Raw genomic sequence first — 72,089 nt, forward strand, 5'->3', positions numbered from 1 at the left:
ACAGAGTCACCAGGGAACTCCAGTATGTGGTGTTTGGTGATTGGCTTCTTTCATAATGTTTCCAAGGTTCATCCGTATTGTTACCTGTGTCATAATATCCTTTTTAAGGCTGAATGACATTCCAGTATGTGGGTGGACCCTATGTTTATCCCTTCACCTATTGATGGACACTTGGGTTGCTTCCTCCTCTTGGCTATTGTGAACATTTGTGTATAAGTATGTTTGAACCTGTTCTCATCGCTTTTGCTAGATGCGTAGGAGTGGAGTTGCTGTGTCATACTATGTTTAATCACTTGAGGAACTGTCAGACCATTTGTCGTGACAGCTACACATTTTACATTCCCACTAACAGTGAATGAGAATTCTGATTTCTCCACATGTCACTGAGACTTATTATTTGACTTTTGGATTCTAACTGGTCTAGTGGGTGTGAAGAGCTATCTCACTGTGGTAATGGGTGGGCCTTTCCCTGGTGGCTAATGATGTTGAGACTCTTTTCATGGCTTAGTGGCTCTCTGTGTGTCTTCTTTTGGAGAAATGTCTGTTGAGATCCTTTGCCCATTTTTATTGGATAATTCGTCTTTTTATTATTGAATTGTAGGAGTGTTTAAAAATATATTCTAGATACAGTTCCCTTATCAGATACATGATTTCCAGTTATTTTCTCCTATTCAGTGGATTGTCTTTTCACTTTCTGGATGATGTAGACATAGCCCTAGGCTTGTCCCAACTCCTCTTTAGTTACCCTAGGTAAGCACTCTAGTGCCAAAAGTATCCTTTCTAGAAACTGGAATGGAGTGGGTCTGGGTCCCTGGGATGGTGGGGGTGGGTGAGGTGGGGGTCAGGGCAGAGGGGAGGCTTCCCTGTAATAGGAATCAAACAGCTGTGCTGGGCCTGGGAGAGGCAGCAGAAAGATCAGGTGATCATAGCCACTCCCCTGTTCCTTACCTGTGTATTCAGCCCTTGACATGTGCCCTCATATTGGAATGTATTTATTATATATGCTGTTTGTTAATATGGTTATTTCTTGTCCCTCCTCGTTAGAATCTAAGAAGGATGAAGGATTTATGTGGTCACTTTTTCCCATATTGTTCAGTGCTGAGAACAGTCCAGGACATAGGAGAGGCGTAATGAGTATTTATTAGAGGAATACGCTGCAGTTTTGTGTGTGTGTGTGTATACAGAGTCTTTGGAAGGTTAGGCAAAATGTTGGAGACAGTGTTTGTCCTTGGGGAGGGTTCTGGGGGATGGAGTATTTAGATTCAGAGGATCTTTTTACAGATTGCCATAAAAAGCCCATTAACCTTCAGAGTTAGACCCTATGCATTGGTTTAGGCAAAGCTGGTTACACAAAGTGTGTATGAAACAATTCCATTTTTGTAAAAGATTGGAACCATCATGAGAAAATCCTAAATATGGGTTATTGTTTGATAGCCTTATAAGCATGAAGATAATTAAAACTTCCTTGACCTGGAGTTCCAGTTGTGGCACAGTGGAAACGAATCCGACTAGGAACCATGAGGTTGCGGGTTCGATCCCTGGCCTCGCTCAGTGGGTTAAGGATCTAGTGAGCAGTGGTGTAGATCGCAGACGCGGCTCGGATCTGGCGTGGCTGTGGTGTACCCCAGCAGCTGTAGCTCCCATTAGACTCCTAACCTCGGAACCTCCATATGCCGCGGTTGCAGCCCTAAAAAGCAGAAAAAAACAACAAAAGAACTTCTTGACCTAAGTGGGAGGGGAGATAAGCCACGGAGCAGAGACAAACATAAACCACGCCCCCAGGAAACCTTTCTCTTTTAGACTTGCCCAGGTGGGTGGGGCCAGTTACAGCTACACCCACAGGGCAGTCCTGACCCCAGACAAGCCCTAGGCGCACCTCTAGGAATGCAGATACGGCCTGAGGGCCCAACTCTGAAGGTCCCAGACTATGATGTCTCCGCCCCGTGATTGAAGGATACTGCTCGCCCCGCCCACTTTAGAGACTCCGTCCATCCCAGGAACGCCTCACCTCCTCCCGCCCCAGAGTCGGAAGTGGAAGTTTCTTCCAGCAAGCCTCTTCAAGGTTTGCTCCTTAGACTTGACGGGCGGCACTTCGGGTTTCCGAGGCTGGCAGGGCTCAGCGAGGGGCCGGTGGTGCCAGCAGGCAGATCGAAGGCCAGGGCAGAGCTTTAAGGGGAGCGGGTGACGGTCATTTTGACTTTGGCCCCGGCCTGGTGGAGTTCTGGAGGCTGGTGGGCCTCAGGATCTGGGTAGGGGCTCCCTGATGTTTTCACCCCAGGAGTCTGGGGGCATGATGGTTCCGCCAGACTACATAGCCAGCTCAGGACTAGGGGTCTAGAGGGGTTTCCTGGCCCCCGATCCCATTGCCATGGTGGGGGAGTTGTGCCTTCTCCCGGCACCTCGGTTTCTCTCTTTATAAATAGGGGAATTAATGTAAGAGAAGCCCCAGGGAGGTTCCGTGTACTTCATGCTGTGAAATGCGGTCCATGTTAATCTGTTTGTGTAGCTGTTATCATTATACACCTGTCCAGCCTTAGATAGCAGAGACTTAATGTAGGAGACATACTCGGAGTCAGAAACATGCTTGGATCACAAAAATCTGAAAGAGTCTCAAACAGAAAAAGCCTTTAAAAAAAAATCGGGAGTTCCCGTCATGGCTCAGTGGTTAACGAATCCGACTAGGAACCATGAGGTTGCGGGTTCGATCCCTGCCCTTGCTCAGTGGGTTAAGGATCCGGCGTTGCCGTGAGCTGTGGTGTAGGTTGCAGACGCGGCTTGGATCCCGCGTTGCTGTGGCTCTGGCATAGGCCGGAGGCTACAGCTCTGATTAGACCCCTAGCCTGGGAACCTCCATATGCCGCGGAAGCGGCCCAAGAAATAGCAAAAATACAAAAAATAATAATAAAAAAAAAATCGGGTGAGAAAGGGCAAGCAGAGATAACCAGAATATTTTAAGGGGAAATGACCAGAGATGTCTGCAGAAGAGTGTCTGGGTGTGGTCAGCGGATCCCCGGGAAAACCCAGAAGGGGGGACCACAGGCCACTTTTTCAGTGCGTGCTCAGGATTGGGGGCAGATTCAGGGTCCTGTGAGAATAAGCCTAGCCAAATTTTTAGTCAAGAGGAAACAGAGGTTAAGAAATGGGCTGTTATGGAGTTCCTATTGTGGCATAGTGGAAACGAATCCGATAAGGAACCATGAGGTTGAGGGTTCGATCCCTGGCCTCGCTCAGTGGGTTAAGCATCCAGTGTTGCCCTGAGCTGTGGTGTAGGTTGCAGACGTGGCTCGGATCTGGCATTACTGTGGCTGGCAGCTGTAGCTCTGATTAGACCTTTAGTTTGGGCACCTCCATATGCCACGGGTAAGGCCCTAAAGAAAAGACCAAAAAAAAAAAAAAAAAAGGAAAAGACAAGAAAAAGTGGGAAGGGGAGAAGACCAAGACCACTTTCTTCCTTATTCCTGGGTAGACCTCAAAGCTTACATCATTATTTCCTCCTTTGACCATATATGGTCTAACCGGGGCTGTCTTTAATCCCTGTAGTGGGAGTTTTAATTAACTACTTAATTATCCTACTCTACCCTATCAGTTTTATTTCCCACCAGCAGGGTATAAGGTCTATTTTCCTCATTTCTTTCCTATGACTCTTTTGATCCTACTCTGTGTGAAATAGTATCTCATTATCATTACTACCCTAATAAGTAAGGATGTTCAGCATCTTTTCAGCTTCTTATTGGCTCATTTATATACCTTGTTTGGAGAAATGTCTATTAAAATCTTTGTCCATTTTTAATTCTTTTTTTGTCTTCTTGTCCAACTCTTTTTCTAAGAACTTTGGGGTTTGTTTGTCTGCTTGTTTGTGGTCCATTTTATTGTAGACTGGAAGACTCAGCTTACAACCATCAAGCAAATTCTAAACAGGATATTTTTGAAGAAAAGACATTCAAGAGCATGAAAATGGTAAGATTTAAGAGGAATAGATCCTCGTCCTTTGCTCTTAGCAAAGTTAGTTTGGACCAAGACAAATGTGAATCGAATGGTTTTTATTCAAGACAAAAGCAGACCTCCAGAGAACGTCTATGAAAAGCATAAGTCAAAAGAAAACTAAGGCAGACTTTTTCTGTCAGAAGCCAGTTGGCAAGTGTTTTTGGATTTGAGGTCCACGGGTTTTCTGTCACAGCTGCTCCCTGGTTCAGACAGTAAATGAATGCTTGTGTCTGCATTCAAGGAACCCCTCCCCACATAACCCTTTGTTTATGTGGGGTCAGACTTGGCGATCAGGCCAGTTTGCGGGCCTCAACCTAACCTTAATGCAAACGTTTTGTTCTGGAACATTGCCAGAAGTAAACACTTGAGGAGTTCCCGTCGTGGCTCAGTGGTTAACGAATCTGACTAGGAACCATGAGGTTGCAGGTTCGGTCCCTGCCCTTGCTCAGTGGGTTAAGGATCCGGCGTTGCCGTGAGCTGTGGTGTAGGTTGCAGACGTGGCTTGGATCCTGCGTTGCTGTTGCTGTGGCTCTGGCGTAGACCGGTGGCTACATCTCCGATTTGACCCCTAGCCTGGGAACCTCCATGTGCCGTGGGAGCGGCCCCAAAGAAATAGCAAAAAGACAAAAAAAAAAAAAGAAGTAAACACTTCATAGGTGTTCCTCAGTTTGAGTAAGTATTTGAAGGGGAGAATTTGGAATTCACTTCCCATAATCGGGCCAGGAATCATCATAGCTGTGGCAAAGCGTTTGCTGTCCTTGCTTCCTGCACACTTACCCATGGCCTGGGCACTCTTGCCTCAAACCACAGCCTCTGCGTTTGTGATCACTGTGGGGCTAGTCCTGGGAGAGGCCTGTGAGGACAGAAGAGCTTCCTGAATGTTGGTGGCAAGTCCACCCTCACGTGTCATCCTCCTGGGAGCAGAACCCATGGGGGCGGAGGGGAGTCCCTGCGAGAATGCCCAGAGCCTTGGGCCACTGCACAGGAGCTTCTCTGAGGAGGGCACCAGGGCAGGGAGGGGCTCTGCCTTTGTCATGGTCCCTCCCATGAGGTAGACGATGAGCCTGCTTTTGTCCCACCTGCTGGGGACTCCATGCTGCCTGCCTGGCTCACCCAGAGTTGATCTGCAGAGTGCTGCGTTGGGGTATGTCCATCACCATCACATTCTAAGTATCTTCCAATATGTCCTGTGAATATTTTTAAAAATTTGTCTTATTGAAGTATAACGAATAATAATTGAATTATTATTATTGAACTAACAATTTAATGATAATGAAGTATAATTACAAGGTTGATGTTAATTTCTGCTGTACAGCAAAGTGATTCAGTCACACACACAACATATCCTTTGGCATATTCTTTTCCATTATGGTTAATCACAGCATTGAGTAGACTTTCCTGTGCTATGCAGTAAGACCTTGTTGTTTATCTATATAATAGTTCGTGGAGTTCCTGTAGTGGCTCAGCAGTTTTAACAAACCCTTCTAGTATCCATAAGGACGCGGATTCGATCCCTGGTCTCGCTCAGTGGGTTAAGGATCTGGCACTGCCGTGAACTGTGGTGTAGGTCACAGACGCCGCTCAGATCCCGCGTTCCTATGGCTGTGGCGTAGGCTGGCAGCTGCAGCTTCACTTCAACCCCTAGCCTGGGAACCTCCATATGCCCTAAAAAGCAAAAAAAAGCACAAAAAAAATCCATATAATAGTTTGTATTGTATCTGCTAATCCCAAACTCCCAATCCATCCCTCCCCAACTCCCACCCACTTGGCAACCACAAGTCTGTTCTCTGTTCATGAGTCTGTTTCTGTTTCATAGATAAGTTCATTTGTGTTTTAGATTCTACATATAAGTGATATCATATGGTATCTGTCTTTCTCTTTCTGATGTACCTCAGTGCGAGAATCTCTAGTTCCACCCATGTTGCTGCAAATGGCATTATTTTATTCTTTTTTTTAATTCAATGAATTTTATTATATTTATGGTTGTACACCACCATCACAGCCTAATTTTAGCACATTTCCATCCCAAACCCCTAGTCCACTCCCTCCGCCTCACCAATCCCCTTTGGTAGCCATAAGTTTTTCGAAGTCGGTGAGTCCATTTCTCTACTACAAACAAGTTTATTTGTATCCTTTTTTTAGGTTCTACATATAAGTGATAGCGTGTGATGTTTGTCTCTCACTGTGTGACTAATTTCACTTAGTACGATAATTTCTAGGTTCATCCATATTGCTACAAATGGCATTATTTCTTTCATTCATTCATTCATTATTTATTTATTTATTGCTTTTTAGGGCTGTACCCGCAACATGTGGAAGTTCCCACCCAGGCTAGGGGTTAAATTGGAGCTGTAGTCACTGGCCAATGCCACAGCCACAGCTGCAGCAACATGGGATCCGAGCTATGTCTGCCACCTACACCACAGCTCACAGTAGCACTGTATCCTTAATCCACTGAGTGAGGCCAGGGATCGAACTCACATCCTCATGAATACTAGTCGGGTTTGTTTCTGCTGAGCCACAACAGGAACTCCCTCATTCTTTTTTATGAGTAATATTCCATTGTATATATGTATCACCTCTTCTTTATCTTTTCACCTATAGATAGAAATTTAGGTTGTTTCCATATCTAGGTTATTGTAAATAGTGCTGCTGTGAACTTAGGAGGGCACGTGTCTTTTCAAATTATAGTTTCCTCCTATCCTATGAGTATTTTGACTCTTAGTTTCTTGGGGAAAAATTAATATTCAGAATGTGTGTATTTTAAATTACCTCTCACATTCCATCACTCAGTTGGTGGCATTGTGATCAGAACATGTAGCCTTTATCGTATTAAATCTTTTATTAATTTGGTCTTTGTGAAGATGTACTGTTGGCTTCATTTGCAGAGGGTACTTGTGGTCTGAGTAGTAGTTGCCTTCTTCTTCCTAACTAACAGAATTCTGTGTTGTTTGGGGCAGGGAGGTGCTCTGTGTAGGAAGAACCACAAACACTACATGTGGAACAAAAACAGCACCTCCCACCCTTCCTTGCATCCCAAGTTCCTGTTCCTGGACTGTGAGGGGTAGACAGAAGTCGCTAGGGACAGAGATGACCGGCTTGTTCTCCTCACCCTCTGCCCTTTGCCCTCTCCCCGCCCCTAGCCTTGTATTCCTGCCTGTAACCCTGACCCCCTGCCTCAGGCTGCTGGAGCCACCTTGTAGCAATAGGGATCACAGCTGCAGCCTGGAAAAAGGCCTGGGAGCCTGGCCTGCAGTAGCACATCCACTTGGCAGTGCCACTCTTGCTGTTTGCTTCTGAGCATCCTCACGTGAGAAAAGAAACTCCATGCTGATTTAAGCCACTGTTTGGGGTGTTTTTTTAAACATTTTTTTTTTTTGGAGGGGCGGCCTCAGCTGCAGAATATGGAAGTTCCTGGGCCACAGATTGAATCCAAACTGCAGCTGTGACCTACACCACAGCTGTGGCAATGCTGCATCCTTAACCTGCTGCACCAGAGCGGAAACTCCTTTTTTTTTTTTTTTGTCTTTTTGCCTTTTCTAGGGCTGCTCCTGTGGCATATGGAGGTTCCCAGGCTAGGAACTATTAGGTCTAATTGGAGCTGTAGCCGCCGGCCTATGCCAGAGCCACAGCAACTCGGGATCCGAGCCGCGTCTGCGACCCACACCACAGCTCATGGCAATGCCGGATCCTCAACCCACTGAGCAAGGCCAGGGATCAACCTGAAACCTCATGGTTCCTAGTCGGATTCATTAACCACTGAGCCACGACGGGAACTCCCGGAAACTCCTTTTTTAATTTTAATTTATTTTTATTTTTATTTTTTTTTGTCTTTAGGGCTGCACCCTCGGCATATGAAGGGTCCCAGGCTAGGGGTCAAATTGGAGCTATAGCCGCTGGCCTATGCCACAGCCACAGCAGTGCCAGATCCAAGCCACAGCTGTGGCCTACACCACAGCTCAGAGCAAAGTGGGATCCTTAATCCACTGAACGAGGCCAGGGATCAAACCTGCATCCTCATGGATCCTAGTCAGATTTGTTTCCACTGAGCCATGATGGGAACTCTTTTTTTAAGCTTTTAATTTCAAAATAATTATAGTTTCATAGGAAGTTATAGCAATAGTACAGAGAGGTCGTGCGTGCCTGTTCTGAAGCTTCCCCCACAGTAACATCTTATGTAAACAGAGTATTGTGTCAAAACCAGCAGATCTGCACTGGAACAATGCAGAGGATTTGTTCAGATTTCCCCAGTTTCACATACACACATTTGTGTGTGTGTATTTCATGTGTGGAGTCCTGTGCCATTTTACCACATGTGTAGGTTAGTGCATCTGCCTCCAAAATCATGACATACTGCTGTTCTTCACTGCAAAGATCCCTCCTGAAGCCACAATTTTAAGGATGCTTGCAACCCCGGATGCATCCAATATGTGGTTACTTTAAAGTTAACCCTCGGGAGTCCCTTGCACAGTAGGTTAAGAATCCAACTGCAGGAGTTCCCGTCGTGGCTCAGTGGTTAACAAATCCAACTAGGAACCATAAGGTTGCGGGTTCAATCCCTGGCCTTGCTCAGTGGGTTAAGGAGCTGGTGTTGCCGTGAGCTGTGGTGTAGGTTGCAGATGTGGCTCGGATCCCACGTTGCTGTGGCTGCGGTGTAGGCCATCAGCTACAGCTCTGACTGCAGCAGCTTAGGTTGTTGCGCAAGTGTGGGTTTTATCCCTGGCCTGGACTGTAGTGGCTCAGGTTGTTGTGGATGCATGGGTTTTATCCCTGGCCTGGTACAGTGGGTTAAGGATCTGGTGTTGCCACAGCTGTGGCTGGGATTTGATCCCTGGCCTGGGAACTTCCATAGGCCCTAGGTGTGGCCAAAATAAATAAAGTTAGCCCCCCACATGGGTTCATTATGAACGTATATTTTCTTTGTTTTTGTTTTTATATGACTGCACCCCTGGCATGTGAATGTTCTGGGACCAGGGATCGAATCAGAGTTGCAGTTGCTATCTACACCACAGCCACGGCAACACCGGATCCTTAACCCACTGTGCCAAGCTGAGAACTGAACAAGGGATCCTAGCTGCTGCATTTGGATTCTTAACCCACTGTATCGTGGTGTGAACTCCATGAATATATATTTTCTAATTGTTGGTTTGAGAGTTTTATGTAAGTCTACTAGGTCAAGCTGTGAGAAAACTTGAAAAACAGGTGTGGAAGCTAATTTTTAACTGCTGGAACTTTCTCTTACCCAGAGAATTGTGCCCAAGTCTCCCATTTTGATTGTGGATTTTGCAGGTTTTTCTTTAATTCCTTTTTTTTTTCCCCTGGCTGTGCCCACAACATATGCACATTCCTGGGCCAGCAATCAAACCTGTACTGCAGCAGCGACCCATATGCTGCTGCAATGACAATGCCAGATCTTTACCCTGCTGTACCACAAGGAAACTCCAATCTTTTTTTTTTTTTTTTTTTTTGCTTACCTTATTTTGAGGCCAAGTTACTAAATGCATACAGGTTTAGAAATTTTATATAGATTCCCTGGACCCTTATCTCCAATTCCAGAATCCAAAAGTCTTTGAAAGTGTAATTTTGGTAACTCATTCTGCAGTAATATAAGATCATTTCTGCATGAATTTTGGGGAAAAATCTGACCTCAGCTTTTGTGCTGCTCTTTGTAGTATTACTGATCTCATTTAGGATGACTTTCTAACTCTTATTGCAGAGCAATTAATGTTTGCTTATGAGTTGATGCCTCAGACCCCACTGTGTGGGGTGGGAAGGGTAGCATTATAATTTCCTTAAGAGGTGTCTTATTACCTTTCAAAACAATCCAAAATTTAAAGGTGCATGGTTCCAGTGAATTCAGATGAGAGCTGGGTGGCCTGAATCGTTGTAACTTTATGCTGGGATATTCCCTTTCTCTCTGTATGGTGATGGTTTTTCCACTACTGATGCCTTCTCACTCATAGACTCCAACTCTCTCTCACTGAGGCCACAGTGGTGACCAGGAATAACCCTACTTACTGGTAGACAGAGTCAGCTTGTCCAAAGAATGGACAGCTGGGCATCGTGTGCCTTGCAGTGGGAGATGGCATTCTGTTATAATCTGGGGAAGGAAGGCTATGGGGAGACCAACACATGACACTGACACAGGCAAAAGAGGAGACAGCAGTTTTTCAGTCATGTGGACTCACAAGCCTGGGAGACAATATACCTCAAGCCCTGAAGGGTACTTGGGGGTGTACTTTGGGACAGAGTGAATACCAGGGGGCTGCAGGAGGCAGGCTTTGATGAGAAGAGGTTGATGTGGGAGATGAAACTTGCTACTTGGGATAAACAGGAGCTGTATCTGGCCACTTTTTTTTTTTTGGTTTCCCTGAAGGCATATTGAGTTCTGGGCCAGGGCTGATATCTGAGCAGCAGCTGCGACCTATGCTGAAGCAGCAGCAATACTGGATCCTTTGACCCACTGTGCCCGGCCAGGGATTTAACCTGCATCCTGGTGCTGCAGAGTATCCACTGATCCCATTGCACTGCAGTGGGAACTCCTGTATCTGGTCGCTGTGATAAGGAGGGCTTTTTGGTGAGAGGACTTTTTCTGCAGGCCTGGGGGCTGGCAGGGGCTTGTAGTTAGGCCATTCAAGGCCTTCCTGACTTTACCAGGTCAGGGATGCACATAATATTGCATCCTAAGATGCAATAACTCCATGTTGCATTCTGGTAGAATTCATCATTCTTTCTCTTAAAGAAGCTTTATTAAGATATAGAGTTCCCATCATGGCGCAGAAGAAATGAATTCAACTAGTGTCATGAGGATGTGGGTTTGATCCCTGGCCTCATTCAGTGGGTCGGGATCCAGCTTTGCCATGGGCTGTGGTGTAGGTCACAGATGCGGCTCAGATCAGGCATTGCTGTGGCTGTAGTGTGGGCTGGCAGCTGTAGCTCCAATTTGACCCCTAGCCTGGCAACTTCCATATGCCACGAGTGTGGCCCTAAAAAAACAAAAAAATTCATTTCTAAAAGAAGCATAAGAAATACATAACTTTTCTTGGAGTTCCCGTCGTGGCTCAGTAGTTAACAAGTACGATTAGGAACCATGAGGTTTCGGGTTCAATCCTTGGCCTCGCTCAGAGGGTTAAGGATCTGGCATTGCTGTGAGCTCTGGTGTAGGTCACAGACACGGCTTGGACCCTGCGTGGCTGTGGCTGTGGCTGGTGGCTACAGCTCCAATTAGACCCCTAGCCTGGGAACTTCCATATGCCGTGGGAGCGGCCCTAGAAAAGACAAAAAAAAAAGAAAAGAAAAGAAAAGAAAACCAGACACCTAGGAGTTCCTGTTGTAACTCAGAGGTAATGAGCCTGATCTCTGGCCTTGCTCAGTGGATTAAAGGATCTGACATTGCTGTGAGCTGTGGTGTAGATTGCAGACTTGGCTTGGATCCTGCATTTCTGTGGCTGGGGCATAGGCTGGCAGCTACAGCTCTGATTAGACCCCTAGCCTGGGAACCTCCATATGCTGAGGGTATGGCCCTGAAAAGACAAAAAGTAAAATAAATGACAACAACAACAACAAAAGAAAACCAGACATCTCAAGTTAAGGACTTAGTGCTTTTCTAAATAAGGGAAGATGCAAGAGTCTGGGCTCATTGAAATCATTCCTTTGCTATGCACCTCAGCCCTCTGGGGCTGAGGCAGAATAATAGGTAGTCAGCATAGGAGCATAGGCTTTGTTGCATTCTTTGATATGGCCATTGATTAACATTTGTGGCTTAAGGGCTCCAGGGGATAACATCCCCACAGGCTTTGTTTACTATAGGGAGTGTATCTATGCCCAGATGGACATTAATCTCTAACCCACTGTGACTCAGTCTGTGGGAAGAGAAGGGCAAAGAAACCATGAGACCTATGGGACATTTCCACCCCTAAGACCCCAAAAGACTGACATAGGTAACTAGGCAAGGCCAATGGGAGAAAACCACATCTCTCTGGAGTCCATGTTGGTACCCCCATCTTTAAGGGATAAAAACCCCTATAAGACAATAGAGAAGGGGACTCTTCTTCCCCCTCCCAGCTGTTCTGGGAGCTCTTTGCTTTCCTGTAATAAAGACTTTGCTTGCTTGCTGCTTGTGTGTTTGCAAAGCTCATTCTTCGGCTCTGTGAACAAGAACCTGGATTCCAGTAGCATCTTTCTGGCATCATCTTTTGGGGGCTCGTCTGGGATCGGATCCAATACACCAGTGCTCACAAGGGAAGCAGCAGCAAGCTTGTGCTTTTTCTACTTCATTCAGTTTTGTTCGATTCTGAAAGGAGGGTGAATGCGTGTGCGAGCCTGAGACGTGTCCTGGATGCAAAGCCAGTGCAGAGCCCCCATCTGCGGTTCTGTTTAAGTGCCTGAGCGACCTCATACAGCTAAAAGTCAGCCCTCTGGGCCAGGAGTCTGGTCGGGGTTTATACCTTCCTGCCATATGCCAAGAGGCACCAAATGGGGTGTCCCAAGGCGGAGATGGCCTGAGACAGACAAAGCCAATCACAAGGCGAAATTTCTTGCCATTCCCCCCACCCTGAAATCTCCTCTATGTACTGTAGCCTTTGGAAACCATTTGGGAAATCACAGGTTACTATATTTCTGAAGGTTAGCAATTTTCAAAAGGCATGTGAGGAACAAAAATGCTTTTGTGAGGAGTTCCTGTCGTGGCTCAGTGGTTAATGAATCTGACTAGGAACCATGAGGTTGCAGGTTCGATCCCTGGCCTTGCTCCGTGGGTTAAGGATCCAGCGTTGCTGTGAGCTGTGGTGTAGGTCACAGCCTCTGCTCGGATCCCGCGTTGCTGTGGCTCTGGCATAGGCCGGCGGCTACAGCTCCAATTAGACCCCTAGCCTGGGAACTTCCATATGCCGCGGGAGTGGCCCAAGAAATGGCAAAAAGAAGAAAAAAAAATGCTTTTGTGAATTCTTGAGGGGTGGTGAAGGGTTTAAAGTAGCCATCCCTAACCCCTTATGAAACTCCTGTCTCCACCTTCCCTGCTTCCTACAGCATGTTAGGAGCCAGCATTTTACAGTAAATGATGTTAGTCAAGTGGCCAGAGTCCAATTTTTTATAGAAATCCATCTTTTAATGTTGTCCCTAAGAGGACAAGATGCAAGGACACCCCTTGCACTATGGGAAAAAAACAAAACCTTAAGGATTGTGCAGACAAAGATCCTCATAATCCAGTTCTGTAAGCTTCGAGAGTTCCCCTTAAATTATAAGTTCATCCCATTATGTGGTACCTCTGGTCTTCTACCTTTTGCTATTTTTAGCCAGTTCAGCACCCCTAGGGCTTTAGGCCAATTGATACCACCTCTTATATGACTTCAGCCTTGTCTCCTATGCTGGGATCGGTCGTGGTTATATTTTTCTCGTCAAGCGATGCCTGATCTCCTTAGGAGTCCTTTAAAGGGCTCGACTAATCCACCCCTTTATTATTTCCTTTGCTATTACTCTTTTTTTTTTTTGTCTTTTTGCCTTTTCTAGGGCTGCTCCCACTGCATATGGAGGTTCCCAGGCTAGGGGTCAGATCGGAGCTGTAGCCACCGGCCTAGGCCAGAGCCACAGCAACGCGGGATCTGAGTCATGTCTGCAACCTACACCACAGCTCACGGCAACTCCGGATCCTCAACCCACTGAGCAAAGGCAAGGATCGAACCTGCAACCTCGTGGTTCCTAGTCGGATTCGTTAACCACTGAGTCACGACGGGAACTCCAGGTGACTTTTGATTATACACTGACCAAGGAAACTGAGTAGTCATGACCAGCCAGAGAAATCAGCAAAATCCCACAGGTTACAGGTATTTTAATTAATTGTATCAAATGTGGGATCACTCTATGTGGATCACTCCTGAGAAGGGTTATTTAACCCAATCTACATCTATTTGCTGGGAGCAAAATATACATTATATTGGATTTGAGGGGTGACCCCATCCTCTCATGAGCTAAAATCTTTAGGATATTTAGCAACTGAACGTTGTTTACAAATCATCCAGGTCATACACAGTCCAAATAAGACTCCCATATGGCCTGGAATGGCCTGGGGATCTAATCCTGGCATATGTTGGCTGCCCCCAAATGGAATTTATTGGATATATGGAAGTAATCTGTGGCCTTGGCTGCCCCCAGGATGGGTCGGGTGCTGCACTCTGGGATTGGCTTTTGCTCATGGCAACATTATGAAAACTCTGAGCTGAGCACCAGCCAACCTTCCCTATTTACATGCTAAATGGGCCAGATCAGTGTTCCGCTGGTAGGATTACTTAGCAGCAATATTTGTGCCTTCATTAGGAACCACTGACATAATACTGAGGATGGAAGCCTTAACTAATTTTACTCGACAAGCTCTTAATGATACTGCAGAAGCTATTTTTGCCCTAAACATGGAACAACAAATAAGAAACGTAGTGCTACAAAACTGAATGGCCTTAAATATACTCACTGCAGCTCAAGGAGCTACCTGTGCTGTTGTAAAATCTGAATGTTGTGTCTATATTCCTGATTTTTCACAGAATGTGTCTGATTCCCTGCAAGCTCTCCAGCAGCAGGTTCATAAGATGTCCAATCCAGCTCCAGCGCTTGGAGGTGCCCTCTGGAACTGGTTGACCTCCTCCTAGTGGAAACATTTCCTCACCACAGTCATCATTGTGATCTTGATCCTTTTATTCAGACCCTGTATAAATCAGTTGTATTTCTTGCTTCATTACATTCCAATTAAAAGCTATCAGCCTTCAAATGGTGATAGACGGGGTACCCAATATAATGTATTGGAGCTTGCTTGACTGTCCCATGAATGGAAACCTAACTGCTTTCCCCTAACTAGGCCTCTTGTCAGCAGGAAGCAGTTGGGGCAGTCATCACCCCCCCACCCCCTGCCCAGTTAGAGTCTCCAACTCTAGAGGGGGGATTGAGGCAGAATAATAGCTCACATAGTCAGTGTAGGAGCATGGGCTTCGATGCATTCTTTGATATGGCCATTGATCAATATTTATGGTTTAAGGGCTACAGGGCATGACAACCCCACAGGCTTTGTTTACTATAGAGAGTGTACCTGTGCCCAGATGGACATTAATCTCTAACTCACTGTGACTCAGTCTACAGAAAGAGAAGGGCAAAGAAACTGAGACTTACAGGACATTTCCGCCCCTAAGACCCTATTGGACAAGGACTGATATAGGTAACGGGACAAGGCCAATGGGAGAAAACCACATTTTCCTGGAGCCTGTGTTGGTAACCCCCATCTTTAAGGGATTAAAACCCCTGTCGGACAATAGAGAGGGGGCTCTTCTTTCCCCTCCCAGCTGTCCTGGGAGCTATTTGCTTTCCTGTAATATAGACTGCTTGCTTGCTTGCTGCCTGTATGTGAAGTTAATTCTTCCCTCTGTGAACAAGAACCTGGATTCTGATAACATCTTTCTGGCATCAGTTCCAGGAGTGGGATCAGCCCCCAGAATCTCTGTGGCCTGTCACTCAGGTGCAGAGGCGGGGTCTGGCTGAACTGTCCAATCCAGGGCGACTGGGTGGGCTGGCGGACAACCAGCCAATCAGCTTAGGATACTCTCTGGCGGACCCCACCAAAGGTTTTGCTCTCAGCTGACCAGGTGCTTGTGGGAAGTTATCCTGAGAGGCCTCAGGTGTTTCTTCCTGGAGGTTCTTACTTGCCCTGGTTACTGGGCGGTGAAGACGCTACAGAGAACTGGAAAGGAGGCAGAGATGGTGTGTGCGCTTCCTGGGATGGAACAAAGAAAAGGCTGATCCCAATCTGCTGAAAGCGGGCTGGGTGGGCAGGCCGGGATATCCTTCTCCCCACCCCCCTGGGGATCCTAAGCAGAGTCTCCCCCTCAGCCACGTGGTGGGGACCCGGAGTACTGTCCTGACCAGAACCTCCGCCTCAGCTGCAGGTCTGGGTCCTGCGGTGCTATCCTGGGGTCCAGACCTGAGTGTCCCCCTCAGCCGTGGGGTGGGGTCCTGGCGTCCTGACCCCCACCGACTCCCCGGCCTTCCTACGGACTCAAATTTACGACCTTGGCCTAGGGTTGGCTCAGGCCGTCCTGACAATGTTTTTGGCAGTGTGGGGGTCCGAGTCAGGAAAGGCTGAGGGTGGTCATGTGCTGAGGGTTGAAGGGGATCCGCCCTGGACCTGACAGATAAAGTCAAGCCTACACGTGTCACGGGGACTCGTATTGCAAATACGGTTGCGATAGGGCCGAGGCTCCCATCCCAGAGATGTGCCAGCGTCTCCAACCTCACAGAAAAAGGCTTTTCTCTTTTGTGAGAAGGTTGAGCAGGAGGCAAGCTGGGCGAGCGAGGGCACTGCTCTGACTGCGGGACCAGCGTGCCTGGACTGGACAGCGCCCCATGGTAGGACTCTTCTCTGGTGAAGCAGACCAGGGGCTTGTTGCGAATCTCAGGGTTGTTCAAACTTGGGGGCGACCCAGTGTTCAGGGGCCTGTGGGGAAGGAACCTGATGCTGTGGGGTAAGAAAGGGGATGCTGACAAGTTGGTCAAGGGCAGACATGGGGGTGGGGTAGCACAGGTCAAACCTACAGCAGGTTCCTTCCTTGCAGGCAGTGAGATCACTGAACGTCTTTGTGCTAAAGCACAGGGCACAGATCCACAGTGTGCTGCCTACTGGGCTGATCCCGGACCCAGGAGGTCCCCAGCTCTCCTGACATGTAGGCTGATCATCAGTGTTTAGGCTGCAAAGAACAAAGAGCTCTGTTTGGGGTCTTAAACACTGCTATTTGGGAGACATTTGTGCGAAAAAATCTAGAGTGTTCTGGGGATGATGGAGTTGGTGGCTTATAAAAGGAAAAGTCACAGGGTTGTTAAAGTGCCTGACCAGAAGTGTGATCCACTCTGCCATGGAGAAGGAAATCTGTGTTTCAGAAACCATCTCTAACCCACAGCAAAGGGCTTTTCTCTTTGTGAGGAGCTTGAGAGCAAGGGTCTTTGTCAGATCCCAGGCCCCTCTGTCCTCAGTGCTTTCTTGGCCAGGTCTGCAGGGTCTTGTTCTGCAGTTCAGTGTTGCTCAGGGTGGGGCGGGAGTTGGGGTGAGCAAGGACCCAGAGTCAGGGGCCTCTGCGGGAGAAGTCTGAGCAAAATTTGGGTAACAAATGGCTGTTGGGAGTTGCAGTTGTGGCTTAGAACCCAACCAGAATCCATGAAGATTCGAGTTTGATCCCTGGTCTCACTCGGTATGTTAAAGGATCCAGGATTGCCATGAGCTGCAGTGTAGGTTGCAGTCTCCGATCCTTTGTTGCTGTGAGTGTGGTGTAGGCTGGCAGCTACAGCTCCAATTCCATCCCTGGCCCTGGAATGTTCATATGCTGCAGGTGCAGCCATTAAAAAAGAAAGAAAGAAAAAGAAATGGTTGTTGACCTTAAAAATATAAGTCAGTTATTTTCCAGCAAAAATGTTTTTTATTCCTGGGACCTGCAGAGAGTTGCAACTGGGGAGGACAAGGTGACAATTCCAACAAACTTATCTCCCAGTGGGTAGTCCCCAGGGTGCCGACACTCCTGGTCATTTTGTTATTCTTTTCAGCTTTATATCTATCCTTCATCACCAAGCAGTGTTATGTGTGCATTTAATGTACTTGACTGGTTTTTACAATGTGGGCACAACTATGTATTTTCATTTAGATTGTGAAATAGAGTATGACCAGCATAGTCTATTTAGCTTTTTTTTTTTTCCTGTCTTTTTAGGCATGTGAAAGTTCCCAGGCTAGGTGTAGAATCAGAGCTGTAGCTACCTACGCCACAGCCATAGCAACTGAGGATGTGAGCCTCATCTGTGACCTATACCCCAGCTCACAGCAACACCGGATCCTTAACCCACTGCAGGGATCCTTAACCCACTGAGTGAGGCCAGGGATCAAACTCATTTCCTCGTGGATACTGATCAGGTTTATTACCACTGAGCCACAATAGGAATTCCTATATTTGGCTTTTTAATGTCATGGTTTTTCTCTCATTTTTATTAACTCCTTCTTTATATCTTCTTTGAGTTTAATTTGCTGTTTTATTCTTATTCCTTGTATTTAGATCATTGGGAGTTCTCATTGTGGCTCAGTAGGTTAAGAACCTGACATAGCATCCCTGAGGATGATGGTTGGATCCCTGGCCTTGCTCAGTGGGTTAAGGACCTGGTATTGCCATGAGCTGTGGTGTAGGTAACAGATGTAGTGAAGACCCTGCATTTCTCTGGCTGTTGTATTGGTTGGCAGCTATAGCTCTGATTCCACTCCTAGCCCTAGAACTTCCATATGCTGCAGATGCAGCCCTAAAAAAGTTGAAAAAAAAAAAAAAAGAAAAAAAATCACATTTGACTCTATTACTGTCAGATTCCCCACAGCTCTTGTTGTGGGACATCTTCCTTGATTTCTGGGCGCTTGGTTATTTGTTTGAAAGGCCCTGCTGTCTTGACAGATTCCTCAGGAATTAGGCTTCCTCTTACCCAACAGCTGTGCAAGGCCCTGGGCCCTGGCCTGTGTCTGTGCCCTGGTCCTGACAGGAGGTTGTGTCTCTGCCTCTGTTGGATATGAGGGGACCAGCCCAGGCTCCCCAATGCCATTACCTTCAAGTTAAGAGTTGTTCAGATGCAGCAGTCCTGGAAATCAGTGTTGATAACATTCTGACAATCTGCTCCCGTTCTTAGAGCTTCAAAGAAATAATTTCTGAGCAAGCTGGGTGTCCATGGTATATGAATGATGATTTCAATTTCAGTCTTTACATCAGGATCTGCTTTTTCAGTAAAAACAGTATTTTTTTTTTCCTTTTTCTGGGGGGGCGGGTGCCACACCTGCAGCATGTGAAATTTCTCTGGCTTGGGATCAAACCTGTGCCAGAGCTGTAACCAGCAATGACAACACCAGAAACTTAACCTGCTGTGCCACCAGTGGAACTCCAAAAACATTTCTTTTTCATGAGTGTTTATTAATTATTATTGTTGCACTTTGCTTCCATTTCCAGCACTTAACCATCACTGAGTAAACTGCATTTAATGTACTGCCTGTTGTCTTTTCCCATGAGACTCTGCAGGAAGCTCTGTGGAGATGTGATGCTGGAGACCTTCAGGAATCTGGCCTCTGTGGGTGAGGACAACATCACTCCTGCACTTAGTATTTTATTTTATTTTATTTTATTTTATTTTATTTTATTTTATTTTATTTTATTTTATTTTAATAAATAAGGCTGCACCTGTAGCATGTGGAAGTTCCTGGGCCAGGGATAGAACCTTTGCCACAGTAGTGACCTGAGCTGCTGCAGTGACAGCACAACACAAGATCCTTAACCCACTGAGCCACCAGAGAACTCCCTGGTGTTTTTAAGGAACAAACATTTCTTTCTTTTTCTTTTTAGAACCACACCTGCAGCATATGGAAGTTCCCAGACTAGGGGTTGAATCAGAGCTGCAGCTGCAGGCCTACACCACAGCCACAGCAACACCAGATCCAAGCCACAACTACAACATATACCACAGTTCACAGCAATGCTGGATCCTTAATACACTGGGAAGGGCCAGGGATCAAACCCGCATCCTCATGGATAGTAGTCAGGTTCATTACCATTGAGCCACAGTGGGAACTCCTGTGCTTCTCGTTTTGAACAGAAGTTATTTATTCTCTCTGAAGGGAATCATGATCATAAATGTGGAAAAAACCTGAGCAGGATTACAGATTGTACTGTTTATAAGGGATGTCTGACTGAAGTTCAGCATCATGAATGCACTAAGTGTGGAAAAGCCTTCAGGGATCATTCTTTCCTGAAAAAGCAGCAAAGATCCCACCCTGGACTCATACCATGTGAGGAATGTGAGGAATGTTGGCTAGCCTGCAGCTGGGTCTTCTGACTAAGACCTCTTGGGGCAACAGACATTGTAGAGAAACCCTTTAAATGTTTCTGGGAGAGCATCTGAGGGATTTGTGAAAAGTTACAGTAATAAACAATCTTTATAGTGTAAGAAATCTGGGAAAGCTATCACTCTTTCCTCATCTTTTCAGAGATATAAGAGAGCTCCTTATAGATGGGAAATCTGACACATGTCAGAAATCCTTCAGATATTATTTCCAGATTGCATGACATTGCATGGCGAGAAACCCTATGAATGAACAGAATGTGGGAAAGCTTTCATTCGTGGCATACAACTTAGAAAACATGTAAGAATGCACAGTGTAGCAAAACCCTATGACTGTAAGCAGCATGACAAAGCTTTATTTTGGTCCAGCTACCTTCTGGAACACATGAAAGTGCACAGTGTAGCAAAACCCTATGAATGTAAGGAATGTGGGAAAGCCTGCAAGGACACATGAGTTTACACATTGCAAGGACACATGAGGATACACACTGGAGAGAAAACTTGTACTTAAGGAATGTGAGAAGGACTTCTGTTATACCAGATACTTATGAAAACACACAGAGAAGTCAAATCCTTTGGATGTACAGAATGTGGGAAAGCCTTCATTACTTCCACATCCTTTTGAGAACATATGAGAACACACAGTGAACAGAAACCTGCATCAGTGTCAGCAGTGTGGGAAAGCCTTCAAGCATCTGAGATCCCTGCAAAGGCACATGATAATGCACAGTATAGAGAAACCCTATGAGTGTCTGAAGTGTGGAAAAGCCTTCAGGTATGCCATATCTCTGAAAAGAGAGATGAGAACACACAGTAAAGAGAAATCATATGAATGTTAGCTGTGTGAAAAAGCCCACCAGTGTCTCATATCCCTGCAGAGACACCTGAAGACACATACTGAAGTAAAACTTGAATCCAAGGACAGTGGGAAAGCCATTATTGTTTCTTAAAACTTACAAGTGTAAATAACATGCTGTCAAGAACTCTTATGAGTGGAGGTGTTCCCATCATGGCTCAGTGGGTTAAGAACCCAACTAGTGTCCATGAGGATGCAGGTTTGATCCGTGGCCTTGCTCACTGGGTTAAGGATCGGGCATTGCCCTGAGCTGTGGTGTAGGTTGGAGATGTGCCTTGGATCTTGAATTGCTGTGGCTGTATGCCAGCAGCTGTAGCTCTGATTTGACCCCTAGCCTGGGAATTTGCTTACAGATGTGGCCCTACAAAGGAAAGGAGAAAAAAAAAAGAACCCTTATGAACATAAAAAAAATGTGGGAAACTTTTCCTTTGGAAGAACCTCATCCTCAACAGGGTACCCAGTATATTAATTTCTACTGCACATTGCCGACCTGAACACTTAAGTAATAACCATACCTCCATGTTCACTTCATCTGTACTACTTGTATTTTGTTATCTCTGACTTTATTTATTTATTAAAAATTTTTTTTAGGGGCATAGTTGTGGCATATGGAAGTTTCCCAGGCTAGGGTTCAGCTCAGAGCTACAGCCAGAGCAGTGCCAGATCTGTGACCTACACCATAGCTCACAGAAACACCAGATCCTTAACTCACTGAGCGAAGTCAGGGATCAAACCCCCATCCTCACTGATACTTGTCAGGTTTGTTTCTGCTGAGCCACAACAGGAACTCCTGTTATCTTTGACTTTAATTGTAATTGTACAGTCATAAAAACCTTGTTTAATTTCCATTAGAATGTCTTTGAACCTAGAGACATTCTAGGTGTTTTTTTTTTTTTTCCTTTTTAGGGCTGCACCCTCAGCATATGGAGGTTACCAGGCTAGGGGTTGAACCAGAGATACAGCTGCTGGCCTACACCATAGCTGCAGCAATGCGGGATCCGAGCCATGTCTGAGATCTACACCACATTTCATGGCAACGCCAGATCCTTAACACACTGGGTGAGGCCAAGGATGGAAACTACATCCTCATAGATCCCAGTCACATTCATTTACCGCTGAGCCATGAGGGGAACGCCTACCCTAGGGGTGTTAAGCGGCTTTTGGCTTGTGGTTTGTTTTTTTTTTCATGCATAAATTGGTATAACTTACTTTTTATTTATTAAAAATATTTATTGTAGTTTATTTACAATGTTCTGTCAGTTTCTTCTGTACAGCAAAGTCACCCAGTATTTTATATATATATGTATTCTTTTTCTCACATCATCCTCCATTATGTTCCATCACAAGTGGTTAGAGTTCCTTGTGCTATACAGCAGGAGCTCATTTCTTTTCTTTCTTTCTTTCTTTCTTTTTTTTTTTTTTTTTGACTTTTTGCCATTTTCTTGGGCCACTCTCATGGCATATGGAGGTTCCCAGGCTAGGGGTCGAATCAGAGCTGTAGCCACCAGCCTACGCCAGAGCCACAGCAACTCAGGATCCAAGCTGCATCTGCAGCCTACACTGCAGCTCACGGCAACGTGGATCGTTAACCCACTGAGCAAGGGCAGGGATCAAACCTGCAACCTCATGGTTCCTAGTCGGATTCGTTAACCACTGCGCCACGACGGGAACTCCAGGAGCTCATTTCTTATCCACTCCAAATGCAAAAATTTGCATCTACTAACTGCGAACTCCCCATCTGTCCCACTCCCTTCCCCTCCTCCTTTGGCAACCACAAGTCTGTTCTCCACATCCATGAGTTTGTTTCTCTTCTGTAGGTAGGTTCATTTGTGCCATATATTAGATTCCAGATATAAGTGATATCATATGGTATTTGGCTTTCTCTTTCTGACTTACTTCATTTAATATGAGTCTCTAGTTCCACCCATGCTGCTGCAAATGGCATTAATTTTTTTTATGGCTATTATTCCATTTTTTATGGTATTATTCCTTTATGTATATGTGCCACATCTTCTTAATCCATTCATCTGTCAATGGACATTTAGGTTGTTTCCATATCTCAGCTATTGAGAATAATGCTGCAATGAATGTATGGGTGCATGTAACTTGTTCAATGAAAGTTTTGTCCAGATAGATGCCCAGGAGTGGGATTGCTGGATCATATGGTCGTTCTAAATTTAGTTTTCTGATATATCTCCATACTGTTGTCCATAGTGGTTGTATCATTTTACATTCCCACCAACAGTGCAGGAGGGTTCCCTTTTCTCCACACCCTCTCTAGCATTTGCTATTTGTAGACTTACTAATGATGGCCATTCTGACTGGTGTGAAGTGGCACCTCATTGTAATTTTGATTTGCATTTCTCTAAACATGCCTGTTGCTGTTCTGTATGTCTTCTTTGGGGAAATATCTATTCAGGTCTTCTGCCCATTTTTCAATTGGGTTGTCTTTTTTTTGTTGTTTTGTATGAGTTTGTATATTTTGGATATTAAGCCCTTATCGATTGCATCATTTGTAACTATTTTCTCCTATCCTATAGGTTGTCTTTTTTTTTTTTTAATATTTTCCTTTGCTGTGTAAAAGCTTGTAAGTTTGATTAGTTCCCACTGGTTTATTTATTTATTTTATTATTATTATTATTTTTGTCTTTTGTTGTTGTTGTCATTGTTGTCGTTGTTGCTATGTCTTGGGCCGCTCCCGCGGCATATGGAGGTTCCCAGGCTAGGGGTTGAATCGGAGCTGTAGCCACCGGCCTACGCCAGAGCCACAGCAACGCGGGATCCGAGCCGCGTCTGCAACCTACACCACAGCTCACAGCAACACTGGATCGTTAACCCACTGAGCAAGGGCAGGGACCGAACCCGCAACCTCATGATTCCTAGTCGGATTCGTTAACCACTGTGCCACGACGGGAACTCCCCACTGGTTTATTTTTGTTTTTATTCTATTGCCTTGAGAGACTGACCTAAGAAAATGTTTGTATGGTTTATATCAGAGAATGTTTTGCCAATGTTCTCTTCTAGGAGTTTTATGGTATCTTGTCTTATGTGCAAGTCTTTAAGCCATTTTGAGTTTATTTTTGTGCTAGGTGTGAGGTTGTGCTCTAGTTTTATTGATTTACATGCAGCTGTCTGATTTTCCCAGCACCACTTGCTGAAGAGACTGTATTTTTCCTGTTTTATATTCTTGCCTCCTTTGTCAAAGATTAATTGACCACACATGGTATAATTTTTGATGAAAAAAATTTTATCCTTTCTTTGCATTATGTTCATAGTGTGTCTGAAGCCATAATGATCTGAAGCTGGCATTATTAAATGTCTTTCCTGGTCCTCTGTTAGAGATACTGGAATCTCCTGAGTCAAGATTTACCCTCCCATTGAGTCTTCATTACTGAAAGTTTTGGCCTCCAAGTTATTCGTTACTTGTGGATACCATATATGTGTTCCTCACAGAAATGAGTAATGATAGAAAGTCTTGGAAGATGAAAGTTTCATCTGCTTATAATTTAGCCTCTGCTCATTTTCTTTGATCTTCGCTGGGAAATTGGATAGTACATTGAGTTACAGGGGACTTGTTTGGAGTTCCCTTGTGGCATAGTGGTTAAAGGATCTGTGTTGCCACTGATATGGCCCAGGTCACTGTTGTGGCGTGGGTTTGATCCTTGGTCCCAGAAGTTCTACATGCTGCAGGTGCTGCCGGAAAAAAAAAAAAAAAAAAAAAGGAGTTCCCCTCATGGCACATTGGAAGCGAATCCAACTAGGAACCATGAAGTTGCTGGTTCAATCCCTGGCCTCAATCTGTGGGTTAAGGATCCAGTGTTGCCGTGAGCTGTGGTGTAGGTCGAAGACGAGGCTTGGATCCTGAGTTATTGTGGCTGTGGTGTAGGCCAGCAGCTATAGCTCCGATTGGACCCCTATCCAATGCCTGGGAACCTCCACATGCTGTGGGTGCAGCCCTAAAAAGCAAAAAAAAAAAAAAAAAAAAAAACCCTTTGACATGAAGATTAAAGTTACTGTCCAGATGGTGAATTTCTTTCTTTCTCTTTTCTTTCTTTCTTTCTTTCTTTCTTTCTTTCTTTCTTTCTTTCTTTCTTTCTTTCTTTCTTTCTTTCTTTCTTTCTTTCTTTCTAGGGCCACACCTGTGGCATATGGAAGTTCCCATGTTAGGGGGCGAATCAGAGCTGCAGCTACTGGTCTACACAACAGCCACAGCAACACAAGATCTGAGCCACATCTGCGACCTACACCACAGCTCACGGCAACACCAGATCTTTAACCCACTGAGCGAGGACAGGGATCAAACCCACATCCTCATGGATCCTAGTCAGGTTCATTACTGCTGAGCCACAACGGAACTCTGAGATTGTGAATGTCTTAATAATTTAGTATCACAACAAGCTGTAATTGTAAGAGAGCAATCTTTGTTGAGGCATAGAACAATGGCATCTGGCAGCCATTGAGGAGCTCTTCTCAGACACATCCCTGCTCCACTGTTAACTTGAACTATTCTTTCTTTCTTTCTTTCTTTCTTTCTTTCTTTCTTTCTTTCTTTCTTTCTTTCTTTCTTTCTTTCTTTCTTTCTTTCTTTCTTTTTTCTTTCTTTCTTTCTTTTCTTTCTTCTTTCTTTTTCTTCCTTTTTCTTTCTTTCCTTTCTTTCTTTCTCTTTCTTTCTGATGCCCCACAGCATATGGAGTTCCTCAGCTAGAGATCCATTCTGAGCTACAACATAGGAGAAATACCCACTGTGTCTGGCCAGGGATCAAACCTCTGTCCCAGTGCTCCAGATATGCCACAAATCCTGTCGCGCTACAATGGGAACTCTAACTTGAATCTTCTTTGAACACTACCAGACCCACACATTCAAACAGTTATATTCAGAACAAAACCCACCAGTTGCTACCTTGTTCTCAAGGCCCCACACTGAAATTACCTATTGATTTCAAACCCTAACAAATTTTTGCTGAATATGCACCATTCTTGTCAGTTCCCATTAAAAAGTTTGACAAACAACTTTTGTAACTAACCATGGCCTTGCAGCTTTGCCTTTATAAGCTTCTTCCATTTTGTATTCAGGCAAAAACCAATTCAAGTGCTTCTTGAATCTATGCCTGCTGGGTTGCAGTCCTAACAAATCCCAAATAAATGCCTCTTTATTTCAGTCAGCTTTCTGTTTCTGCAATGTTGGTTAGCAAGGAATAGATGAGAACTTTCGATGGGTAAAAATGTCACTTGTCCAGTAAAATTATGTACAAACCAAGAATGCCCATAGTCCTGCTGCCTTCAGCAGTCTGCTAGATAGCCTAGCCGGCGCTATGAGAAATAGGTGTAAGAAGTACAAAGGAATTGAAAAAAGTAACATCTCATGTCATAGCTGAAACAATTATGTATCTAGAACCTCAAATTCATATATAGGAACCATAAGAAAAAAGATGATTAACAGGTTTTTAGGATGCAAACTCAGTATAAAAATAAACATCATTTCATTTCCAATCGCTATGGAAAGGAGGTTGAGGATTTAATTTAAAAGATAATACGTTCAAGGAGTTCTCTGGTGAGCTAGTGGCTTAAGGCTTCTGCATTTTCACCACTGTGGCTCAGGTTGCTGCTGTGGTGCTGTGGTGCAATCCTTGGCCCAGAAATTTCCACGTGCTTCAAGTGTGGCAAAAAAAAGACGAAAAAAAAAAAGAGAGAGAGAGAGAGGGAGAAAGAACCTGAAATAAATGTTGCAACTCTCATTTGGGGGGGGGGGGAGATAATATATCCAGAATTAGAAATAAAATTAATCCTGTGTCAAATGAGTCTAGGAGTTCCCACCGCAGTGCAACGGGATCAGCAGCATCTTGGGAGGGCTGGGACTCAAGTTCAATTCCTGGCCCAGCACAGTGGGTTAAGTAAGGATCTGGCGTTGCCGCAGCTTCAGCTTAGGTAGTGACTGTGGCTCAGATCAGATCCCCTGGCCCAGGAACTCCATATGTCTCAGGGTGGCCAAAAATAAAAAAACAAAAAATAAGTCTAAGGAGGAGTTCTCTTATGGCGCATCAGGTTAAGGATCCAAGCATTGTTACCGCATTGGCTTGGGTCACTGTTTTGGCATAGGTTCAATCCCTGGCCCAGGAATTTCCACATGTTGTGGGCCAAAAATGAACAAATAAATAAAACCCAAATGAGTCTAATCATAGTTCCCTGACAGCCTAGCGGATAAGGAATTGTCCTTGTCACTGCTGTGGTGTGTGTTCGATCCCTACCTGGGGAATTTCTGCATGCCCCAGGCATGGCCAAAAAATAAAGTCTAATGAAAGATACAAAGAGAGCTTAATGTACAAAATGTAAAATTAAGAGTTCCCGTTATGGTGCAACAAGATCGGCAGTGTCTCGGACTTCCCAGGTGGCTCAAAACAAGCTCGGCAGTCTCTGCAGCACCAGAACCCGGGTTAACCCAGCCCAACACAGAAGGATCTGATGATGCCGGAGGTCGCAACTGCGGCTTAGATAGGACCCCTGGCCCAGGAACTCTATATGCCTTGGGGTGGCCAAAAAGGAAAAACAAAAGACCAAAGAAATGTAAAATTGTATTGGACGGTTGATATCCTGTTCTTTTAGGGAGGCAGGGCGGGGTCGGGAGGAAAAACCTTGCAGTAGGAGGGATGGGCTGGAGAGTTGCCCAATCAAGGGTCAGGAGAAACTTTGCAAACCGCCCCTTCAAGCAGCGGAGCCCCGCACCACCGTCCAATCAGATCTCGGGACCCAGGAGCACAGTCCAATCAGAGCCGGGGGCGGGCGCAATTTCGGCCCACAAGGACTTGGCGCTCAGCCCCAGGTGTATCGCCTCCATCGTTCTCACCTGCCCAGGTCGCGGAGCCGCGGCGAGGACGCCGGGGAGAGCCCAGAGCAAGGCGGATATGGTGAGTGCCCGGATCTTGGCCGCAAACTTGGAGGGTTTGGTTCGAACTGGCTGGAACTCTCAGGAGCTCACGGGTCTACCCCCTGGATCTCCCCAGCCACCACCCTAATTAGCCCTTCTCTCTGGAGTGGCGTCATGGCGTCCCGTACCGTCCCTAGGCTGGGGTCGGAGAGAGGACGGGACTTGGGGGCTGGGGGAGGTTGGGGTGGCTGTAGGGGACCCATCCATCCCTGGACCTGACCGTTTTGCTTACACTGTCGCTTAAGCTTTCAGTAAAGGTAAAATAACAGATCCTTTCCCCCTTTCCTTCCATTTAGAGTAGTTAGTTCCTCAGGTCTGTTCTTTGCCTCCTAGTGCGGACTGTGTCGTTCTGACTCGTGTTGTTCTGGGGCTCAATTTGGGAACCCGCCGGGAAGATTCTCAGGATTGTTCTGTCTTCCCCGGCAGTTGTGGGGGAAATGCAGAAAGTTCCACACAAAATAGTGAACTGGATGAAGAGGTGTGTTCAGTGAAATGGTAGTGACTCTTCCTTACAAGGTGCAGAGTTCGTGACACTCAGAACCTGTGCCATTTTGTGTTAATACGTGGGAGCGAGATTAATGAAAATTCCATAAAATGTAACTTGTGAAAGCGAGTCTGGAGTTCCGCCTATGTTGCGCAGTGGGTTAAGAATCCAGCTGCAGAGGCTCTGGTTGCTGAGAAGGTGGGGTTGAATCCCAGCCCCTTGCAATGGGTTATATCATCCAGCGCTGCCACACTTGCAGCCTTTGACAAAACTGGCCCTGGCAACTTTCATAAGCCCTGAGTGCGGCCATGAATTTTTTTTTTGGGGGGGGAGCATATTTCATTCTTTTTTTTTAAATTATTATAGTTGATTTACGGCCATACAATTAAAAAATAAAGCCAGACGTGTTCAATTCTGATTAACTTACTTTATCTTATCGTCAGGATATTAGTGAACGAAACCTGTCTTCTGAAAGGGATAACAGTATTCAGTTATTGAAACCATAAAAGTGCCCTAGAATTTCTGAATTTCCCTCCCCTGTGGTTATCTGTGAATACAGGAGGAATCAGTGATCCTGCGGATTCTCATTTACACACTGGGACAGTGATCCTGCGAGTTCTCATACACACACTGTCTCCTGTAAATAACACTTTTGGTGCTTGAAGCAGGTGCATCATCTGGGGTAGGGACAAGCTGAGCTGTCAGGGAGGGGGAAAGGCAGGTGTCTTGGGGCCTTGTGCCCCTCCCCCACCCCATGCGGGTGGCCTCCCAACCGTAGAACTGATGCTGGAAAGATTACAGGAATCTGGATTCTTGTTCACTGAGCTGAAGAATGCATTTTGCAAACACAGGCAGCAAGCAAAGTCTTTCTTACAGGAAAGCAAAGAGCTCCCAGAACAGCTGGGAGGGGGAAGAAGAGTCCCCTTCTCTATTGTCTTATAGGGGTTTTTATCCCTTAAAGATGGGGGTACCAACATGGACTCCAGAGAGATGTGGTTTTCTCCCATTGGCCTTGCCTAGTTACCTATGTCAGTGTTTTGGGGTCTTAGGGGTGGAAATGTCCCATAAGTCTCATGGTTTCTTTGCCCTTCTCTTCCCACAGACTGAGTCACAGTGGGTTAGAGATTAATGTCCATCTGGGCATAGATACACTCCCTATAGTAAACAAAGCCTGTGGGGATGTTATCCCCTGGAGCCCTTAAGCCACAAATGTTAATCAATGGCCATATCAAAGAATGCATCAAAGCCCATTCTCCTATGCTCACTGCCTGAGTTATTATTCTGCCTCAGAACCACCACAGAGGAAACTGCTGATGCCTCGAGTTTTAGGGGAGGGGATCCCTCTGCAGAAGTGCTGGGGGTGGTGAGTCCTCTTTGAGGTGTACCCGTGGTTATCAGGCTATTTCTATGTTTTTTGCTTGTTTTGCTTTTTAGGGCCGCATCTGTGGCATATGTTGGTTCCCAGGCTAGGGGTCTAATCGGAGCTGTAGCTGTGGACCTATGCCACAGCCCATGGCAAAGCCGGATCCTTAACCCACCAAGCCAGGCCAGGGATTGAACCCGCGTCCTCATGGATGCTAGTCAGATTTGTTTCTGCTGAGCCATGATGGGAACTCTGTCAGGCTATTTCTAAATTATCCATGTGACTTTGCATTAAGTTAATAATGCTGATATAACTTGACTATTCCTAGACATATGCCTCTCATTTCAGTTTTTGGAAGTAGTTTTTCATAAATTTCAGAACCAATAATGAGTTCTCGCTGTGGCACAGTGGGTTTGATCTCAGAGAGACAGCAGGAGTGATGGCTTGAAGCGAGATCTTAATTCCCTGCTCAGGAATTGAATCTGGGCAGCCTGGCAGCTAAACCAGCTAGAGACCAGAAGCAGAATTACCCTGTTCCTTCCCCCTGTTGAAAGCAAGAATGTTTCAAGGAGGCAAAAACTGTAAAAACAGGTATGAAGTTTATTGTTAGGGTCACAGTGCAAGTGGGAAAGCACACAAGAGAAGTAGTTTATTTAGTCATGAAGCAAAGAAATAATACACACCCCTAAAGAGGGGTGCGGGTGCCAGCATCCCCCTGAGTGAGGAGTGCACCTGAGAGGTGATTCAAATCACTTCTATGAACAGTTCTTCTGGGTCTTTGTTTACCTTTAGCCAATTATCTTGTTTTATTTCTCACACCTGCCTGGACATAGGGCCCTGCCCAGTATGTGTGCGTGTTTTTGGCAGAGATGGATTCCAAAGCAGAGGGTGGACTTATCTGGCCTGGTGTCCCCTGGCTTTTTGACTCTAGGAGTCATACCGCACATGTGTAATTGGGGAGATCGCCTTGACCCCAGGAGTGATTGATGTGGTCTTCTTATCTTTCTACTCCAGCAGAGCTCAGCTCCTGCAATTAACTTTTTCCTTGACGTGTCAAAGAGCAACAAGGCCCAATTTACTCGGCCTTACAAGTCCCAGCCGTTCTCAGTCCAGGGGCCCATCTGCCTCCTGCCTAAGGTTATCCATCTGACTCCAGCAGCTTGGATCGCGGTGGAGGCACGGGTTCCAGGTGTCGTGGGTTAAAGGATCTAGCATTGCCACAGCTGCAGCTCAGATTCAATCCCTGGCCAAGAACTTCCATATCCCACTAGTGTGTCCATTTAAAAAATTAAACCAAAAAAACCCAACCTGCTTGTGGATATAATGGGATTTTGTTATAACTGTACTTCTATTTGGGAGAGTTGCTATTATGAAGGCGTTGTGTCTCCTTTCAGAGAACAAGCACCATCTCTCAATTTTTCCTTTCTTCTTTGATGGCATTAAGTAACACTTTATAATTTTTCTATTAAGTTCAATTTATGTCCTTCATTAGAGATTGTGTTAAAAAAAAGCAAACAACAAACTACAGCTCTCCTCTGTCTTTCTCTCACACAGAACATTTCACTTCTGGTCATCAGAGGTGAGGGGGTTCCCACGTCAAGCAATTATTATTTTTTAAAAACTTTATCGAAGTATAATTGATTTACAGTGTTAATTTCTGTTGTAAAGCACAGCGACTCAGTTATACATGCATATATATATATATATTCTTTTCCATTATGGTTTATCACAAGACATTGAATATAATTCCCTGTGCTATAAAGTAGGATCTTCTTTATCCATGCAGTATATAATGGCATCTGCTAATCCCAAACTCTCAGTCCTCCCCCTTCACCCCCCACCCAACCACAAGCCTCTTCTCTATGTGAGTCACTTTCTGTGTTGTAGATAAATTCATTTGTGTCATATTTTAGATGCCACATGTAAGTGATGTCATATTTGTCTTTCTCTGACTTCACTTTGTATGATGATCTCTAGGTCCATCCATGTTGCTGCAGATGGCATATTTCTTTCTGTTTTATGGATGAGTAATATTACATTTTATTCATTTATTTTATTGGCTGTTGTAAATAGTGCAGCTGTGAACATGGGGGGTGCATGTATCTTTTTTTTCTTTTGCTTTTAGGGCTGCACTGGAGGTATATGGAAGTTCCCAGGCTAGGGGTCAAATCAGAGCTGCAGCTGCTGGTCTACGCCACGGCCATAGCCACTCGGGATCCAGCCACATCGGTGACCCACACCACAGCTCAGGGCAACGCTGGATCCTCAACCCACTGAGCAATGCTAGGGATTGAACCCACATCCTCATGGATACTGATCAGTTTCATTACCTCTGAGCCACAACAGGAACTCCTATTTTTTTTTTTTAATTGGAGTGTAATTGATTTACATTATTGTGTTAGTTTCAGGTATATATTATGGCAATTCAGTTATACACACATACACAACACATACATATACACAGAAACACACACCTTTTTCAGATTCTCTTCTCTTATAGGTTATTACAAAATACTGAGTATACTCAGAGCTCCCTGGTGGCTCAGTGGGCTAATGATCTGGTGTTGTCACTTAACAACTGTGGTGCAGGTTCAGTCTCTGGCCTGGGAACTTCTGCCTGCTCTGGGTATGGCCAACAAAAAAGAAACACCCTCACCCCCCAAGGAAATGTGGGATATACTTCTTTGTGCTATACGGTAGGTTGTTGTCGGTTGTCTGTTTTATACATTGTAGTGTGTGTGTGTTAATGCCAAACCCCTAATTCATCCCTCCCCCCCATAAATTTCCCCTTTCCTTTTTGGTAACCATAAGTTAGTTTTCTATGTCTGTGAGTCTCTTTCTGTTCTGGAAATAAGTTCATTTGTAGCTTTTTTTTGGGGGGGGGGTTCTTTTTGCCTTTTCTAGGGCTGTACCCGTGGCATATGGAGGTTCCCAGGCTAGGGGTCTAATAGGAGGTGTAGCCACCGCCCTTCCTAGAGCCAGAGCAACATGGGATCCAAGCCTCGTCTGCAACCTGCACCACAGCTCACGGCAACCCCGGATCCCCAACCCACTGAGCAAGGCTGGGGATTGAACTCGCAACCTCATCATTCCTAGTCACATTGGTCAGCCACTGAGCCATGACGGGAACTCCAAGCTTTTTTTTTTTTTTTTTTTTAATTTCATATATAAGTGATAATATATGATACTTGCCTTTCTCTGCCTGGCCTGCTTCTTTTAGTATGATAGTCTCTAGGTCCATCCATGTTGCAAGTAGCATTATTTTTTTTTTTATGGCTGAGTAATATTCCATTGTATATATGTACCACATCTTCTTTATCCATTCATCTATTGATGGGCATTTCGGTTGCTTCTGTGTCTTGTCTATTGTAAATAGTGCTACAAGGAACATTGTGGCGTATGTCTTTTTGAATTGTGGTTTTCTCTGGGTACTTCCAAGGAGTGGGATTGCAGGATGGTATGGTAGCTCTATTTTTAGTTATTTAAGGAACTGTTCTCCATAGTAGCTGTACCAGTTCACATTCCCACCAGCAGTGTAGGAGGGTTCCCAGAAGGTTATTACTTTGATTCAGTTTCTTTCATAGATTTAGGACTATTTAGACTTAGCTATTCCTGTGTGAGTTCTCACAGAGGTGTCTTTCAAGAAATAGGGTCATTCCGTCTAGGTTGTTAAATCTGGGGGCAAACTTATTTGTACTGTTCCATTATTATCCTTTCAACATCCAGGGATGGGTAATGACAGTCCCTGTTTCATTGCTATAGTTCTCATTTCTGTGTTCTCTATTTTTTTCCCTAGGTAGCCTATGATCTTATCGATCTCTTCAAAGAACCAGCTTTAGTTTAGTTGATGTTCTCTGTTGATTTCTTATTTCAGATTTTATTTATATCTGTGCCAGATTTTAGTGTTTTTGGGGTTTTTTTTTGTATTTAATTCGACCTTTTCTTAGTTTCCGAAGGTAGTAGTTTAAATGATTGATTTTTGATTTTGCTTCTTTTTTTTTTGTCTTTTTGTTGTTGTTGTTATTGTTGTTGTTGTTGCTATTTCTTGGGCCACTCCCGCTGCATATGGAGGTTCCCAGGCTAGGGGTCGAATTGGAGCTGTAGCCACCGGCCTACGCCAGAGCCACAGCAACGCAGGATCCGAGCCGCATCTGCAACCTACACCACAGTTCACGGCAACACCGGATCGTTAACCCACTGAGCAGGGGCAGGGACCGAACCCGCAACCTCATGGTTCCTAGTTGAATTCGTTAACCACTGCGCCACGACGGGAACTCCTTTTTTTTTTTTTTTGTGATTTTGCTTCTTTTCTAATATATCCTTTCAGTGCTGGTTTCCTTCCAAGCATTGCTTTCACTGTATCCCTCAACTTTTGATAAGTTGGATTTTCTTCTCTTTTTTTGGCCACCCCACTGGCATGTGGAAGTTCTTGAGCTAGGGATCAAGCCTATCCACAGCTATGACAATGCTGGATCCTTAACCTGCTGAGCCGTGAAGGAATCAGTTTTATTTTGATTTTTCATTTAGTTCAATTTTTTTTTTAATTTCTCTAGAGACTTCTTCTGTGATCTGTTTGCTGTTTATAATTTGGTTGTTTCATCTCTAAGTATTTTGGTGACTTTCCAGCTATCTTTATGTCATTTCCAATTTTTCTTTTTTTGCCTGCACCTCCAACAGGTGGGAATTTCTGGCCCAGGGATTGAACCTGCACCACAGCGGTGACCCAAGCCACAGCAATGACCATGCTGGATCCTTAACCCTCTACACCACCAGGGAACTCCCTGTTATTTCCAGTTCAATTACACTGTGGTCGAAGTGCATCCGTTGTGATTTCTATGTTTTTAAATTTATTAGGGGAAATTCCCATTGTGGCACAGTGAAAACGAATCCAGGTAGTATCTGTGAGATTGCAGGGTTTTTGTTTTTTTTTTTGTCTTTTTGCCATTTCTTGGGCCGCTCCTGCGGCATATGGAGGTTCCCAGGCTAGGGGTCTAATCGAAGCTGTAGCCACCAGCCTACGCCAGAGCCACAGCAACTTGAGATCCGAGCCGTGTCTGCGACCTACACCACAGCTCACGGCAACGCCAGATCCTTAACCCACTGAGCAAGGCCAGGGATCGAACCCGCAACCTCATGGTTTCTAGTCAGATTTGTTAACCACTGAGCCATGACGGGAACTCCCGAGATTGCAGGTTTGATCCCTAGCCTCCTTCAGTGGTTTGAGGATCCAGCGTTGCTGTGAGCTTTGGTGTTGGTCACAGACTCAGCTTGGATTCCGAGTTGCTGTGGCTCCAATTTGACCCCTAGCCTGGCAACTTCCATATGCTGTGGGTGTGGCTCTAAAAAGAAAAAAAAAAAACATTTATTAGAGTTTGTTTTATGGCATAAGAGGTGGCCTTTTGCTGAAGTTCCCATGTACACTTGAGAGGAATGTATATTCTGCTGTCATTGGATGAAGCCGTCTGTAGTTTGAATTATATTCAGCTATAGATGGCGCTGTTGTGTTCATTTAGGTCTTTACTCACTTTTTTGCCTATAGGATCTGTCATTTCTGATAGAGATGTGTTGAAGTCTCAAATATCTTTTTTTTTTGCCTTTTTGTCCTTTCTAGGGCTGCATACACGGCATATGGAGGTTCCCAGGCTAGGGGTTGAGTTGGAGCTGTAGCTGCCAGCCCAAGCCAGAGCCACAGCAACGCAGGGTCCTAGCCACGTCTGCAGCCTACACCACAGCTCATGGCAACGTCTGATCCTTAACCCACTGAGCGAAGCCAGGGATTGAACCCACAACCTCATGGTTCCTAGTCGGATTCACTTCTGCTGTGCCACAACGATGGGAACTCCTCAAATATCCTTAATAGTGGATTCATTCATTTCTCCTTGCAGTTCTATCACTTTTTGTGTCTTGTATGTTGACTTTGTTGTTAGGCAAAAACATATGAAGGATTGTTACATCTTCTTGGAGGACTGATGCCTTCATCGTCATGTAATGCTTGGCTTTATCCCTGATAATTTCCCTTCCTCTGGAATCTGCTTTGTGTGACATATAGCTACTCCAGTTTTCTTTGGATTGGTGTTAGCATGGTATGTCTTTCTCCATCCATTTCCTTTTATTTAAATTCCTTTTATATTTAAAGGAGATTTCCTGGAGTTCCCTGATGGAAACTCTATGATGGTTAAGGATTTAGTGTTGTCACTGCTGTGAATTGAGTCCAATCCCTGGCCTGAGAATTTTGGCATGCTGTGGGCTGCAGCCAAAAATAGGTAAATAAAGAGTTTCTTGTAGACAACCCATAACTGGGTCTTCTTTCCTTGATCTTCTCTGACAGTTCCTGTGTAGGCACCACGGGGGTCTCATCCAAGGGATGCACAAGGAGAAGCAGGGGAGGCTCTTGATCACAAGGGCCACTGGTGAAGTCATACCAGAAACTTAGGTTTGCTTGGGACTCTGGTGGCTGCTGTCTAAGGCAGGTGCATGGACAGGGTCAGCTCAAGGACCCTGAAGGCTGCTTGGCCAAACAGAATGGATACCAGGGCAGCAGTACCATGCAGCAGCTGAGCTAAACTCTTGACAATCCGTCCTGTGATGCTTCAGTGTCAGCTAGAGCAATCCTTTAAGTAGCATTTATGTCCAAGGACGTGATATGAGGCCATTGTAAAGCACATTCAGGGGTTCCCCTCGTGGCTCAGTGGTTAACGAATCCAATTAGGAACCATGAGGTTTTGAGCTCGATCCCTGGCCTCACTCAGTGGGTTAAGCATCTGGTGTTGCCCTGAGCTGTGATGTATGTTGCAGATGCGGCTCCGATCCTGCGTTGCTGTGGCTGTGGTGTAGGCCAGCAGCTGTAGCTCCAATTTGACCCCAGCCTGGGAACCTCCCTATGCTGCCACGAGTGTGGCCCTAAAAAACAAAAACAAAGTCAAGCACATTCAACCAAGGCAATGATGGTGAAGCCTATGACGAACAAATTCAATACAATTTGAAATCTTTTAGTAGCCATTGTTCCCCAGGAGATGGCGAGAGCCACAAGAACAAATCAGGGGGAGTTCCTGTCGTGGCACAGTGGTTAACGAATCCGACTAGGAACCATGAGGTTGCGGGTTCGGTCCCTGCCCTTGCTCAGTGGGTTAAGGATCCGGCGTTGCCGTGAGCTGTGGTGTAGGTTGCAGACGTGGCTCGGATCCCGCGTTGCTGTGGCTCTGGCATAGGCCGGTGGCTACAGCTCCGATTCAACCCCTAGCCTGGGAACCTCCATATGCCACAGGAGCGGCCCAAGAAATAGCAATAACAACAACAACAACAACAACAACAACAACAAAAAAAAAAAAGAAAAAAAGAAAAAAAAAAAAGAACAAATCAGGGACCTCTGGGAGTGTGGAGTTTCTTTAAATATCTAAGTTATATTATGCATTATCTGTTTAAGATGCCTTCTGGAGGTTGGCAAGGGACAGACTTCACCCTGTTCAGCCAATAGGATATCTAACGCCCCTTTTTAAAATTTTTACTTTTGGCCAGGCCCATAGCATGTGAAGTTCTTGGGCCAGGGACGAACTCATGCTACCCCTATGAACCCAGCCATGCAGTAACAATGCCAGATCACTTAACTACTTGGCTGTCAGGGAACTCCCCAACTCCACTTGGTCAGTCCTCACCGTTTGTGCTCGTGAGCCCTGTTGTTGCTGCGTCAGAATCAGTGTTTGGTAGAGTGTCTGCATTTCATTGTTTAGGGTGGCTGATTATTTCCCAGTGGCCTTAGTGCCTGTTCCTAAGCCCTCCCATCCACTAGTGATGGCCATTCCCAACAGAGATAAGAAAGTCCTCCTGGTATGTGAGTAGGACATCTGAGGTGGAGAAGTGCCACGAGGGTGAAGGGTGCTGGGATATGAAAGGTAACAGGATTATAATCCTAGGGGTTCTCTCCATGGATACACTGTGGACTGGGCAGGGTGCTGTGGACTTGCTCCTGGTCCCTGGAGCCAGGTCCACAGTAGAATCTGAATAAAGTGTTATGTATCCTTTGAGGGCAGTGAGTTTACAGGGTGAGGCAGTCTCTGTCCTTGGGTATATTTGGTAGCCTTTAGAAAGTACTACCATGGAGGAGGGGTTCCCTGGTGGCTCAGTGGGTTAAGGATACATCGTTACCGCTGTGGCTCAGGTTCCAATCCTGGCCTGGGAACTTACACATGCCACAGGTGCAGCCAAAAAAAAAAGTACCACCTTGGAGGAAAGGGTTGGTTATCTGATGCCTACCTCAGGGTACCCGTCTGGGGTCCTGCTGAGGGGTTTGCTTTAACTCACATGAGCCTCAAGATATTTGGGGGGAAGTTCCTGCAGTGGGTTAAGGATCTGGGTTGCTGCCCCTGTGGTGTAAGTAGCAGCTGTGGCTCAGAGTCCCTTCCTGGCCCATGAACGTCCATGTGCCACAGGTGTGGGGAGTTAGCCTGTAGTCATTGTGAAGAGCTGCGGGGTCACGCCTGGGGATGTATGTGTGGCCCTCGTGGAGACAGACCCAACATCCTTTCTCTTGCAAGTCCAGGGCTAATGTTGGAGGTTTGCACAAATATATTTGTCATGCCAGGTGTGGCCCACTTGGTCAAGGTGTGGTAGGGGTCACAGTACAATGAGGAGGGGCTTGTGTAGCAGATGGGGGGAAGGAAGGCGGCGATTTTGAGTGGGAGACAGGTGCTGGTGGCAGCCATGATGACAAGGAGTCAGATCTCTGTGGATGCATCAGGCCATAAATAACCTACAGGTCACCTGGTGAACATGGCAACAAGAGGTCCCTAACCCTAGGGTCTCCAGGCCAAGCTGGGGGTGTTGCAGGGAAGTGCCTCCCCCACCCTCCCCATGGCTGCTGGGGGTTAGAACACGTACAAGGCTTGGCTTGCTGTGAAGGTGCAGTGACCTTACTGGGGCCATGCAGTTGGAGGGAACTTACTAAATATTTTCAGAGGCAAGCAGCTATTTCAGAAATGCAGTCCTCTTTAGGGCCCTCAGCGTCCATCAGCTGGTGGCATTAGTGCAGCTGGACCTTGAGGTTGACCATCAGATTTGTCTCTTCCTTCGTGATGTGAAGGTGACCCAGGAGGGGAATGCCCCACTGTCCAGAGGGGTGGGAAGCATCCTTGCCTTCGTAATTTGCTCAAGTTGTGACGTCACCCTCTGAGGCATTGGTGTGCTTGGGGGTGGGGGGCTTCCCAGGTGGAGACCCACGCAGGGCAGAGCGGCCAAGAGTGGGGAGGTTCTGAGCAGATGTGCTGGAGGCCGGGGGCAGGGCATGGTGATAAGCATGGCTGTGCAGGTGGCTGAGTGGATCCATCAGTAGGTCAGCAGGTTGCACCATGGAGAGGGGCGTGCAGTGTCCATGACCGTGCCTGGTGGGGGCTCCATCCATGGTGCCTGCAGGTTCTGGGCACCCTGAATGGGCTAATTGTAGGGACATCTATAGGGTCCAAGAGTCCCCGAGCAACCCAGCCATCCAGGCTGTACATAGTGAGAGCCACACCAAGGAGAGTCAGGTTTGCCCTTGACTTGCTGGGACCTCTGTGGAGCTGAGCCACGTGGATCCTGACCAGTGGCAGAGTGTAGCTGCTTTGGAGCAAGAGGCCACTTATCTCTTGTTTAAGGTGGGGCAGGAACCTGGCTGCTGATAGGAACCACTGAGCTCCGAACTTCCCTTGTATCTGATTTCCTAACAACACCAGCATCTGCTGGGTGGAACTCCTTTCTCTGAGATCCAGACAAGTTCCACTAGTAGGTCCTGGAGCTATAATTACAACCTCTTGCAAAATTTTTTTCCCCCATTTTTAAAAAGTTTTAATGATGTATAGTTGATTTACAATATTGTGATAATTTCTGCTGTACAACAAAGTGATTCACACACATATATATATACACACACATTCATTCTTATTCAGATTATTTTTCCCAAATAAACTATTGTCGCAGGACTTACATACAGGGAGACAGGATACCGAGGCCAGGACGCAGTGTTTATTCCTGCCAGCACTGGCTCAGCGGATTCATATCCAAAGGCTGAGCCCCAAATGCAGAGGGGCACTGTCTTATATACCCTCTGTTGTTTTTTCTTTTACATTCTGGTCCCTTTGTCCCCCTTATAAGGTAACACACATTCTGTAATTTCTGAGGGGACAGTTATAGATATGCTTGTGCCCATGGATTCAGGTTATGTTACATTGTTACAAAACTGTGCTGGCCAGGAGCTGATGTTGCATGTTGCCTTCCCTTTGTTTCTGGGAGGGCCCTTTCCCCTCCCCATTACACTATCACAGAATATTGGCTGGAGTTGCCTGTGCTATAAGCAGGTTCCCACTGTGGATGGTATTAGGGTGTGTTCTAATTTGATTCTTTTACATGCAGCTGTCCAGTCTTCCTAGCACCACTTATTGAAGGGACTGTCTTTTGTCCATTGCATATTCTTGCCTCCTTTGTCGTAGATTAATTGATCCTAGGTGTGTGTGCTTAATTCTGGGCTTTCTATCCTGTTCCATCGATATTTCTCTGTGTATGCCAGTGCCATACTGTTTTGATGACTGTAGCTTTGTAGTATAGTCTGAAGCCAGGGAGCCTGATTCCTCCAGCTCCATTTCTCTTTCTCAGGATTGCTTTGGCTCTTGGGGGTCTTTTTTGCTTCCAAACAAACTTGAAAATATTTTGTTCTAATTCTGTGAAAAATGTCATTGGTAATTTGTTAGGGATTGCATTGAATCTGTAGATTTCCTTGGGTCATATAGTCATTTTGACAGTATCAATTCTTCCAATCCAAGAGCATGGTATATGTTTCTGTCTGTGTCATCTTTGATTTTTTTCATTAGCATCTTATGTTTTCAGAGTACAGGTCTTTTGTCTCTTTAGGTAGGTTTATTCCTAGGTATTTTATTCTTTTTGATGCAATGATAAATGGGATTGTTTTCCTAATTTAATTATTAATTAATTAATTTTCCTTTTTAGGGCCTCACCCACAGCATATGGAGGTTCCCAGGCTAGGGGTCAAGTTGGAGCTACAGCCACCAGCCTACACCACAGGTGCAGCAATGCAGGATCTGAGCCACATCTACGACCTACACCACAAGCTCCAGCAACACTGGATCCCTGACCCATTGAGCGAAGCCACAGATTGAACCCAAATCCTTATGGATACTAGTCTGATTTGTTTCTCCTGTGCCACCTTGGGAATTCCCCTAATTTCTCTTTCTGATCTTTCCTTGTTAGTATATAGAAATGCAATTGATTTCTGTGTATTAATTTTATATCCTGCAAATTTTCTGAATTCATTTATGAGCTTCAACAGTTTTCTGGTAGGGTCTTTAGGACTTTCTATGTACAGTATTACATTGTCTGCAAACAGTGATAATTTTACTTCTTCTTTTCCAATTTGGATTCCCTTTATTCTTTTCCTCTCTGTTTGCCATGGCTAGGACTTCCAAAATTATGTTGAATAAAAGTGGCAAGAATGGACACACTTGTCTTATTCCTGATCTTAGCGAAAAAAGTCTTTTAGCTTTTCATCATTAGCTGTGGGTTTGTCATACATGGCCTTATTATGTTGAGGTAGGTTCCCTCTATGTGCACTTTCTGGTGGGTTTTTATCATAATGGGTGTTGGATTTTATCAAAAGCTTTTTCTCAGTTTATTGAGATGAGCATATGGTTTTTATTCCTCAGTTTGTTAATGTGTATCACACTGATTGATTTGCAGATATTTGTATCCCTGGGATAAATCCCACTTGGTCATGGTGTATGATCCTTTTACTGTATTGCTGGATTTGGTTTGCTAGTATTTTGTTGAGGATTTTTACATCTATGTTCATCAGTGTTATTGGCCTGTGATTTTCTTTTTTTGTGGTATCTTTGTCTGGTTTTGGTATCAGGATGATGGTGGTCTCATTGAATGAGTTTGGGAATATTCCTTCCTCTGAAAGAAAGAGGAGTTTGAGAAGTTTCAGAAGGATAGGTGTTAAATTCTTCTATAAATGTTTGATAGAATTCATTTGTGAAGACATCTGGGCCTGGACTTCAGTTTGTTGGAAGTTTATAATTTTTTTTTCCTTTTCACAGCTGCATCTGTGGCATATGGAAGTTCTCAAGCCAGGGGTTGAATCGGAGCTGCAGCTGAGGCCTATGCCACAGCTGTGGTAATGTGGGTTTCTTAACCCATTGAGCAAGGCCAGGGATTGAACCCGTCCTCACGGAGACTATGTTGGGTCCTCAACCTGCTGATCCACGATAGGAGGTCCAAACTCCTCTTTCTCTTTCTCTTTTCTTTTCTTTCTTTGGCTGTACCTATGGCATGTGGAAGTTCCCAGGCTAGGGGTCCAATTGGAGCTACAGCTGCTGGCCTACACCACAGCCACAGCAACTCAGGATCCAAGCCTGAGTCTGCAACCTACATGGTAGGCTCACAGCAACACCTGATCCTTAACCCACTGAGTGAGGCCAGGGATCGAACCCGCATCTTCATGGATCCTAGTCAGGTTCATTAACCACTGAGCCATGAAGGGAACTCCCTTATTTATTTACTTTTTAAGTTTTATGGCTGCACCCGTGGCATATGGGAGTTCCCAGGCCAGGGGTTGAATATGAGCTGTAGCTATGGCAATGCTAGATCCTTTAACCCACTGTGCTGGTCTGGGACCGGAGACCCACTGTGTCTTTGCAGTGACAGAGCCACTGCTGTTGGATTCTTAACCCATTGCACCACAGGGGGTAATTCCCATTGGAAGTTTTTATTCAAAAAATTTTTAAAAATTAAAATATAGTTGATTTACAATATTGTGAATTTCTGCTGTATAGCAAGGTGACCCAGTCATACTTCTATATACATTCTTTTTCTCATATTATCTTCCATCATGTTCTGTCCCAAAAGATTGGATGTAGTTCCCTATGCCATACAGTTGGACCTCATTGCTTATCCATTTTAAATGTAATAGTTTACATCAACTAACCCCAAACTCCCAGTCCCTCCTCCTTCCCCTTGGCAATCACCAGTCTGTTCTCCATGTTTGTGAGTCTGTTTTTGTTCTGTAGATTGATCCATTTGTGCCACATTTTAGATTCCACATATAAGTGATACCATATGGTATTTGTGCTTCTGACTTGCTTCACTTAGTATGAGAATCTTTAGTTGTATCCATGTTGCTGCAAATAGCATTATTTCATTCTTTTTTATGGCCGAGTAGTATTCCATTCTGTATATGTACCACATCTTTTTAATTTTTTTATAAAAATATATTTATTTCAACATCTAGTTTCTTTTTAAATTGAAGCTATTGGACAATTTTTTGTAATTTAAAATTCATTATCAGAGGTGGGGAAAACATTAATGAGCTATTAATTACCAACAGCAGATAAAATTATTAACCATGCATTTATTTTTTTTTTAATTTTTTTTATTTTTTTGTCTTTTGTTGTTATTGTTGTTGTTGTTGCTATTTCTTGGGCCACTCCCGCTGCATATGGAGGTTCCCAGGCTAGGGGTGGAATCGGAGCTGTAGCCACCAGCCTACGCCAGAGCCACAGCAACGCAGGATCCAAGCTGCGTCTGCAACCTACACCACAGCTCACGGCAACGCCGGATCGTTAACCCACTGAGCAAGGGCAGGGACCGAACCCGCAACCTCATGGTTCCTAGTTGGATTCGTTAACCACTGCGCCACGACGGGAACTCCTAACCATGCATTTATAAAAGCCATGCTAAAGAGTAAAAAAGTTCCAGTTATACTATTTAGCTAAATAGCCTTTAGCTTTTTATTTCTCATTTTGACATAATTTACACCTTTTTTACCCAGTTACTACTATGCCAAACAAAATTTTTCCAGTAAATAAGCCTTTCTTTACCACTTATGAAATATGACTTAATGGTTATTCTTTAAAAGTTCCTGGAGTTCCCGTCGTGGCGCAGTGGTTAACGAACCAGACTAGGAATGATGAGGTTGCAGGTTCGGTCCCTGCCCTTGCTCAGTGGGTTAACGATCCGGCGTTGCCGTGAGCTGTGGTGTAGGCTGCAGACGCGGCTCGGATCCCGCGTTGCTGTGGCTCTGGCGTAGGCTGGTGGCTACAGCTCTGATTCGACCCCTAGCCTGGGAACCTCCATATGCCGCGGGAGTGGCCCAAGAAATAGGAAAAAGACCAAAAAAAAAAAGTTCCTTAAAAGAAATTTGAAATTTTAATTTTCACCATGAACCTGTTTGATCAAAAAGTATAGGGCAAGAGTTCCCGTCGTGGCGCAGTGGTTAACGAATTCGACTAGGAACCATGAGGTTGCGGGTTCCATCTCTGCCCTTGCTCAGTGGGTTAACGATCCGGCGTTGCCGTGAGCTGTGGTGTAGGTTGCAGACGCGGCTCGGATCCTGCGTTGCTGTGGCTCTGGCATAGGCTGGTGGCTACAGCTTCGATTAGACCCCTAGCCTGGGAACCTCCATATGCCGTGGGAGTGGCCCAAGAAATAGCAAAAAGACAAAAAAAAAAAAGTATAGGGCAGAGTTCCTGTTGTGGTGCAGCAGAAATGAATCCGACTAGTATCCATGAGGATGTAGTTTCGATCCATGGCCTCACTTAGTAGGTTGGGGATCCAGTGTTACCATGAGCTGTGGTGTACATCACAGATGTGGCTCAGATCTGGCGTTGCTGTGGCTGTGGTGTAGGCTGGCAGCTACAGCTCTGATTTGACCCCTAGCCTGGGGACCTCCATATGCCACAGATTTGCCCCCCGCCCCCCCAAAAAAACATGTATCTCTTTTAAGCCTAAACACGCTTTTCACCTTAGGACAGTTCTGATTTTTACATGATTAACTTCCTTTGTCCAGAACAGGACCTCTTTTAAGCCATTATTTGAATAGAGTTCATAATCAAAACTCACTTTGCTCCACAGGATGTTTTCATTTTAGTACTTGTGCTGCAAAAAGACAAATGACTAAAAAAGAATTTGTAGCATAAATGCCAATTTACAGTAACTGTTAACAGACTTCCACACTGAGCTCTAAAGGTTGCTACAGTACACATGATTCTTCCATGTGCTCAGTCTTCATTTACTAAATGATACTGTCACTAGATCCAGAGAAGAAAGCTTAGTGGGTCCTTCCAAAGCTGCATCATTTTCCAAACGATTTTCCTCTGGTTGCAGAGCCTCTTCATTCCTTCAGTCTTTTTTACTTTATTATTATTTATCATTTTTTAAAAATTAAATGAATTTTATTATATTTATTACTTGTACCTAATTTTAGAACATTTCTATCCCAAACCCCCACCCCATCCCTCCCCACCTCCACCTGTCTCCTTTGGTAACCATAAATTTCTCAAAGTCTGTGAGTCGGTTTCAGTTGTGCAAATAAGTTCATGTGTCCTTTTTAAAATTTCCACATATAAGTGTGTAGCACTGTCTGACTCACTTGACCTAGTGTGGTAATTTCCGGGGTCCATCCATGTTGCTGCAAATGCCATTTTGTCATTCCTTTTTATGGCTGAGTAATATTCCATTGTGTGTATGTACCACATCTTCTTTATCCACTCCTCTGTCAATGGACATTTAAGTTGCTTCTGTGTCTTGGCTGTTGTATACAGGGCTGCAGTGAACCTTGGGGTACATGTATCTTTTCAAGTCATGGTTTTCTCCAGATAGATGCCCAGAAGTGGAATTGCTGATCATATGGTAATTCTATTTTTAGGTTTTTGAGGACTCTCCAAACTGTTTTTCATAGTGGTCGCACCAATTTAAAATCCCACCAACAGTGTAATCGGGTTCCTTTTTCTCCACACCTCTCCAGCACTTATTGTTTGTAGACTTTTTGATGATGGCCATTCTGGCTGGTGTAAGGTGGTACCTCATAGTGATTTTGAGTTGCATTTCTCTAATAATTAGTGATGTTGAGCATCTTTTCATGTGTTTTTTTGGCCATCTGTATGTCATTTTTGGAGAACTGTCTGTTTAGATCTTATGTCCATTTTTCAATGGGGTCGTTTGGTTTTTTGATAATGAGCTCTAGGAGGTATGTCTATATGTTGGAGAATATATATATTTTTTTTTGTCTTTTTGCTATTTCTTTGGGCCGCTCCCGCGGCATATGGAGGTTCCCAGGCTAGGGGTTGAATCGGAGCTGTAGCCACTGGCCTACGCCAGAGCCACAGCAACGCAGGATCTGAGCCACGTCTGCAACCTACACCACAGCTCACGGCAACGCCGGATCGTTAACCCACTGAGCAGGGGCAGGGACCGAACCCGCAACCTCATGGTTCCTAGTCGAATTCGTTAACCACTGCGCCACAACGGGAACTCCACAACTGCCTTTTAAATCATAGAGGATATGTATTTATATAAATACTTTTACCGGTATGCTTTTTTTTTTTTATGTGGATTTGAATTACCATCTGGGACAGTTGCTTTCAGTTTGAAGAATTGCCTTAGTATTTATAAGGCACTTCCCTTGACCACCTCCCTCCCAAAATATTCTTATTTTTTCTTTTTTGATGGGATGGCATATAGAGTTCTTGGGCCAGGGATCAGATCCGAGCCACAGGTACCACCTGCTCACTGTGAGGGGCTAAGGATGGAACCAGCATCCCAGTGCTCCAGAGACCCCACTGATCCCATTGCGCCACAGCAGGAACTCCTCTTAGTTTTTACTTGGGAATGTGTTCATTTCGTTGTCATTTCTGAAAGATCATGTTCCGGATGTGCATCCCTCATTGATAGTTTTCCTTTTCTCAGCATTTTGTCTGTGTTATCCCATACCTCAACCTCCATGGTTTCTGCTGAGAAATCAGCTCGTGGTCTTACTGTGGTTCCTTTTTAGGTGACAAGGTGTTTTCCTTGCTGCTTTCAAGATTTTCTCCTTGCCTTTGACTTTGATCGTGCCTTGCTTTGCAGGTTTACTCTTTGGAGTTCATTTGACATCTGTCTGCGTAGTTTGGTGATTTTCAGTAAGTTTAGCACGCTTTCAGCCAGTGCTGCCTTGATTGTTTGTCCTGTGGCCTCTTTCCTGTCTTTGTGCTGCTGTCAGATGTTGGTGCATTAAATGCAGCCCCACATTTCTCTGAGGCTCTTTCACCTTGATTCATATCATCTGTCAGTGTTCAAGTTCGCTGATTCTTTCCTCTGCCAGTTTCAACTGGCTCTAGTGAACTGCTTCTTATTGCAAGGAATTGATGGTCCTCTGTGTCACGGTGTCCAGGACCAGCCCCAGGTGTAAGGATTCACCACAGAGCTCTCAGGGGGAACCACTTCAGAATAGTGATTATACACAGTTTATTACAGGGACACGGCTTTTTTTTTTTTTTTTTTTTGCCTCACCCATAGCAGATGGAAGTTCCCCTGGCCAGGGATCAAATCCAAACCATAGATGTGACCTACACTGCAGCTGTGGCAATGCCATGATCCTTAACCCATAAGCCAGGCTAGGGATCAAACCTGAGCCTCAGCAGCAACTCAAGTCACCACAGAGACAATGCCAGATCCTTGACCTGAGCCACAGCAGGAACTCCAGGATTTTTTTTTTTTTTCTTTTTTGATTTTTGGCCCCACCTGTGGCATGTGGAAGTTCCCGGGCTAAGGATTAAACTTGCACCATAGCAGTAACCCAAGCCACTGCAGTGACAACAGATCCTTAACCTACTGTACCACAAGGGAACTCCTATGAAAAGGACAGATATTAAAATTAGTGAAGGAGAGGAGTCCCTGCTGTAGCGCAGTGGCTCAAGAACCTGGCTACAGAAACACAGGTTGCTGTGGAGGTACAAGTTCAATCCTGGCCTGGTGTGGTGGGTTAAAGGATCTGGTTTTGCCACAGCTATGGCATGGGTGGTGGCTGTGGCTCACATTGGATCTCTGGGCCAGGAACTTTCATGTGCTGTGGGTGAGGCCACAAAATAAGAAATTGTGAAGGAAAGGTAGACTCAAACTTTGTTATCCTCTCAGTGCAAGTTGCACTGCATGGGCAGAGTTTAATTTGCAACATGTATGAAATATACTAAGCAGGGGAGTACACCCAAGCCCTAGAACTGCCAATCTAGGGTTTTTATTGATTGTTGGTCACATAGGCGTTGGAGTGCCCACGCACTGACCTTAGCTGTCAGTGTCTGGCTCCTCTAGAAGTCTGATACCATGTTCCCCCAAAGCCTAGGATGGCAAAAACCAGACATACATCATAAGTCATGTCGTCGGCATAAACTCTGGCATGGCCCGAGACCCCAGGCACACAGATGTTCTTATCAGGCAATGTATTCCAGGGCCTTACACGCTTTCTCCCAGGAGCTGGTCAAGGGTTAGTCCTGAAGTTCAGGGTTTGGCCCACTGAGGCCTGCTCAGTTGCCCTTTCGCTGCACATTTTTCAGATGGAAGTGTTTATTTCGTATGTATCCCCTCTCTCTGGGCCCTACAGGTACAAAGGAGTAAGGCAAAAGGAGACAGGATAAATGAGTTAAGTTCAGATTGTTGGGGGTGCTGTGAAATAGGGAGTGAGTTGTGAAGAATCCGAGCAGGTGTCTGGGGCCCACAGGACCCTGTCTGGACTTCCCGGGACTTGAATCCAGCCTCCCAGTGCTGGCAGACTCACCCATCTTCCTGCACAAATTTGCGTGTTTTAGGGCTCTGTGGTCTTTGAAGACGTGGCTGTGAACTTCACCCTGGAGGAGTGGGCTTTGCTGGACCCTGCTCAGAGGAGGCTCTACAGAGATGTGATGCTGGAGACCTGCAGGAACCTGGCCTCCGTGGGTGAGGAGGGCTTCGCCCGTGCACTTAGTCCTTCAGGGAACAGGCATTTCTCATCAGTGCTGTTGCCAGACTTGAAATGTGGGAAAAGCGGTAGGTACACTGGTAAATGAGACAGCCACGGCCACAGCCTAGAATCTGATAATGTTTTCAGGACAGTGGAAATCCATGTGTTAACAGTGACTTTATTTTTGTCTTGGCTTAACAGATTGGATGCTCCTTTATTGTCATTAGTGTGGGTACAGGCTTCGTGGGTCCTTTCGGTTCACAGAGAGAGAGGTTTATGGTTTGAAGCCTCGTGACGGTCTTTCATGAACTGTCTGCCATTCTTGACCCTTTGTGCCTGGCCGCACTGAGGTCCTAAAAGTGCTGACGTCCTCAGAGTCTGTCTTTGCTCACAGAGCCTTATTCCTAAATGCATGTATTCATTTTTCTTTTCTTTCAGATTATGAGACATTGTCTAAAGCCAGCAAGTCAGTTGCTCAGCAAGATACATCTGAGGAAAAAATCTGTCACAAACAGAAAATAGAAAAATTCACAAAATATAATTCTTGTGCTGACATTTTAGGAGAGTGTGGGGAAGATCACAGTACTGGAGCTCAGAGAAACCAGGGCAGGCATCTGAGGTGAGTTACACTCAAAAGAGAAAGCAGTAGCGTCCCAGGATAGAATCCTAGTAGGTTGTGGAATTAAAAAAAAAATCCTAGCTCCAGATTTGTTTGTTCAACAACGTAATTTTGTGTGTGGGGTTTTTTTTGTTGTTGTTGTTCACCTTTTTGGGCCACACTTGTGGCATGTGGAAGTTCCCAGGCTAGGAGTCACATCGGAGCTACAGCTGCCATCCTGCGCCACAGCCACAGCAACTCTGGATGTGAGCCAAGTCCGAAACCCATACCACAGCTCATGGCAACACCGGATTCCTGACCCACTGAGCGAGGCCAGGGCTCGAACCTGTATACTAGTGGGATTTGTTTACCCTGTACCACGATGGAAACTCCCCAACAATATAATTTGACTTAGTAAGTGTTTGAAACAAAATTCAGGTAGAAACAGTTACAGGGAAATCCCATTTATGATCTACAGTGTGTGTATAGTAACTACAGCTGAGCTCTCTTCCAAAGTTTTTATTTAATTTACTTTCAGAAAATTCAGAATATAGAACAAATTCTTATATACTGAAATATAGTCAGACATATAGTTCTTTTTTTTTTTTTTTGGCCTCATCCATGGCATGTGGAAGTTCCCAGGCCAGGGATCTAATCTGAACTGAAGCTGTGGCCTCTGCCACAGCTGTGGCAACGCTGGATCCTTAACTCTGTGCTGGGCGGGGGATGGAAACCTTGTCTTCACAGAGACAACACCAGATCCTGAACCCAGTGCCCCACAGTGGGAGTTCCCTAGACATGCAGCTCCAATGCTTGGGTTTTTTTGTTGTTCTTAAGGTTCTTTTATTGAAGTCTAGTTGATTTACAGTGTTGTATTAATTTCTGCTGTAGAGCATAATGGTTCACTTAGACATACATATATACACATATACACACACACACACACGTCTATGTATATACACATAGATACATATATGCACACATATATATACATACACACACATATATACATAACGTAGATACACATACATATAGATACACACATATCCCCACAGAGTTACACATATATGTATACATATATACACACAAATATACCAACACATATATATGTATACATATATACATACACACATTTCTTTTTAAAAAATATTCTTTTCCATTAAGTTTTATCACAGGATATTGAATATAGTTCCCTGTGCTATACCATAGAACTTGTTTATTCATCCTATATAGAATACTTTGCATCGGAATTCCCATCGTGGTGCAGTGGTTAACGAATCCGACTGGGAACCGTGAGGTTACGGGTTTGATCCCTGGCCTTGCTCAGTGGTTTAAGGACCTGGCGTTGCCGTGAGCTGTAGTATAGGTTGCAGACGTGGCTTGGATCCCGCGTTGCTGTGGCCCTGGCGTAGGCCAGTGGCTACAGCTCCGATTGGACCCCTAGCCTGGGAACCTCCATATGCCATGGAAGCGGCCCTGGAAAAGGCAAAAAGACCAAAAAAAAAAAAAGAATAATTTGCATCTGCTAACCCCAAATTCCCAATCTTTCCCTCCCCCTTGGCAACCACAAGGCTATTCTTTATATCTGTGGATCTGTTTCTAATACTTGTTCATCGCTACTAACAAATCATTAATAAAGTGCTTCTCACTTTTAGCAGAAATCACAATGTGGGCAGATTCTGTAAACCTAGCGAAGGAAAGCAACGTGGAGAAACCTGCAGTCACGTTCCCACTCTTCACCTGTACAAGACTCTTTCTTCCAGAATCAAACCATATAAATGCCCCAGATGTGGGAAAGAATTCAGGCATCTTTCTTCCATTTCAAGGCATGTCAGAGCTCATCATGGACCAAAACCCTGTCCAGGTCAGGAGTGCAGTCAGGCCTGTGTCTGTCCCTCAAACCGAAGAACGCACACAAGAGAGAAGGCCTCTGTGTGTAAGTTATGTGGGAAAGCCTTTCCTCATTCCTACTCCCTTGCGCAGCACATCCTGATTCATGCCACAGAGAGAAACTCTGAAGGCAGGCAGTGTGGGAAAACCCTCAGTGAGTCCTCCAGTCCTGCTAGACACGTGCAGACTCCTACTGGAGGGAAGCTGTATCAATGTAAGGAGTGTGAGAGAGCTTTCGTGTATCCCTCCACGTTTCAAAGACACATGATAACACACAGCAAGAAGCCCCACAAATGTGAAGTATGTGGGAAAACCTTCCTTCATCTCCAGTCTCTTCAAAGACATGAAAAGGTTCACACTGGAGAGAAGCCCTATGAATGTAAGGCATGTGGGAGAGCATTCATCTGGCCCGGAAGCTTTCAAGAACACATGAGAACGCACACGGGAGAGAATCTCTCTAACTGCGAAAACTGTGGGAAAGCTTTCACTTCTCTCAGATCCTTCCGTGCCCACATGGCAACTCATACAGGACAGAAACCTTACGAGTGTCAACAGTGTGGAAAAGGCTTCAGTTGGCTCTCATCCTTTCAGAAACACGTAAGAAGGCACCATGAAGAGAAACTGTGAAAATGTGGGAACGCTTTTGCTGCTTTTGGAGCCTTTCAGAAGCACCTGGGGACTCTCAATGGAGAGAAACACAAATGCACACAGTGTGGGAAAGCTTTCATTCAATCTTCATCCTTAAAAAATCACATGAAGGTACACACTGGGTAGCAGCACAGTGACTGCGTGTGATGCTCAAAAGCCTTAAGTCATTCTGTCTAGAGGGAAATCTTACAATTAAGTAACGTTAGACACTTGTGCTAATTCATGTATACAGCTCCAGAAAATTCATACCAGGGGAAAAAATGATAGAAGTTGGAAATACAGTATTGTCAAACTCTTTGTTCAGCTATAAATTTGAATACTGTTTTTTTTTCCCCTGATTTTTGCAGTTAATATTTTTTCATTTTAAAGGTTATTGGAATTGTAGTGATTGGAAATGTGCTTTTTTAAAATTCCTTTTAGGGCTGCACCTGCGGCATCAGAGTTCCTGGGAGGTTCTGGGCTAAGGGTCGAATCGGAGCTGCAGCTTTAGGCCTGTGCTGCACCTTGTGGCAATGCCGGGTCCTTCACCCACTGAGCGAGGCCAGGGATTGTACCCACATCCTCACGACACTATTTCGGGTCCTTAACCCACTGAACCACAATGGCAAGTCCTGGAGGTTTGCATTTAATGTAAGTTTTTCTTTTATGTAGTACTGTAGTGGAAGTGCCTGACATTAAGCTTTTTTTCTCGGCCGAGCCCATGGCCTGTGGAAATTACCAGAATAGGAATTAGACCCTTGCCACCGCAGTGACAATGCCAGATCTGTAACCTGCTGTGATACAAGGGGCTAATGACTGGAATTCTTCTCTCTTCATCTCCCTCACCAATATATTCATTTTCTCACAACCCTCCACTCTGATGAGCACCCCTTGTTTCTCTGTATCTATGAGTCAGTTTCTGTTTTGCTGTGATTGTCCATGATTTGTTTTTTAGATTCTGCATATGAGTGAAATCACACAGTATTTGCTTCAGTTATTTCACTTAGATTAATACCCTCTAGTATCATGTATGATGTCCTTAATGACAGAATTTCATTCTTTTCTAGCAGCAATTTAGACTCTTAAGTCAGTCACAGAGCAAAATCATCAAACACGCACACCAGAGAGAAGGCCTCTGTGTGTAAGTTATGTGGGAAAGCCTTTCCTCATTCCTACTCCCTTGCACAGCACAGTCCCCTGAAAGATACAGATGAAGAAGGTCTAACACACACTCCAAAGGTGCTTTTATAAAGGAAGCAGATGTCAAGTAGATGAAAATTGCTGACCGAAAGCACGCAGACCCCAGACTGGTTGAAACCAAAGGACTGGTGATGCCCAGACTTCACCTTGTTGCCAACTAACCTGAGAACTGCACAAATGGCTCGCCCACCCTGCAGCCCCCTCCCTCACAGAGCCTTTAAAACCTCTGACTCTCAACCAGCAACTTGGGAGATGGTCTCAGACATTAGTTCACCATCTTCCCAGGCGGCCGGCCTCCTGAATAAAGCAAACTTTCCTTTTCTCCCGACACTTGTCTCTTAAGTCTTGGCCTTTCGAGTGATGAGCAACTGAACCTGGATTTGTTACCAGCTCTGTTTGGTTTTATGTTCACATTTTCTATCCCCCTCCCTTTTTTGGCCAAGCCTACAGCACGCAGCAGTTCCTGGGACAGGAATCAAACCGAGCCACAGCAGCAACACCACCGCATCCTTAACCACTAGGCCACCAGGAAAATCTGACACTAGGCTTTTTGATTGCAGTGTAAGTTCCTGCCGATAAGCTTTTCATCCATTTCAAAGAAATCTGTCTCAGGCATATTGCCAGCTACTAGCAAAATGACTACATGTAAGACCAGGCTGACTCACCCATGAAGTTTCTCTTTCAGAAAGCTGGGTGTAAACTAGGTAACTGGCCACTTGAGTCTCCATGCTTTTCCCTTCCCTTGCCTTAATTCCAGTTCTTAGGTTTTTGATGTTGTTGTTTGTTTTTGCTGCACCTGCAGCAGCACGCACAAGTGCCTGGGCCAGCGATTAAACCTGAGCCACTGCAGTGACAATGCCCGATCCTTCACCTGCTGTGCCACCAGTAACCTCCACCAGTTCTTGTTTTAAATTTAACATAGGAACCAGAATTAAGGCAGGTCCAGTCTCTCTCTATCCATGACCTTGCTGTGTCGCCCCTGGGCGTGTAGCATACTCCCCATTTTGGGTCATTTTGTTCTAAGTTCCTTGATGCCTTTTTTGCTGGGGTGCTTCTTAAACTCATAGTAAGAACCTCAAGTGCCAGCCCAATTACAACACTGGCTCCCGCAGGGAAAATGTGTGTGTGGCCTCCCCACAAGTGTACACGCCCGAGCGAGTGCTTCAAGCACTCGCAGCCAATAGCATCACTAACACAAGGCCAAGACCAATAGAACAGCAGTTTTAAAATTTTTCCTTATCATTAGGATGACATCCTCCCCCCCTTTCCTCACCTTTCTCCTGGCCTACTAAGGTGGCTGTCCCCAGAAACATACTGATTTTTGGGGGGCCACACACTATAGAAATGATGCTAACAAAAAGGCTGAGAGGTTTTACAACGCCAACTTGAAAACTGAAAATATTTGAAAACATAGGATTTCATCCTGAGTAATCCTTACAATTTGTTTTTCTGAGTAAGTTGTATCAAAATGTTTTCCTCTGAAAATACCATTGTTTCGCCTTTTTTTTTTTTTTTTTTTTTTTTTTAGGGCCGCACAAGATGTATGGAAGTTCTCAGGCTAAGGGTTAAATCAGAGCTGTAGCTGCCGGCCTTTGCCACAGGATCTGAGCTGCATCTGCAGTCTACACCACCGATCATGGTAACACCAGATCCTTAACCCACTGAGTGGGGCCAGGAATCAAACTCGTGTCCTCATGGATACTAGCAGGGTTCGTTACTGCTGAGCCATGATGGGAATTCCTGGAAATACTTTTATGTCTCTTCTGTACAGTCCTTCCAGAGGAAAGGTCTGGATGAAAGTAGGGGATTTTAAAAATGTAATGTTATGGTTGTTAAGTGGGATACCCACAAATCTGGAATATGAGAGGCAACAAGAGAAAGGTAGAGGCTATTGTTAGGCTTGTTTATCAGAATCCTTCCCTGCAAACTTTCCTCCCTTCCTGGAGGAAATCTCCCCCTGCTGTTTTTCCAAACTGCTGTGAGTGCTTTGAGTGCAAACTGGCATGCAGAGCCCAAATTGCTCTGAAAATAGAAGTTAAACTAAAGCTAGCAGAAGAAAATAAATATTACAGTAGAGATAAAATAGAGCACAGGAAAGCAATAGAATCAATAAAACCAAAAGTTGGTTTGTTTGAAAAGATTAACAAAACCGACAAAACTTTAGTGAGACGGACTAAAAAAAAAAAAAAAAAAGACTCAAATTACTGAAATCAGAAATGGAAGTGGGAACATCATTACCGATTCTACAGAAATAAAGGTTAATAAGGTTACTATGAACAACTGTACACACAATTAGATAACCTAGATGAAGTGGACAAATTCCTGGAAACAAATCCTACAGGACTGAATCATGAAGAAATAAACAATCTGAATCCCTCTATAGCTAGTAAGCAGATTGAACCAGTAATCCACAATCTCCCAACAAATTAAAAATCCAGATCCTAATGGCTTCATTGGTGAATTCTTCCAGACATTTAAAAAAACAACCAATGGGGTTCCCGTCGTGGCTCAGTGGTTAATGAATCTGACTAGGAACCATGAGATTGCGGGTTCGATTCCTGGCCTTGGCTCGGTGGGTTAAGGATCTGGCGTTGCCGTGAGCTGTGATGTAGGTTGCAGATGCGGCTCGGATCCTGCGTTGCTGTGGCTCTGGTGTAGGCTGGTGGCTACAGCTCCCATTAGACCCCTAGCCTGGGACCCTCCACGTGCCACGCATGTGGCCCTAGAAAAGACAAAAGAGATGAAACAAACTAATAATCCCTCTCATGCTTTTCAAACAAAAAAACGGAGGCGGTGGAGACAGTTCCTAACTCCTTTCTATAAGGCCAGCATTACCCTGATACCAAAGCGACTCAGCAATAAAAGAAAATTACAGACATCATAAGATGTGATACAATAATCCTCGACAAAATACTACCAAACAGAATTCAGTATAAAGGAATTATACACCATGGCCAAGTGGAATTCTTGGAATTCAAGAGATGGTTCAATATGGAAATCAGCCGGTGCAATATCCCATGTCGGAATGGAGAGTAAAAACAAGTGATCATCCTTATTCAGACAAAGTGATCATCTATTCAGACAAAGCATTTGGGAAAATTCAACAACCTTTCATGATTGATTGATTGGTTGATTTTTGTCTTTTTTTTAGGGCTGCACCTGTGGCATATGGAGGTTCCCAGGCTAGGGGTCTAATTGGAGCTGTAGCTGCTGGCCTATGCCAGAGCCACAGCCACAGCGGGTCCGAGCCACATCTGTCACCTACACCACAGCTCACAGAAACGCCAGATCCTTAACCCACTGAGCAAAGCCAGGCATTGAACCTGTGTCCTCATCGATGCTAGTCAGATTTGTTTCTACTGAGCCACGACTGGAACTCTAACAACCTTTCATGATTAAAAACACTAAAAAAAAAAAAAAAAAAAAAAAAACAAAACCAAAAACTAGGGAGTTCCCATCGTGGTGCAGTCGTTAACGAATCTGACTAGAAACCATGAGGTTGCGGGTTCAGTCCCTGCCCTTGCTCAGTGGGTTAAGGATCCAGCGTTGTCGTGAGCTATGGTGTAGGTTGCAGATGCGGCTTGGATCCTGCGTTGCTGTGGCTCTGGCGCAGGCCAGTGGCTACAGCTCCAATTAGACCCCTAGCCTGGGAACTTCCATATGCCGTGGGAGCGGCCCAAGAAATAGCAAAAGAATGAAAAAACAAAAACTAGCAATAGAAGGAAAGCACCTCAACATAATAAAGGCCATTTTTGAAAACCCCACTCCAGACACCATACTCAAATGGGAACTGAGAGTTTTTTTTTTTCTCAAAGATCAGAAACAAGAATGACCACTCTCACACTTCTATTCAAGGTAATAACAATTTCTAGCTAGAGCAACAAGGCAAGAAGAAATAAAAGGCATCCAAGTTAGAAAGGAAGTAAAACATCAGTTTGCAGATGACATGATCTTTTATGTAGACAATCCTAAAGACCTCACAGTAAAAGCTGTTAGAACTAATACCTGAGTTCAGGGAAGTAGTGGCGATACAACATCCACACTCAAAAATCATTTCCATTTCTATATGCAATGAACAATTACAAAGGAAATTGCCAAAACAATTTCATTCACAATAGCATCAAAAATAATAAAATACTTCAGGAGGGCGTTCCTATTGTGGAGCAGCAGAAATGAATCTGACTAGGAAACATGAGGTGGGTTCAATCCCTGGCCTCGCTCAATGGATTAAGGATCTGCATTGTTGTGAGGTGTGATGCAGGTCACAGATGCAGTTTGGACCCTGTGTTGCTGTGTCTGCGGTGTAGGCCTGCAGCTGTAGCTCTGATTTGACCAGGTTTCCCTGGTCTGGGAACCTCCAAATGCTGTGGGTGTGGCCCTAAAAAGCAACAAAACAAAACAAAAACAAAACAAAAAAACCCAACTTTGGGAATTCCTGTTGTGGCTTAACAGAAATGAACCTGACTAGTATCCAGGAGGATGTGGGTTCTATTCCTAGCCCCACTCAGTGGGTTAAAGATCCGGTGTTGCTGGGAGCTGTGGTGGAGGTCACAGACACAGCTTGGATCTGGCTCTGGCTATGGCATAGGCCAGCAGCTGTAGCTCCAGTTTGACCCCTAGCCTGGTAACTTGCATATGCAATAGATGTGGGCCTAAAAAGCAAAAAGAAAAACAAAAAACCTCTGGAAATAACTTCCTGAGAACTTGTACAGTGAAAATATTCTTGAAAGAACATAAAGACAAATAAATGGAAACCTCCCATGTTCATCAATTGCAAGATAAAAATGTTAAAATGTCAGTCCAAAGGGATCTATAGATTCATGCCACTCCTATAAAAATCTGATTTTTTTTCTTAGAAGGAGAACCCATCTTAAAATTCAAATAGACTCTCGGAGTTCCCGTCGTGGCGCAGTGGTTAACAAATCCAACTAGGAACCATGAGGTTGCAGGTTCGGTCCCTGCACTTGCTCAGTGGGTTAACGATCCGGCGTTGCCGTGAGCTGTAGTGTAGGTTGCAGACGCGGCTCGGATCCTGCGTTGCTGTGGCTCTGGCGTAGGCCGGTGGCTCCAGCTCCGATTCGACCCCTAGCCTGGGAACCTCCATATGCCGCGGAAGCGGCCCAAAGGAATAGCAAAAAAAAAGACAAAAAAAAAATTCAAATAGACTCTCAAGAGATCCTGAATAACTGAGACAATCTTAATTAAAAAAAAAAAAAAAACCTGGGCAATTCTCACATCCTGTTTTCAAAAATTACTACAGAACCACAGTACTCAAAACAGTGTAGTACTGGCAAACAGACAGACATAAAGACCAGTGGAATAGAAGCGAGTACACAATAAACCCTTTCCTGTATGGTTAAGTGATTTTTACCAAGAAGTGAAAAAGCCATCCAATGAGGAGAGGACTGTTTTCAACAGATGGTGCTGGGAAATGGGGCATCCACATGGAAAACACGAATGAAGTTGGATCTTTACATAACATGAAATACAAAAATGAACTCAGAACAGTTCGAGCACCTCAATGTAAGACCTAAAACAATAAATCTCTTAGAAGAAAGGACAAAAGCTTCATGACACTGGATTTGGCAGTGCTTTTTCAGATGACACCAAAAGCACAGGTAAAACAGATTTCATGGACTGCATGAAATTGAATTTGTGCATCAAAAGACATTAACAGAGTAAACAGGCAACCCATAGAATGAGATAAAACACTTACAAATCAGCCAAGGGTGCGGCCCTAAAAAACACACATGCACACAAAATTGCAAATCATGTATCTGATAAGACATTAATATCCAGAATTTATAGAGAACTAAAACTTAACAAAAAACCCAGACAACCAAATCCAAAACTGGGCAGTAAACTTGAATAGACATTTCTCCAAAGAAAACATATTAATGGACAATCACCACACGAAAAGATGTTCAACATCACTAATCATTAGGGAAATGCAAATCAAAACTAGAGTGAAATACTACCTCACAGATTAGGATGGCTATTATCAAATGAAAAAACAAAACCAGTATGTGTAGAAATTGGAATCTTTGTGTTGGTTGGGATATAAAATGTGAAGCAATTGTGGAAACAGTATGGTGATTCCTCAAAAAATTGAAAGACGGAATTCCTGCTGTGGATCAGCAGCATCTCTGAGCACTGGGACACAGGTTAGTCCCCAGCTCAGCACAGTGGGTTAAGGATCACTGTCAGCATGGCCACAGCTGCAGCTCGAATTTGATCCCTGGCCTGGAAACTCCATATGTCATGGGGTGGCCCAAAAAAAAGGGACAAAATTGAAAGAATTACCATATGATCCAGCAATATGGGTATACACCCTAATGAATTATAAGGGTCTCAAACAGATGCTTCTTCACCCATGTTCATAGTAGCATGATTTGTTACAATCATTAAAATATGTTGGAGTTCCCTTATGGCACAGCAGGTTAAGGATCTGGTGTTTTCACCACAGCAGCTCAGGTCACTGCCATGGTATGGGTTTGATCCCTGGCTGGGGAACTTCCACATGCTGTGGAAGTTGCCAAAAAAAATATATGTAAAGCAACCTAAGTGTCCATCAAAGGATGAATGGATACACAAAGTGTGGTCCCTCCACATACTGGTATATTATTTAGCCTTAAGAGGAGGGAAATTCTTGGAAGTTTGCTTGTGGCACAGTGGGTTAAGGATCTGGTGGCGCCTGGCACAGTGTGTTAAAGGATCCTTTGTCGCCACAGCTGCAGCTTGGATTTCATCCCTGGCCTGGGCACTTCCATATGCTGCAGATGTGGCCATTAAAAAATACAAGTAAAGTGGGCTAGGGACTTGAGTAGACATTTCTCTAAAGAAGATAGTCAGCAAATACACACAAGTTTGACAGCATTGGTCATTTAGGAAATGCAAACCAAAATCTCAGTGAGATATCACTGCATACACTCTGGGACTATGATTTTTAAAAAATAATACACAGCTCTGTCTAAAAGCTGTGGAGAAATAGGAACACTCATATGTTGCTGAGGGGAATGCAAATAGTGCCAGGGCAGCCTTTGGGGACAAGTTTAGTGGTACTTCAAAAAGTTAAAGAATCACCATGTGACCCAGCAACTCCACTTGTAGATATTCACCTAATGGAGATGAACAATTGTGTTCACATAGAAACTTGTGCACGGATGCTCACTGCAGTGTTTTTTTCCCCACAACCAAAAGGTGGAAACAATCCAAAGGCCTGTCCACACATGAATGGATAAAGCTGTAGTGCACAATGCAATCATACTCTGCCATCAAAAGGCAAAAAGTATTGACATGCTGCAGTGTGGATGACCCACAAAAACATTATGCTGAGTAAACACTAGACACAAAGATCACATGTTGTGTAGCTGCTTTTATATGAAGTAACCAGAATAGACAAACCCACAGAGGCTGAAAGTGGATGAGTGCTTGCCTGGAAAAGTTGCAGAGGGATCAGGAGCCACTACTTAAAGGGCATGGGGTGTTTTGGGGAAATGAAAAGGCTCTCAAATTAGAGGTGGTGGTTGCACAACGTTGTGAATGGACCAAGTTGTGTATATGTGTGCATACATATAAATATACACTAATAGGAGTTCCCGTCGTGGGTCAGTGGTTAACGAATCTGACTAGGAACCATGAGGTTGCGGGTTCGGTCCCTGCCCTTGCTCAGTGGGTTAACGATCCGGCGTTGCTGTGAGCTGTGGTGTAGGTTGCAGACGCGGCTCGGATCCCGCGTTGCTGTGGCTCTGGCGTAGACCGGTGGCTACAGCTCCGATTCAACCCCTAGCCTGGGAACCTCCATGTGCCACAGGAGCGGCCCGGGAAATAGCAACAACAACAACAAAAGACAAAAAAAATAAATAAATATACACTAATATATATACTAAATATAAATGTCCATAATAACATTAAATATGTATATTAAAATTAACACTATTAGTTTTTATTTTTCTGTATGTGTTTATGTATCTTTTGGCCATGGTGTGCAGCAGTTTAATAAGTGATCTTGGTTCCTAGACCGGGGTCAAAACTAGGAAAGTGCCAAGTCCCAACCACTAGACCACTAGGGAACCCCCAAATTATATATTTTAAAATAGTTAACTATGTTATGTGACTTTCACTTCACTTTTCTTCTTTCTCTTTCTTTCTTTATTTTATTTTTTTTTTGGCCACACACATGGCATATGGATGTTTCCTGGCCAGGGACTGAACCTGCACCATAGCAGGGACAGTGCCAGGTCCTTAACTGCTAGGCCACCAGGGAACTCCATCGCTTCAATTTCTTAGAAAGCTATGCAGAGCTCTGCAAAAGAGTATCTCGATTTGAGGATATTTCCACTGACTATGTTTGGTAACCTAGGGTCATGTCTTCAGAGAAAAAACATTTTTATTTCTAATAAATGTCTGTTATAGTTGCCTTACTCTTTTTAGAGTTTTAAAAGCCACTGCAAGCCGCTGTCACATCAGAGGATTCATCTGGTCATACTCCTTCAAAAAAAGCAGGCAAGACTAACTCTATTCCAAGTATAGATGTCCCTGGAAAATGTCCAGATTATAAAATCCTTAAAAAGATCTGGGTATCATAGAGTAGGGTCTGGAAGCCTGATTTCACTTGCTTGTGGATAAGAGAAGGGGCTGACAAAACAGTTGCCTGACAGCAAAATAGTTGCCTGACAGCCAAATAGTTGCCCTGGTACCCACTACTGGCACTCAGAATGGTCATCACATTCTCTTAAACAATCCTTGGAACATAAAGTCAGGCCACTCTGGGATGGAGGACACCCATAAGGTCACTTCATAGTCTAGTCTGAAAACACAAAATATTATCCCAAAATAAGACCAGCTTCTAAATCTAATAGGAGGAACCTTTTTTAGTTTCTCAATTACAAGATCCACTTCATTTTTCCCAAGCTTTGTAACTAAGTCTAAAATCCCTTGCACACACAACCCCATGAGTCCATCCAGTCCACAAAACCTGCTTCCTTGGTCCCTCCACAAATATGGTTAACACAAGGCATGATCTTCTGATCGGGCCTCTCATACCATCATGTCACCTGAGTTAACCTATGATTCCTCATGGTGTATGGGCTCATTGCACTCAGTACACCAGATGTTATTTAACTGGAATTGTGTCCCTGTGTGCAAGAAATGAATAACACTTTCCCATATCGCACACTTACAGGGTAACTGCTTTTATGTCAAATAATGATGACTAAAGCCTTCCTACATTCCTCACATTCACTAGACTTCATTCCATTATGAATAATCACGTCTTCTAAAGGCAGAACAACAAATAAGAACCTTCCTGCTCACTGTGATGAGCACTCAAATCACCACTCGTGAGTCTGAAAACAGATGAGTGACCACACAGTTTCTCCACATTCCTCACATGGAATTTACTAGCAAGACTTTGCACATGTTACTTCTTTTTTTGGCAGCACCTACAGCACGTGGAAGTCCCTGAGCCAGAGGTCGAACCTGCACTACAGATGCAACCTGTGCCACAGCTGCAACAATGCCAGGCACCACAAGGGAACTTCCAAGACCTTCCACTTTTCTGAACAAGACAGAACAGGGAAGGCTGTACCATATTCTTGATGGATAGGTTTTCTCTGCAGTGTGAGTTCTTGCACAAGTGCTGAGATAGAGACCTGTCTGCATCTTGGGTCTAAAATGAGATCTACCCTGCATCCAATGGAGGAAGTTATCATTGAAGACTTGCCAACACATAGTCCATTTTTAAGCAACTCCAGCAGTTTCTTCTAATCCAGTAAGATTTGTAATCTGGGAGAGACAGCAATAAGATGGTAGAGTAGAAGGACTGGAGCTCACCTTATCTCCTGAAAACAAAATTACAACCAACTGCTGAACAACCATCAACAAAATAGACTAGAATCTACCAAAAAAGATACCCTACTACAAAAGACAAAGAGGAGGCCACATCAAGATGGTAGGAGAGGTCATTACGTGATATAAGCAACCCCATACCCAGCAGTTGGGAGGCCCACAGACTGCAAAATAACCATATTGCAGAGGCTCCCTGATGGGAGAATTCTAGGCCCCATGTAAGGTCCCTACACCTGGGGATCTGGCATTGGGAGGAGGAGCACCCAGAGCATCTGGCCTTGAGGGCCAACAGGGCTTGTGTGCAGGAGCTCCCCAGGACCAGGGAAATGGAGACTCCACTCTTGAAAGGCCCACACAGGGTTTCATGTGCACTGGGTTCCAAGGCAAACACAGACTCCATAGGAATCTGGGTCAGACCTGCCTCGGTTTCTTGGAGGATCTTCTGGGAAAACGGGGTGACCGTGGCTCATTGTGGGGAACGGATATTGGAGGCAAATTTCTCATGAATATTCTGCATGAGAGTAAAACTACCTAAAAAGTCAAAAGACCTATACTCTGAAAACTATAAGACACTGATGAAAGAAATCAAAGATGACACAAATAGATGGAAAGACATGCCATGCTCTTGGATTGGAAAAGTTAATATTATCAAAATGACTATACTACCTAAGGCAATCTACAGATTCAATGCAATCCCTATCAAATTACCAAGGACATTTTTCACAGAACTTGAACAAAGTATTTTAAAGTTTGTTTGGAAGCACAAAAGAGCCAGAATAGCCAAAGACATCCTGAAAAATGGAGCTGGAGGAATCAGGCTCCTGGACTTCAGACTATACTACAAAGCAACAATCATCAAACTATATGGCACTGGCACAAAGATAGAAATATAGATCAGTGGAACAGGATAGAAAGCCCAGAATTAAACCCCCACACCCACAGCCAACTCATCTATGACAAAGGAGGCAAGAATATACAATGGAGAAAGGACAGCTTGTTCAATAAGTGGTGCTGGGAAAACTGGACAGCCACATATAAAAGAATGAAATTAGAACACTCCCTGACACCATACACAAAAATAAACTCAAAATGGATTAAAGACCTAGATATAAGACCAGACACTATAAAACTCTTAGAGAAAAACATAGGCCAAACACTCTCCAACATAAACAACAGCAACATCTTCTCAGATCCACCTCTGAGAGTAATGACAGTAAAAACAAAAATAAACTAATGGGACTTAATTAAACTTAAAAGTTCCTGCACAGCAAAGGAAACCCTAAACAAAACAAAAAGATAACCCACAGAATGGGAGAAAATATTTGCAAATGAACCAACTGACAAGAGATTAATCTCCAAAATTTATAAACACTTTCTGCAGCTCAATACCAAAAAAACAAACAACCCCATCAAAAAGTGGGCAGAAGATCTAAACAGACAGTTCTCCAAAGAAGACATATAAGTGGCCAAAAAACACATGAAAAGGTGTTCAACATCACTCATTATTAGAGAAATGCAAATCAAAACCACTATGAGGTACCACCTTACACCAGCCAGAGTGGCCATCATCAAAAAGTCTACAAACAATAAGAGCTGGAGATGGTGTGGAGAAAAAGGAACCCTATTACACTGTTGGTGGGATTGTAAATTGGTGCAACCACTGCAGAAAACAGTATGGAGATTCCTCAGCAAACTAAAAATAGAACTACCATTTGATCCAGCAATCCCACTCCTGGGCATCTATCCAGAGAAAACCATGACTGGAAAAGTCACATGTACTCCAATGTTCATTGCAGCACGATATACAATAGCCAAGACATGGAAACAACCTAAATGTCCATTGATGGAGGAGTGGATCATATACACAAGAAGTGGTACATATACACAATGAAATGGTACCACAAGAAGTGGTACATATACACAATGAAATATTACTCAGCCATTAAAAGGAATGAAATAATGGCATTTGCAGCAACATGGATGGACCTAGAAACTATCATGCTAAGTGAAGTCAGCCATACAATGAGACACCAACATCAAATGCTTTCGTTGACAGGTGGAATGTGAAAAAAGGACAGACTGAACTTCTTTGCAGAACAAATACTGACTCACAGACTTTGAAAAACTTATGGTCTCCAAAGGAGACAGTTTGTGGGGTGGGGAGATGCACTGGGGTTGTGGGATGGAAATCCTATAAAATTGGATTGTGATGATTATTGTACAACTACAAATGTCATAAATTGAGTAATAAAAAAAAAGAAAGAAAAATCAGCGGAGTTCCCATTGTGGCTCAGTGGTTAACGAATCCAACTAGGAACCATGAGGTTGCAGGTTCAATCCTTGGCCTTGCTCAGTGGGTTAAGGATCTGGCGTTGCTGTGAGCTGTGGTATGGGTTGCAGACACGGCTCAGATCCCGTGTTGCTGTGGCTCTGGCATAGGCCAGTGACTACAGCTCCGATTAGACCTCTAGCAAGGGAACCTCCATGTGCCGAGGGAGAGGCTCGACAAAAGGCAAAATGACAAAAAACAAACAAACAAACAAACAAAAAACAGCTAAGTGATCTGGAGATTGCCAACCTCCATGAAAAAGATTTTAGGCTGATGATAGTAAAGATAATTCATGATCTTGGAAATAAACTGGAGGCAAAGATTGATAAATTGCAAGAAACACTGAGCAAAGAAGTAGAAGATTTAAAGATTAAGCAAGCAGAAATGCAAAATAAAATAAGTGAAATTCACTGATGCAGAACAGAAAAGAGAGAAAAGATTGAAAAGAAATGAAGACACTCTAAGAGAGCACTGGGACAACTTTAAACTCACCAATGTCTGTATCATAGGGGTGCCAGAAGGACAAGAGAGAGAGAAAGGGCCAAATAAAATATTTGAAGATAATAGCCAAAAACTTCCCTAACATGGGAAAGGAATCACTCACTCAAATCCAGGAAGCACAATGAACACCATATAAAATAAACCCAAGGAGGAACACCTTGAGACACATATTAATCAAAGTGAACAAAATTAAAGATAAAGAGGAAATATTGAAAGAAGGTAGTGAAGGAGTTCCTGTTGTGGCTCAGTGGTTAACGAATCCCACTGGGAACCATGAGGTTGCGGGTTCGATCCCTGACCTTTCTCAGTGGGTTGAGGACCTGGCGTTGCCGTGTGCTGTGGTGTAGGTTGCACACACAGCTTGGATCCCGTGTTGCTGTGGCTCTGGCGTAGGCCAGTGGCTACAGCTCCGATTAGACCCCTAGCCTGGGAACCTCCATATGCTGCGGGAGTGGCCCTAGAAAAGGCAAAAATACAAAAACAAAACAAAGAAAGCAGGTAGTGAAAAGCAACAAATAACATACAAGGGAACACTGATTCGATTACTGGCTTAAACTGCAGGCCAGAAGAGTGTGGCATGATATACTCAGAGTGATGAAAAGAAAAACCTCCAACCAAGATTACTCTACCCAGTAAGGCTCTTCTTCAGATTTGAAGGAGACAAGCAAAAGCTAAGAGAATTCAGAACTGCTAACCCAGCTTTACAACAAATAATAAAGGAACTTCTCCAGGTGGAAAAGAAAAGACCACAACTAGAAACAAAAATATTATGAATGACAAGGCCCACCAATAAAGGTATATATAGTAAAGGTAGGAAATCATCCACACACAAATATGCTACCAAAACCAGCAAATATGAGAAGAGGGTACAAATTCAGGATAGGGAGATGCATTTGCAATTAAGAGAACAACTTAAAACAATCATATATATATACTCCTAAATTAAAATTTCATGGTAACTGAAAACCAAAAATCGAAAATAGATACACACACAAATAAGAAAAAGCAATCCAAACACAACACTAAAGATAATCATCAAACCACAAGACAAGAGGAGGATTGAAGAAAAAAGACCAACAATAACAAATCCAAAACAATTAATAAAATGGAAATAAGAACATACATATAATTACCTTAAATGTAAGTGAACTAAATGCCCCAACCAAAAGGTACAGACTGGCTGAATGGATACAAAAACAAGACCTATATATATGCTGTCTTCAATAGACCCACTTCAGCTCTAGGGACACAAACAAATTGAAAGTGAGAGGATGGAAGAAAATATTCAATGCAAAAGGAAAACAAAAGAAAGCTGGAGTAGCAATACTCATATCAGACAAAATAGACATTAAAATAAAGAGTGTTATAAGCGGCAAAGAAGGACATTAGATAATGAACAAAGGATCAATCCAGGAAGAAGATACAGCAATTGAAATATATATGCACCCAACATAGGATCACAATATATAAGGCAACAGCTAACAGCCTTAAGAGGAGAAATTGACAATAACATAGTAATAGCAAGGGACTTTAACACCCACTTACAGCAATGGACAGATCATCCAGACAGAAAATCAACAAGGAAACACAGGCCTTAAATGATGCATTAGACCAGATGGACTTAATAGATATTTATAGAATATTCCATCCAAACGCAGCAGAATACACATTCTTCTCAAGTGCACACAGAACATTCTCTAGGATAGATCACATTCCAGGCCACAAATCAAGCCTTAGTAAATATAAGAAAACTGAAATTATATCAAGCATCTTTTGCAACCACAATGCTATGACTAGAAATCAACAACAACAACAACCAAAAAAACCTGCAAAACCCACAAAAACATGGAGGCTAAACAACATGCTACCAAACAACCAATAGATCACTGAAAAAATCAAATAGGAAATTTAAAAAATACCTAGAAGCAAATGACAACAAAGACACAATCCAAAACCTATGGGATGAAGCAAAAGCAGTTCTAAGAGGGAAGTTTATAGCAATACAAGACTACCTCAGGAAACAATAAAAGACTAAAATAAACAACTTAACTTTATACCTAAAGCAACTAGAGAAAGAAAAACAGACAAAACACAAAGTTAGCAGAAGGAAAGAAATCATAAAGATCAGAGTAGAAATAAATGAAATAGAAACAAAACCATAGAAAAATTCAATGAAAGTAAAAGCTGGTTCATTGAAATGATCAAGAAATTGATAAACCCTTAGCTGGATTCATCAATAAAAAAAGAGAGAGGGCTCATATCAGTAAAATTAGGAATGAAAAAGAAGTAACAACAGGAGTTCCCATCATGGCACAGTGGTTAATGAATCTGACTAAGAATCATGAGGTTGCAGGTTCAATCCCTGGCCTTGCTCAATGGGTAAGGATCTGGCGTTGCTGTGAGCTATGGTGTAGGTCACAGATGCAGCTCGGGATTCCACATTGCTGTGGCTCTGATGTGGGCCGGTGGCTACAGCTCTGATTAGACCCCTAGCCTGGGAACCTCCATATACCGCAGGTGTAGCCCTAGAAAAGACCAAAAAAAAAAAAAAATAGAAGAAGAAGAAGTAACGACAGACATCACAGAAATATAAAGGATCATAGGAGACTACTACAATCAACTATATGCCCATAAAATGGACAAACTAGATGAACAAATTCTTAGAAAACTACAATCTTCAAAGACTAAACCAAGAATAAATAGAAAAGTTGAACAGACCAATCACAAGTACTGAAATTGAAACTTTGATTTAAAAACTTCCAACAAACGAAAAGTCCAGGACCAGATGGCTTTACAGGTGAATTCTATCAAAAATTTATAGAAGAGTTAACACCTATCCTTCTGAAACTATTCCAAAAAACTGCATAGGAAGGAACACTCTCAAACTCATTCTATGAGGCCACTGTCATTCCAATACCAAAACCAAAGTTACCACAAAAAAATAAAATTAAAAAAAAGAGAAAAAAATTACAGGCCAATATCACTGATGAACATAGATGCAAAAATCCTCAACAAAACCCTACGAAACTGAATCCAGCAATACATTAAAAGGATCATACACCATGATCAAGTGGATTTATCCCATGATGCAAGGATTTCTCAATATCCACAAATCAATCATTGTGATACACCACATTAACAAACTGAAGAATAAAAACCACATGATACTCTCAATAGATGCATAAAAAGCTTTTGACAAATCCCGACACCCATTTCTGATAAAAAAAAAAAACCCTCTGGGAAGTGGGCATAAAGGGAACTGCCTCAACATATAAAGGCCATATATGACAAACTCACAGCTAACATCATTCTCAATGGTGAAAAGCTGAAAGCTGCACATCAGGAACAAGACAACAATGTTTGCTCTTGACACTACTATTCAACATAGCTTTGGAACTCGGCAATCAGAAAAGAAAAAGGAATAAAAGGAATCCAAATTGGAAAAGAAGTAAAACTACCACTGTTTGCAGATGAAATGATACTATACCTAGAAAATCCTAAAGACACTACTAGAAAAAAGAGCTCATAAATGGATTCACTAAACTTGCAGGATACAGAATTAACACAAAGTAATCAACTGCATATCTATATACTAATAATGAAAGGTCAGAAAGAGAAATTAGGGAAAGAATCCCATTTACCATCACATCAAAACAAAACACAAACTGCAACATGGATGGAACTAGAGACTCTCATACTGAGTGAACTAAGTCAGAAAGACAAAGACAAATACCATATGATATCACTTATAACTGGAACATAATATACAGCACAGATGAACATTTCCACAGAAAAAAAATCATGGACTTGGAGAATAGACTTGTCGCTGCCCGGGGGGAGAGGGATAGAGTGGGAGGGATCAGGAGCTTGGGGTTAATGGATGCAAACTATTGCTCTTGGAGTGGATTTACAATGAGATCCTGCTGTGTAGCATTGAGAACTGTGTCCAGATACTTACATCACAACAGAACAATGGGAGGAAAAAAATGTACATGTATGTGTAACTTGGTCCCCATGCTGTACAGCAGAAAAAATAAAAATAAAAAAAAACAAAACACAAACCTAAGAATAAACCTACCTAAAGAGACAAAAGTCCTGTACTCTGAAAACTGTAAGACACTGATGAAAGAAATCAAAGACAACAGAAAGAGATGGAAAGACATACCTTGTTCTTGAATTGGAGGAATCAATATTGTCAAAATACTACCCAAGGAAATCTACAGATTCAATGCAATCTTATCAAATTACCAATGGTATTTTTTTTTCACGGAACAAAATATTTTCAAGTTTGTTTAGAAGCACAAAAGACCCAGAATAGCCCAAGACATCCTGCAAAAGAAAAATGGAGCTGATGGAATCCAGATCCCTGACTTCAGATTATACTACAAAGCTACAGTCATCCAAAGAGTATGCTACTGGCACAAACAGAAACATAGCTTAGTGGAACAGGATAGAAAGCCCAGAGTTAAACCCACACACCTAGGTTCAACTAGTCTATGACAAAGGAGGCAAAAATATACAATGGAGAAAAGACAGTCCCTTCAATAAGTGGTGCTGGGAAAACTGGACAGCTACATGTAAAAGAATGAAATTAGAACACTCCCTAACACCATACACAAAAATAAACTCAAAATAGATTAAAGGGGAGTTCCTGTCGTGGTGCAGTGGTTAACGAATCCAACTAGGAACCATAAGGTTGCGGGTTCGATACCTGCCCTTGCTCAGTGGGTTAAGGATCCGGCGTTGCTGTGAGCTGTGGTGTAGGTCGCAGACGCGGCTCGGATCCCGCGTTGCTGTGGCTCTGGCTTAGGCTGGCGGCTATAGCTCAGATTAGATCCCTAGCCTGGGAACCTCCCATATGCCACGGGAGCGGCCCAAGAAATGGCAAAAAGACAAAAAAAAAAAAAAGGATTAAAGACCTAAATATAAGAATGGATACTATAAAACTCTTACAGGAAAACATAGGCCAAACACTCTGACATAAACCGCAAAAATATCTTTGCAGATCACCTCCTAGAGTAATGACAATAAAAACAAATATAAACAAATGGGACCTAATTAAACTTAAAAGTTTTTGCACAGCAAAGGAAACCCTAAACAAAACAAAAAGATAACCCACAGAATGGGAAAAAATATTTGCAAATGAAGTGACTGACAAGAGATTAATCTCTAAAATATATAAAATACCTCTTGAAGCTCAATACCAAAAAACCAAACAATCCCATCAAAAAATGGGCAGAAGATCTACACAATTCTCCAAAAAAGACATACAGATGGCCAAAAAACACATCACTAATGATGTTCATCACTAATTGTTAGAGAGATGCAAATCAAAACTATTATGAGGTACCACAATATACCAGCAAGAATGGCCATCATCAAAATGTCTACAAATAACAAATGCTGGAGAGGTTGTGGAGAAAAGGGAACCTTCTTACATTGTTGGTGGGAATGTAAATTGGTGCAACCACTATAGAAAACAGTGTGGAGATTCCTCAAAAACCTAAAAATAGAATTATCATATGATCCAGCAATCCCATTCCTGGGCATCTATCTGGAGAAAACTATGACTTGAAAAGATATGTGCATCCCAATATTCAATGTACAATAGCCAAGACATGGAAGCAATCTAAATGCCCATTGACAGAGGAGTGGATAAAGAAGATGTGATACATATACACAATGGTATATTACTCAGCCACAAAAAGGAATGACAAAATGGCATTTGCAGCAACATGGATGGACCTAGAAATTACATGCTAAGTGAAGTTAGTTGGATAGTGAGTGACAAACATCATATACTACCACATATATGTGGAATCTAAAAAAAGGAAACAGTGAAATTATTTGCAAAACAGAAACATACTCACAGACTTTGAAAAACTTATTTTTACCAAAGGAGACAGGTTGGGTGGGGGAGGGATGGACTGGGGGTTTGGGATGGAAATCTTCTAAAATTAGCTTGTGATGATGGTGTACAACTATAAATATAATAAAATTCATTGAATTTAAAAAATCATCATCACAATGATGATTCTCTAGATGCTATGCATTGTCAGCTAAGGCCAGGCTTCCTCAATGCTAATAATTGTTAAATGCCTAAAGGTCAGAATAAAAGCTTAACCAGCTACTTTTAAAATAATAACAGAACTTTAAAAATAATGAAAGAACTATATCCTGCACCTACAACCCCCTGCTCGCTTGACGTAATCCTAAAAAGCACAATAAAAGCAGTGTGCTTTCTTGAGGCAGGGCTCTTGGTTCCCAAGACCTTGAGTCTTCTGGTTCCCACCTTTAATTAAGAAAATGTCTCTGCGTCTTGTTTTATGTTAACTTTTTTTTAAGTTTCACATCACCCATTCTTCAGCCCTCACCTGCTGAGCTGGTCTCAGAAGGTTCCTTTGTGGGTCTGTATTGTCAATTTCATTCTGTGAACTGCTTCTCATACATAACAGTTTATCATGGACAAAATTTAGCATAAATAAATGAAAATTTACATATTAAAGTTAGAATAAAGAATATAAAAAGGAAGAAATAATTAGAGTAAAACCAGAAATTAATTAAATGGAATACAAATGTGCAATAGAAAAGACTGGCAAAGGTAAGTTTGTTCTCTAATAAAAGCAAAAATAACTGACAAACCTCTGCAAAGATTAAATGAGAAAAAAAGAGTAATTACAAAGAAACTATTACACATAAAAAATAAGATAGTTATAAATGCATCAGGGATATAAAAGATAATATCTTTAGACTAATCTGAAAAAATAAATAAAATGAATACATTTTAGAAAAATATAAAAACTGACTACAAAAAAAACCCAGAAAATCTAAATCTAAACAGTCCTGAAAACCTGAAATTAAAGACTACTTGATAATCCAG

At 43.7% G+C, this 72,089-nt stretch overlaps 1 protein-coding gene across 3 annotated transcripts; it reads left to right on the forward strand.

Moving 5' to 3' along the window:
• The first annotated feature begins 26,838 nt into the window (after positions 1-26,838).
• On the forward strand, positions 26,839-51,794 carry LOC125125906 (zinc finger protein 57-like). 3 transcript variants are annotated; one of them, XM_047777599.1, is made up of 4 exons: positions 26,839-27,621; positions 48,085-48,301; positions 48,654-48,834; positions 50,469-51,794. In XM_047777599.1, the coding sequence occupies exons 1-4, from the start codon at positions 27,364-27,366 to the stop codon at positions 51,328-51,330; spliced, it is 1,518 nt and encodes a 505-aa protein (XP_047633555.1). In that variant the 5' UTR covers positions 26,839-27,363; the 3' UTR covers positions 51,331-51,794. The 3 variants fall into 3 exon arrangements, with proteins under 3 accessions (XP_047633555.1, XP_047633556.1, XP_047633557.1); XM_047777600.1 differs by having other exon boundaries at positions 50,472-51,794; XM_047777601.1 differs by having other exon boundaries at positions 48,085-48,211.
• Positions 51,795-72,089: the final 20,295 nt, after the last annotated feature.

This window comes from Phacochoerus africanus, chromosome 4 (assembly GCF_016906955.1).
Source record: "Phacochoerus africanus isolate WHEZ1 chromosome 4, ROS_Pafr_v1, whole genome shotgun sequence".
Taxonomy (NCBI): domain Eukaryota; kingdom Metazoa; phylum Chordata; class Mammalia; order Artiodactyla; family Suidae; genus Phacochoerus; species Phacochoerus africanus.

Coding starts and splice junctions, on each gene's coding strand:
- LOC125125906 (XM_047777599.1), top strand. CDS start 27,364: ATGGGCTGGAGAGTTGCCCAATCAAGGGTCAGGAGAAACTTTGCAAAC. Junction 27,622..48,084: donor CCCAGAGCAAGGCGGATATG/GTGAGTGCCCGG, acceptor TGCGTGTTTTAG/GGCTCTGTGGTCTTTGAAGA. Junction 48,302..48,653: donor CTTGAAATGTGGGAAAAGCG/GTAGGTACACTG, acceptor CTTTTCTTTCAG/ATTATGAGACATTGTCTAAA.